The 55,335-nt window shown below is 26.1% G+C and overlaps 5 protein-coding genes and 2 long non-coding RNA genes across 8 annotated transcripts; 4 read left to right on the top strand and 3 right to left on the bottom strand.

Annotated features, from left to right (window-relative positions):
- Positions 1–815: 815 nt before the first annotated feature.
- Positions 816–33,599, bottom strand: LOC114130204 (uncharacterized). Its single transcript, XR_003592903.2, has 7 exons — positions 32,617–33,599; positions 6,431–6,915; positions 6,038–6,356; positions 5,738–5,937; positions 4,712–4,856; positions 2,310–2,556; positions 816–2,237 (listed from the first exon to the last, which is right to left on the bottom strand). It is a non-coding gene; the product is annotated as an uncharacterized LOC114130204 (long non-coding RNA).
- LOC126549139 (uncharacterized) lies at positions 27,155–28,102 on the top strand. Its single transcript, XR_007603323.1, has 3 exons — positions 27,155–27,476; positions 27,530–27,822; positions 27,897–28,102. It is a non-coding gene; the product is annotated as an uncharacterized LOC126549139 (long non-coding RNA).
- Positions 33,600–33,900: 301 nt separating the features above from the next.
- Positions 33,901–39,996, bottom strand: LOC114130170 (calcium-binding mitochondrial carrier protein Aralar1). Its single transcript, XM_027995074.2, has 16 exons — positions 39,666–39,996; positions 39,037–39,096; positions 38,819–38,961; positions 37,884–37,999; positions 37,677–37,816; positions 37,467–37,613; positions 37,259–37,400; positions 37,074–37,170; positions 36,920–37,013; positions 36,781–36,856; positions 35,517–35,635; positions 35,275–35,445; positions 35,068–35,208; positions 34,696–34,993; positions 34,531–34,621; positions 33,901–34,444 (listed from the first exon to the last, which is right to left on the bottom strand). The coding sequence occupies exons 1-16, from the start codon at positions 39,726–39,728 to the stop codon at positions 34,279–34,281; spliced, it is 2,064 nt and encodes a 687-aa protein (XP_027850875.2). The 5' UTR covers positions 39,729–39,996; the 3' UTR covers positions 33,901–34,278.
- Positions 35,642–36,865, top strand: LOC114130173 (trypsin-like). The gene is made up of 3 exons (XM_027995076.2): positions 35,642–36,117; positions 36,180–36,504; positions 36,578–36,865. The coding sequence occupies exons 1-3, from the start codon at positions 35,782–35,784 to the stop codon at positions 36,772–36,774; spliced, it is 858 nt and encodes a 285-aa protein (XP_027850877.2). The 5' UTR covers positions 35,642–35,781; the 3' UTR covers positions 36,775–36,865.
- A 111-nt stretch (positions 39,997–40,107) lies between the features above and the next one.
- On the top strand, positions 40,108–44,132 carry LOC114130171 (calcium uptake protein 1 homolog, mitochondrial). The gene is made up of 11 exons (XM_027995075.2): positions 40,108–40,358; positions 41,674–41,911; positions 42,092–42,233; positions 42,294–42,506; positions 42,596–42,710; positions 42,779–42,939; positions 42,997–43,113; positions 43,180–43,304; positions 43,545–43,672; positions 43,738–43,827; positions 43,904–44,132. The coding sequence occupies exons 2-11, from the start codon at positions 41,676–41,678 to the stop codon at positions 44,056–44,058; spliced, it is 1,482 nt and encodes a 493-aa protein (XP_027850876.1). The 5' UTR covers positions 40,108–40,358; positions 41,674–41,675; the 3' UTR covers positions 44,059–44,132.
- LOC114130174 (cyclin-dependent kinase 2-interacting protein-like) lies at positions 44,117–45,608 on the bottom strand. 2 transcript variants are annotated; one of them, XM_027995078.2, is made up of 6 exons: positions 45,407–45,608; positions 45,058–45,136; positions 44,821–44,995; positions 44,618–44,687; positions 44,424–44,535; positions 44,117–44,360 (listed from the first exon to the last, which is right to left on the bottom strand). In XM_027995078.2, the coding sequence occupies exons 2-6, from the start codon at positions 45,122–45,124 to the stop codon at positions 44,164–44,166; spliced, it is 621 nt and encodes a 206-aa protein (XP_027850879.2). In that variant the 5' UTR covers positions 45,125–45,136; positions 45,407–45,608; the 3' UTR covers positions 44,117–44,163. The 2 variants fall into 2 exon arrangements, with proteins under 2 accessions (XP_027850879.2, XP_050057175.1); XM_050201218.1 differs by lacking the exon at positions 45,407–45,608 and adding an exon at positions 45,205–45,381.
- A 151-nt stretch (positions 45,609–45,759) lies between these two features.
- On the top strand, positions 45,760–47,613 carry LOC114130190 (tRNA (guanine-N(7)-)-methyltransferase non-catalytic subunit wuho). The gene has a single exon (XM_027995101.2). The coding sequence runs from the start codon at positions 46,028–46,030 to the stop codon at positions 47,102–47,104; it is 1,077 nt and encodes a 358-aa protein (XP_027850902.2). The 5' UTR covers positions 45,760–46,027; the 3' UTR covers positions 47,105–47,613.
- The last annotated feature ends 7,722 nt before the right edge of the window (positions 47,614–55,335 follow it).

The raw sequence follows: 55,335 nt of genomic DNA, 5'->3' as shown, positions 1-55,335 counted from the left end.
ATTTACATAATTTACACAGACAGGCAGACAGACACACACTATATTTCGTGCGTTATACTTAACCGTTAAACATGAAATTATATATAATTATTCAATGCTAATTTTTGTTATTGCGCCTTATACGATGATAATGATGCGTCTCTGTATTTTATAATATACACGTTATGTGTGCGTGGTCGTGGACGAAAAACGACGTTATTTTCAGTTCAAGGTCTCTCGAAAACGTCGATGGGCAATCGATGTATCAAACACACGCTCCCACATGATTAATTTTTACCTCAGTATTACATATATATACACAAACACATATATATAAATATATATATATATGCAGATGAAATACCTATTAAATTATGCACATTTTCGTGTGTGTTTTTTTGTACACAACCTTTGTTGATATTTTGTGTGTGTCTCTCTCTCTCTCTGTCTCTCCGTCAATAAGTGTACGCTCGGTCTGTCACACGGATGTGCATATATATATATATATATTGTATGTATGTATGTGTACAAAAACAAACGAGATGGCGAGGGAAGAAAAAAAAGAAAAAAAAAGGAAAACTACCATTTGTACACATCGCCTCATCGACCCTCCCCAACCCCCTTCGCAGACATCATCATCTCACCGGCGTTCCTCCGCGATACTAAACATATATTATACTCTTTTCGACCCGTTTCCGCGAGCGTCTCCGTCCCCACCACACACGCACACTTCATCCCCCGTCGGCGGGCGGCAACCGCGACCAATCGCATTTTATACACGGCCAGCGCCGGGCGGCGCGTATACGCGCCTGTGTGGGTGTATGGGTGTGTGGGTGTGTGAGTGCGACCGTATCCGACGTGAAGAAAATCGATGTCCCACTTTTCGAGGCGGCCGTGGAACAACAAGGCCCGTGTTGTGTAGCCGCCGCCGCCGTCACACAATACTACACCTACTACAACGTGCGTATTCCAGTACGTAATGACCCTCGCCCGGCCGAAGTTACGCGGCGGGACGCGGACGCGGTCGCGCCGTGATCTATGCGTATAACGATGGTAATTTATTTACCGTCGGCGGCGGCGTGCGCTCTTGTACGGCACAAGACGCTGCCACCACCGTCATCATACTATAATGTAGTCACCGGCGTAAAATATATCATATTATATTATTACGAGGTGATTTACCAAAAGAAACCCCCCTTTTTTTTTCTCCGACTATGCAGCTATTAAAAATTTAGTTTTTGATATTCTTAAATAAACTCGAAGATCGTATTTTAAAATTCTTGAAATTATTTGTACGTACAATAGGAGTGTCTGCATGTGGAGATACAAACTCCTGATGTTTTTAATCCCCTTCCGTTCTAATGTTTATTATAAATTTGTCATGATGACTTTTCTGAAAATGCTGTCATAAAAATCAAAACTCGAACGTTTAGTATTTGAATTGTTTAATGGATTTTATTTGATAAATAGCAACGGATCATGTTAATGCATTTGGAAGATATAACGAGGGTTATGGTGTTGTAAATCATATTAATACTAATCTATAACAAACATTTATAATTATTAAAACTGGTCCAAGTACAATAAATACTTGATTTAATATTACATTCAGCTTATATTTTTTACAAGCCATGATTAAAGTATTTTATCCTCATTTTAAACAATTTGATATCTGAGAACTAATCTTTAAAATAAGATATAAACTCTTTAGATACATTATTATTTTCAAACAAATTATCCATTAAATAGTCAACAGTAAAAAGAGAGATTATAATTTAAATAAATGTAATCATAAATGATAACAACAAGACAAATAAATGTCGAGTATTTAAAAATACTAATATCTTTAAGGATGTTTAAAAACTTTAATCATCACATTTTAAATAAATTGGTTATTGGAGAAAAAACAATTGCGGGCAAGCGTGCTAGTTGTTGTATATTCCTTGTATACTTATTGTATAATATATAAGTAGCTACAACGTTTGCAGACGATTTCCATAATTTCTCCTCACGGCACAAGTCCCGTCCCCTATCTTCAAGGACGGGAAATCCATTTTATTTTCTTCCAGGAATAACGATAATTTACATAATTATAATACGACGTCTCTATAGCTACACCTTGGTCTCCTGAATATGGTTTTGTAATATTTTGTATTTATTCTTTTATATTACCATTTATTACTCTCAATCTGTTGTATAGAAGCCGTGAGTGCACTTCAGCAATTGTATGTAATTACATCATGTTATAGAACTTAAATCTGTTTATAATGATAACAATAGTAATAACAAATAAATAATCTTGATCGATGAACAACGAATTCGCCACTAACTTGAAAACAAAGTTTATTAACACTTCGGCCCCACGTTCCTTAGTAATAATGACTTATAAGTTATCTGTTATAACACGAGTTTAATCGTATTAAGTCATTTTTTCCGTGAAGATATTAATGCATATAATATGTTACTGACAAAGTGAATTATTAGCCAACGTATTCCCTTCCTGGGCATTGTGGTACTACTCGATTTTCATAGGCAATGTAAGTAACATTGTACACAACCAAAAATTTTCTAGCTAAACTGAAACATTTTAAATACAATAGATTTATTTTTTATTTATTCAATACTTATTTATATTATGATACTTAGTTTTTATCAAATATGAACTTTAATTAATATTTATACATTTTCATTTGATAGGTATAATTTTTAATTTTTTAAACACTGATCATCCATTTTAATTTCAATATTACATATACTGCATTTACTCTTACTGAATTCTTAATTATATACGAATTCATTGTACTAACATAACTAACAATTAAAGCATTACATATGAATGTAATAATTTATTCGTACCATATCTTGAATATATAATTTACACATAATATAATAACTATATCTTAAAAGTAAAAACGTATTTATCGATCATTAAATATATGAAAACTAAAATTATGTTGATAGGCTGTTCTCGTTTTTCAAAAAGGAATAGTTTTGCGTGACGACAATTTATAAGTAATATCGAGAGTTTGATATAATACATGTATTAGAAATACAAACAAGAAAAGTGAATAATAGTTCCATAATGTTTATTATAGTTCTGTAGCAATAGTTATTACCTTATAAAAATATAAGTAAGAAATATTAATCAATATGTACTAAATTAATATAAAACGTTATTTATTTAATTAAAACAATATTATATATTGACATATTTTATAGTAACTTATAAGAACAACGATAAATTATAAGTTATAAAACAACAAAACATACATCAAAATATCTATCCGAATTCAGCTATTTAATTAAATGATATCAAATTTTTTTTATAAATATTTAATTAAAGATACAATATTTTATTTAATACGAGCAAAGTATTGTTCTATATTTCTATAAGATCAAAAATTGTAATTTGAAGAGCTGTCCAAAATTAATGGGGTAAAGTGTACATGTAGCCAACTAATGTATCACATTGCCTGATAACTTACAACGCCCGTAATATTATACTCAGACGAAAACTTGAAAACTCTTCCTCAACTAATTTAATCGTCGATTCATCCTAATCATTCAGTGAATCTGTCAATGCGGTTAAAAGTATATAACATATTAAGTGTGTTACAACTTTTTTAATATTGTGTTCAGTTGACGTGCATAAACAAAATTCTTATACTTCTCAACGACGGCACTATATATAGGCAATTTAGGGGCATTCGTGCATTGAACAAATACCTTTAAAATGTATATCTAAAATATTATGTCTTTTACGACTATTTCGAATGAACTTTTTAATTTTATTAAGTAAGTAATAAATAGAATTTTTTAAATATATTTCAACGCAAGACTGTAAGATTTTTCATATGTACTTACGGATTTATATGTATACATAAATATTATATCCTATAAGTAATTTCCAATTTTCAAATTCACATATTTATGTATGGATATTAATATTTTCATTGTGGTAATTATTTTCTATTCAAACTTTTTTAAAACTAAAAAAAAAACTTATTAGCGTATAAAAAGATCAAAAAAAGCCAAAATATTTTGAAAATTATATCATTCATAAAAAAATAACAATATTTATAGTTATTGAGAATTAATTTCAAGTTTCTACAACTATTTGATTTTGAATTATAATAAAATATATAGGTAAATCAAATTTTTTTAAAACTGGTTTAGAGTAAAAGTCTTTGTATTTCCTCATAATATTATAGCATAATTGCATTAAACTGATAAGTTATATAAATATATTAAGTAAAAGTATTAACCACAACAATTTAAATTTATACGCTGCTTCTAAATAATTGTAAAAATAGATCGAAAATTGTATAGTAACATTAAAAATAGTGTTTAAATTGTATGTTGTTACTATATAATTAGAAACGTTTCGGTGACGATTGTTCAGGTCGTTTTAATTAGTTTACAACGGGTACATCTAATTTCCTGATCACGATACGGCCATTACTCATTAAAATAAAATCATGGGTATAACGACCTGTTTAATTTTTAATAGTTTTTATGTGCTAATATTTTAGTATAATATACATTTGATTATTACAGCCTACGGGATATAAAACATACAATTATAACATGTTATTTTTTATGTTCTTAAAAAAAAAAAACATTCGTAGAACATTTAACACCGCTCTCGCTCATTGGCACGACAATTTATTTTTATATCCATCCTTGTATGCATTAATAATGTTCATTATTCATATTAAAATTAAAGACTAACCTTTGTTCTAGATGTTGAAGATATAACAATACACTTGCAAATATTATGTCCAATGTATGTTTTATCATTGATAAAATATTGACGATCAACAGTATGACTTTTATTTATATTACTTGAGTATACTTACACTACATTTTGATGAGCCCTGAAAAATAATCCTCCCTATTTATTACATATCAAACCAATTAAAATATTGTTATTTACGAGGAAAAATAAGGACAATTTGTTTTTTATACTTATTTTTTTTTATATAATCTTAACAAATAGTTCTATAATATATAGTTACCTATTATACTCAACAACAACTATAGTTTATAACGTATTATCATAGATAAAATATATAACATAGATCAATGATTATCAAACCGTTTCGTCTACGGAGCACTTATGGTGTTAAAAAAAAAAGCTGCGATTTCCAAAAAATTTGGAACGCTCATAAAATATACGAGTACCTAACTACCTAACAATTATAAATGAATAATTTGCTTGATTACAATTTGTTTTTTTTATAATGCATACAAAATAGAACATTTTATTTAATTATTGAAAAAAAAAACAAATCATGAATCAACTTACTTATAATATTATTTTTTATTGAAATATAATATATGTTTTGTTGTGAAATAATAAACCAGATCAATCGAAAATAATAATTTAATTAAACTAAAAACAAAAATTTACATTAACTATGAAATAAATAATAAAATAAGTGAGCAGTGTACTATTAATATTACATATTATCACACGGCATACAGAAATTTGATTATTCTATTAATATTATAATACAACTATGTATATTAAGAGGGAGATAATGTAGACGCCCACCTGCTATGTAAGATAAAACTAGGTAATGTACTCTTGTATATATTACTTATTTAATGTAAAGAAAAATTCATGTTTTATCGGTAATACAAATATACCTACAATACAAATCATAATAATTATAATAATACCAATAATAGTAATAACAGATTATAACAGAAAAATAATACAATATAAATCGAGTATCAAATGTTATTGCTTTACCTTGATGCCAACTACCATAAACTCATAAGTCTATGCCGACTGCTCCCTGTTTGGTTTAACATGCAATATGTATTCCCAACGTTGATTATTGGCAATTGATAAATAACTTGATAAATATCATGAAGTGCCCTCGTACAACAATTCGTAAGTATGCGATATTAGATCTCCACATACTACAGTTTGAGATGGTATATCTATTACTGTAATAATAATATTGAGGTAAATAAAATAAGTGATATTGGTAATACATAATATAATATTTATATAGTATATAAATACTATTATTAATATATATATTACGTATGTTACTGGAAAAACTCAAAATCCAGTAAATCTGAGGAATGGTCAAGTAAAACGCGAACTATCCACGTTACTTGATAAAATTTTCATATTTCGTCTTTTATCTAAGTAAATCTTATTGTGACAACTTCATTTGAGTAAAACCGTTGTGTTTTAAATACTGTTATACTAAATATAATAATAACATTTTAATATGTAGGCATTAGAACTTGAAAAAATATACCAAACGCCTTACGACGAACAGTTTATTGACTATTGAATGGTTTTGCAACAATCACTGTTTGTTTGACGTATAATCATGATCCGGACTCAATATATACTAGAAATATCAAAAAACACCAAGTCCAAAATTACAACTTCAACATTTAAATAGTATTAGAGCATAGAATCCACCTCGTCAAATGGTCTTGAAAATCTACTCCACTGCCGCTACTGCACCAGAACTGAATAGGCTTACCTATATAATATCGTTCATCACGTCCATTACACTGGTACTGGTCAGTTCGATGGTTCATTTTTATCACTGTACTAGTACTTGGAAATTGGAATGCGTGTATCATACTCCATCAAAGCTACTTGGTATAGTAACTCGATACTGGGTAAGTGGTATCATTTACTGACATCACAATGATGATAGTACATAAGAAGCCAGTGATACCCTCTACTGCCGTCACTGCAGCACAGATACTTCAGTTCTTTCCATGTTTGTGCTAGTATTCTTCATTACTGTCACTGCGGCAGTGGTACTAGGAATGTCTACATTATCAATCATTGCCACATCACTGGTATTGGGAATACTTATATTGTCGATCACCGTCACTGCACTAGTAGTGGGAACACTTGTAATACTTTGTACTGTACCAGAATTGCGAGATCGTCTAGACAACAAACATGAACTGAAATTATACGATTGTCTGTACGCATCTTCAATATAATTTGTATGGGCTTTGAAAGAGCATAGGTACTATAGTAAAGACAAAAAACAGTTTTATAATAGGTTATTTGGTTAGTTTTTTAATACAGAATATCAGATACTTTCATATTTTTTTTATAGATATCGGCCAATATTGATTTTTCTTGTACATTCCATGTATCTGTTTTTGATTTAAAATATTTTGATACGATTACATGCTGCCTATTTTACAAGTTAATTTCTTATTTACGAATCCAGTTCAACGCATTCTATACGAAACACAATAAAAAATTAACTATAATTCACATTTGTGAAACGTATATAAATCGTTTATACCGGTGTTTTCCTTGTCTCTATCATGTCGAAATCGAATTCAAATTAAAGTCCAGTTTAATATAATAAGCATAAAAAAATATTTACAAACGTAAAAATATTAAATATTAAATACGGTTTGAATAATATGAGATGAATTGACATTAAATTAATTAATTACATATAATATATACATATAAAAAAAAATAAAATACCTACTAATCTTCACTTCGAATGATTATTTAATTTTTATAGATGAGGATTACCACCGACACCAAGTTATAAAATATCATTAAAAATTTTAAATATACATATATAAAAATATTTGTATATATTGTGTGTAATATAACATATTATAAGTTCACAGACTCATAAATGATGTAAAACTGTTTTTCGGCCAGGAGAGAATGGTTGAACGGAATGATTTGAACGTTCGTAGATTGTATAGTCACATGTGTTAAGTTAGTGTATCAAGTCTACTGGTTCTTTATATTAGAGCTACAATAGTAGGAAAAACAGTATAAAGTTGCTGTCTTCAGGAAAAATGTAATGTAGGTAAAGTCCGAAAGTGTAAATGTCGATTTCATTTAAACAATATAATATTATGGTACTTGTAACAACTAAAAATATATCCACGTTAATACTATATCAAACATTTAAACATTTATACCTATTTTATATATGATTTGCAATATTTGTTTTTATTTAATAATAAAACAATATAATACATCTGGTCACTAAAAATTAGGTCTAATAAAATAATAATTATAACAAAACATTACTGTCTACTATCGTGCATTCTGTATTTTTATTATAAATTATACATAATATAGGTATACAAAATTAGTTAATATAAAATAAAAATGTATAATTTATTTAACTAGTTAATCTTATAAATGTGAAGTACTTAATTGAATGTACTTTATGACGTGTAGAATATGATATAAATATTATATGAGTAAATTGGAGATAATTACAGTGTACAATAAAATAAAATTAATAAGTTATTTTAATAATATATGACGTTAATAATAATATTTAAAGTAAATGGATTATATAAAAAATAACTATAGATAGATTGTTTTTTTAAATACCATGGTTAGAAACAAGCAATGGAAATTAATTAATTGCAGCCTGAGAGGAACTAACTTATAAGTCTATAATAATATTATGACTTGTATCCAGTTTTTATTTATAAAATTAAGTATTCATTCTTGAACCTAATAAAATATAATTATTAATAATACATATATATGCGTGTGTATAGGTATAAACTATATTTAATTACTTTAACCTACCTCCAAATAAAAAAGGTGATTACTGTTCTGCTGTGTATTGGGTGTCGAGTGGGTCTCTGTTATAGGTGTGTTAAATCTGAATTTAATGATATGCGAAAAACGATAAAGTGGAAAAGGTCCATTAGCCTAATCACCAAGTGATATGTTTTTTTTTATATTTCAATTAAAGTCGTTTATTTTGCTTTTAAAATATTATAATAGGTTGATATATATTTTTTGAAATATTCTGTTTAGAATATTATAAGTATTTAATTATTTAATAATATCTTTATCAGTAATTACCGTAAAATAGCGAAAATAGATTATCTCTTAAGTCTAAATCAATAACATAAAATCAATGTTATTATATAATTTAAGTTAGATATGTATAATAAAATTCATAATAATATAAAATACATAAAAGATTTTCTATGAATAATGTTTTTAAATTATGATAAAATAATTAAAATATTCTTAACTTTATTTTAAATATCCAAATTAAAACTTAAAATATTTTTAAAAAATAAAAAATAATCGTCTTTATATAATTTTTAGATTTTATAGTTTCAATATAAACTATTCACGAAGAACATTGTATTATATTTTCAAAACTTAAAAATTTATTAAAAATTACCGTTTTTTCTTAATTTTTTGATTGTTTTTCTTATTTATAAAAATAAGTATTGGGAATATTTTTAAGTTTAAAAAAATCTCAAAATTACAAACTAGATTTGAATTGATATCCAAAACTACCTCGATTTTTAAAAATCGAAGCATTTTTATAACATGTTTACATGTTTTGATAGTAAATTATCGTATACTCACAACAAAAATATATTATGATAAAATCAATATAGTTGTCACTCTACTCAGAATCTAAAAAGAAAAAATAATTAATTGCGAATTGTCTGAGATTGTAGTTATATAAACTTGTACTGCGCATATATTTATTGATGACACATTTTGATGAACATAAAATTTGATTAAACCCAATACATAGAAATAATAGAATTTTCAACAGGGATACTAAAAAATATTTCAGTATTTCTTGGATGTATATTAAACATCAAATAAAATCTAGAGATCTCTAACCTTAAATCTTATATTACATAGATGCAACAATTTCTCAATTTGAGAATTGGTTCTGAATGTCTGAATAACGGCAATACATAGGCTAACGTATCTTTCCACCGCATTAATCATTTCTATAGCATAGCTGCAATGGGATAGAAGAGATCGTTTGTTGTTTGTGAAAACCAATAGAATAATAAATTAGGTTCGAAAAGAGCGGAAATAACACGTTCTGATTGATCGTCATTGTTCTAAAAAACAATTTCTCTTTATACTATACTTTGTACTATATTGTTGTTAGTATTTGTTATTACAATAAAGAGTAAACTGTTATAAAAACGAATGATTTGTGAATTGATGAATAGAAATTTATTTTTCATGTAAATCCTTTGTTCAAAATATATTTTATGTTTTGTTAAAAATTAAAATGATACATATATTTTTAGTATTAGAAAAAACTAAGACAAAAGTTTGTTTGAACTATAATAATACAACAATACTACAATAATTGTAGTAATATAGAAACATTAATATATGTATATATATATATATATATATTATGATTTATAATTTTATTTAAATGTATAATCGATTATTACAAGATTATACCTACATCACAATCATCATGATAGTATCATGTACTAAGATGCAACTAAAGCGAGACAAATCCCCATTATACCCACTCCCTTCGGTCTCTGCATCTTATCCAGTTTGTCTTAGAATTTAATCTAAATATCCTTAGTAATTTTTAAATAGGTATAAACTATAAAAGTATAACACAACAAATACCGAATATTATATCTTTACTCATTTACATAATGTTTATTACTATGTCAAACACGCAAAATCATATAGTAAGGTTTCATTCAGGTTAAATTAATTATTAAATGCACTGATGTTTACAAATTGTATGTATATGACAATAATACGAGTATAATTAAATATAAACAACGTTTTTAATTACATTTATGATTTATGAAAATAAAATTGGTATTCGTAATTGTTAGAGCTCAGAAGTTATATGAATTGCATAATTGTCTGAATACTCTCTATAAAGCTAAAACTATATTGTAAACAATACGAATATAAAATACATATTTTTCAATACTTCGTTAATTTTAGGAAAAAGTAAATATTTTTTAAATTTATTTATATTTTTATGCATATTTAATATTCTTTTAAAAAGAAATACCTATACGTTTATGTTTTTATTTTATACTCAATTACTTAACGTAGGAATTTTATTATTTTTTTTTAAAAAAAAAAAAATAGGACACTTTAAATTGAAAAAATCAAATTTTTCAACTGTGATAAAAGTTTTTGATAATACAACATTTTTTTACGACCCAAATGTTATTATACCACAATGTCATATAATTATTTTTGCTTTAAATTTTGAATAATTTTTTTACATATTTTAAAAATTGTATATGCAAATTTGCATGTAAATTTTATCAATTTTAACATCTATAACTTCAAAAACATAGGTATTTCAAAAAAATGTTCAAATATTATAAAATTACTAGTTGTTCGTACAAATAGTGAATCAGTGTCAAATTTAATTGCTAATGTTAACATTTGTAGATAAGTACGTAATACATTTGTGTAATACGTGTAGATTATAATATTTTTTATATTATGCATAGAAGATATTATTTCAGTGATATCAACTTTACATAACTATCCTGTTTGTTATTTTCTAAGCATATTTTTTTTTTTGTATTAAGTGTTTTTTAAGCTTACACAGGAGCAAGTAACATAATAATTAATGGTAATAGCAACATAGTTATCCCCGTTTATTTCGTTACCCATTAAAATTACGCTTCTTATGTGGTTCAAACTTTGTTAAATTTGTTATTTATACCTCATTGTTCACAAATAACACGGCGTTCCTTTTATACTTTTATGTGTGAACAGTGTATATTCGAATTATCTGAAAAATTAATAACTTCTTGTTAATTAATTTATACTTTATACTTTAAAGTATCAAAAATGGGCTTAAAAACTTCTCCATCCAAACAAACGTATATCGTTGTATCTGCTAAAATTTAAGTTAATACAATACATTGACAATTTTTCTTATTGACTTTGCCAGGGAAAATGTTTTACCATTTTTTGTATTAAATTTAAATTAAATTTTTTTGGGCAAATGGCACCACTAATATATTCATATTTTATGGACGAAATTAAAACCATAAAACTTTACTTGAAACTTGCTTTGTTATGTGTTCTTTCATTTAAAAAAATATCATAGTAGTCGGATTAGCGGTTTTCAAAATCATTGGCATATAAGATTTACAATATTAATGTATTAACCATGTCAATATGCCCTAGAATTCTATTATAGCATTAATTTTCGGATCTAATTGTGAATTTTAACTATCCAGGGACCCATTTAAACACACACACGTGCAGAATAATTATATAAAGATAATTGACGAAAGTAAACCAAACAATTCGATTTATTTATTTTTATATAATAGAAAATCTTTTAAATTTGTATTTTGTATACAATAAAACAATAGTTTTTTCAAAAAAAAAAAAAAAATAATAACAAATATAAATATGAGAGTGTAATAGAAGAAAGCGTTCAATGATACTACTTCAATTACACTTACTGAGTAATAGCAAAATGGTATAAACCAGATGCATGTATTCTATTTAATCCTTATAAATTTATAACTTTGTATTAATATTTTGATATTCAATGGTTTTAATATTCTATTGGTTATAACTTATTAATAAATAAACTAAAATAAAAATATTTATTTAATTTACATTTATATATTGTTTTACTATTGCTTAATTAAATTTATTTTTGCAGTATTAATTAATGTAATGATACTATCGTTTATTGATACATATATTATGATAAACATACGTGTGTATCCTTTAGCATCCATTTTAGAAAACAATTATTAAATATTTTAATTTAAATTGGTATATTGATGAATATGTATTTAAAATTAAAATTTGAATTTAAACTTTTGTTTTAGATTTAAAAATTTTTAATATTTTAGTTACGTGTTAGTTATTTTTTACAATATGATTAGGTACATATGCAATAATTAATATTTAATGTAAAATTTATCCCTATTTATATTAATTGATTTCAAGTATTTTAACTATATAAATTGAGATTTAGAAATTGCAGTTTTTAATACTCATAACTTGCTTAAAGTATCAATGGTGATTAATAATTATGATATTTTATGATAGTTATTTTTTACGTACCTAATATATGAAATACAGTTCTATCGAAATACTCATACAATTGTTTTTGTTGCCAATTAAAAAATAACGAAATACAAAATAAAGTTGTCTAATATATAAAAAAAGTAGTTTATAATTTATATATCATAGGTAATTGAAAAACTTTATGACCAACAATACAAGTTTAAGTCGTATAAAATAAATATAAATATAAAATACACAAACAACATATCTTGCAGTTTGGTCATATAATATCAACCCATTGAATAATATATAATTTTGAAATATTAATATGTTTTTAGTATTTAGCTGATTATATATTTATGTTATCACATGTAGTATTTGGTTATTACCTACTTATAGATATAGAAGATACCTACACGTTGAAATTATTCTACATAATGTTTAGAGGTAAATACAAATATATATTAAGAAATATTTTTAATTACTAGTTCTCATAAAATATTTTAATTATTATACTACTATAGTGTGTAAACAAAATACGTATCATAGTAAAAAAGTGTTATAAATAGTAACGGTAAAAAGTATTTATTTGGTAGATTATAAATAATTATTATACATCCATCAGGAATAACCCGACGAGAATTGATCTACTGGGTCACGGTGTTTGGCTGACAATTTTCACTAAATCGACTTCTTGGGCACTAACGTGTCCTTGGCCCCACTAACTCCCGCCACCACGATGGTTGGCCCACACGCAGTTCTATTGTGACTGTATGCGTACAAATCAAACCAATCTTCCCTTTCTTAGGTCTTAGAATATCTCTCTTTTACTCTCTAGGATTCTTCTACCATCCCCTTCTCTAGATCCTTCTCACTATTATAGTGCACCGTAGTTTGATTACCCTAACGAAGGCTTCACAGTCGCATATAATATTAATCCTCCTTCTCTTTGTCTATATCTCGTACATAGAAAATATTATATTTTAACTAATACAAATTAACAATTGGATAAATTGTATGAGTTTATATTTTTATACTTATATTTTGACAGTAAAAAAAAACAGAATACTCTTATCGAGTATCAACATTATATTAAAGTTATTAATTATTAAGTTTAGTAATAATAGTTATTATGTTATATTTTATAACGCAATATTATTAATTTATAAATACCTATACAATATAAAAACATTAATTCATTTTAGTATTATTCCAAAACTATTATGTTTAAATTGTATATTTCTATAATTATAATAATATTTAATTTTGTAATATTTTTAATTGACTTATCATGGTAATTTTTTTAACACAATACATGTATGGATGTATTGTATACTCAAAATAAATTAGGAGAATATCCAATAGGTATATAACAGTGATGTCTAACCTTTTTTCTTTGGCGGGACACTTTGGTAAACAATTATCTTCAAGCGGGCTACCAATTATAAAAGTACAAATAATCTCAATATTAATATAATAATATAATTTTATAACACATACAACATAGTAGTGTACAATGTATATATATATATATATATCAATATAAGTGCATATTGGGCTTGTTTTTATATCTTTTATTGACTAAAGACTAAAGAAAAAAATTACAGATTGAGGTATATATTAGGTATAGTTTTAACTGTACGCTCTCTCTTTGTACACGAGTGATATCGATATTAAATCGTAAAATTTATATTTGAAAATGTCTGACAGAAAAAATTGCTAATAATACAATAAGATAAAAATTCTTTTATTTTTAAAATATGTAACGGGCTACGTTCTTAACTGTGTAGGCCAAATTTGGCCCGCGGCCGCGGGTTGGGCACCACTGGTATATAATGAAAGAACTCATATAGTGAATAATGCATGCACGATTAATTAAGTTAGTTATTTCAACACCTTAAGAAATAACAATATTAGGGGGCATAACATTAGCATATCAATAGAATAATTAACACCTGTAATTAATTATAAAATGAATAACTCTATAGTCCATACATCATATAAGATTTATTACATATATTATATTATATTCTGTTAACTCGATATTTCTGCATATTATATTTGTATATCTTTGAATTTATAATAACAAAAATTAGTTATATAAAAAGAAAATAATTACATGAAAAATATTTGTGCTTTTGAAAATAATGAAAAAAATATCAAATACTTATTAAATTTAAAAACTTAAGTGTATTTGATAATAATAAAATATCTATTGTATAGTTAATATATCTATTTTCCTTAAATTGTATTTATGAAGCACTCATGTAGTTAGAATTTAGAATTATTTTTTTTTTAATAATAGTATATTAAAAATTATCAGTTTATTAAACAGAGACATTATTTTTTCACAAATTTCCAATCTCCGATTGTTATTTCTTTATAATATAGATACATTTTAATAAATTAAACATTTTGTCAGAAAATTTGGGCTAAGAATATTATTTTTATAGCAATTTGTTTCATTGTTAAAGGCATTTTTTTTAAATTTTTAGTCATAGATATATTTAAGTACTTTTAGAGAAAATTTAAGAAGTATAGTTCGTTAACTATTACGAGTAAGATAATAGTAATAGCATCGGATAAAAATATAAAAATTAATTGGATAATATTTTATTTCAAATTTAAAAAAAACATGAGTTAAATAATAAAATAAAAAACAACAAATAATTATGAAATTAATACATTTTTTGTTATTAAATCAATTAATGTATTATATATTCTGAAAGGAAAGAAAACAAAGAAATATTTAATTAACAAATTTTATTCTTATATTAAAAAACACTCTTTTGAAACATACAAAGCCTTGTAAGGTAATTCAAAAATAAAAAAATTGAGAAAAAAGTTGTATTTCGATTTTCAGTAACGTTAAAATTGAAAAATTTACAACAATTTAAAAATATAATTGTGAAAAACATAAATTTAACATTATTTAATGATTTGTGAGCCATTCCTAAATGCGTTGCTGTTAAATTTTTTATTTGCGAAATAATTTAATAATAATGCCTAAAAAATCAAAACTAATTTATGCTAATACAAGTATATAACCGAAGTTATGTAAAACTCAACACTCAGTTCATACTATACTGATTGAATGTAACATTTTTGTACATATTTAATTGATGTTGATAAAATAGAAAATTTGATCTTTGGTTTTCGGTATCATATTATTATTGTTATGATCTTCTCTACTTTGACAAAAAACGCGTAAAATTCGCTTGACCTCTATAGGTGTCCCCTGATACTAGTTTTAGTTCAATTTTGAGTAAGGTTACATATTTTTTGTTCCCATCCCTTGAGAATAATTTAGAGTATTCATTATTATGTAACCAATGGTATTACATAAAATAACTGTAAAGATTACCATAAAATCGAAAATCATTAAAAATGTGTAATTCAATAATAGTTTATATATGTACATATTTTTACTTGAATTAATTCATCCATACAACGATAAGTATTATACCTACCAAATTATAATAGTTAAAAAAAACTATTTATTATTATGAATAATTCGAAAGAAAAATAGTTTTATAATCAAAAATCGTAGTAAAAATATTAAAACAAAGCATAATAAAGAGTAGTAATAAAATATTATTCAATAAATGACAAAATATTAATATTTTTAGACTTAAAGTATAATATACTCTTTTTAAAATGATCAAGTAGGTAGTTTAAATACTATATATATTTTGAATTTTGAAACAAATTTATCCTCAGAACTAAAATTACCATTATTTAGAAAAAAAATGATTAATATTTTATTTTAAACAACAGCTCCTGCAATTAGAGATATTCACATTTTTTTAAAAAAAATGTATTGTATCTATAATCTAATTTTTATACGAAAAATAACAATTGTCTCTGGCCTTGAAGTTTTAAAATTTAAAGTTGTAAAGTCTCATTATTAGTTATCAAAATGATAACATGCATTTAGTAAAAGCTAGACTATTAATTAATTATCTAAGTAAATAGGAAAAAAATATTTGTATTTAAACTATAGCTTTAAATTGTTTAATTAGGTACTTGACTACTAATTACATAATAATATATAAATACTAAATATATTTTTGTAAATAAACGATAATACTAAAGTACCATTTACTGTCTTTAATAAAAGTATCTATTGCATGATATATAAAAAGTTATCAGTCGAATACTATACTTCAAACATGTTGATATTCAAAGTATATTATAATAATATACAACACATGCATCACTATAAGCATAATGAATATTTTACTGTATAATATAATATATGTATGACATGTGCATAAACGGTTCGTTAAGGTACCTATATCAGCGAACAAAACCGTTATCGTGAAAAGGTCTTATTGGGATATAATATATCATCCCTATAAAGTATTTTTAAAGATTTATTTATATGAGTGTATACTGTGTATATACTTATATATACATATATATTTTCTATCATTTCTCTATGGCTTTTCCCAAGACATATACCAAATTACACCACTGAAATGTGTGTGTATAATACTATAATATAAATTTAGGTACATATTATAATATGCAGTTTCAAATCCCGTCATAAATACAACCGAGTATATTATAGCTATTATGACTAGGATTTAAAGTTTCCGAGTGCAAATTCCAATTCGGTAAACGGAATACCATTAAATCTCTAGAGATATGTATATATCTATCAAAATATGCACGCACACGCTCAGATGAGCCATATGTGCCTATTACGATTTGTTAATATTTCATGATTAAAGTGTTTATGCATTTCCTCTCAGAACTAAACGAAAAATTTAAACAATATAATAAATTAACACATTTTAGTACGCGAAATATGGTATATTAATTTAAATGAATCTCTTCTATTCGTGAATTGGCATGTTTAAAAAAATTTTAACAATTCAAAATGTTATTTCATCAAAAATCAATTCAGTTGGCACCACCAAAACATATTTATTTCTTAGAATTGTCGATAAAAAAAAAGCAAACAAAATATACTAAAACAACTTCATATAAGTTTTTGGAAAATGTTGTTTCTTTACTAAACTACAACTTCGGAAAAAATGTTCTATCATTTTTATTCATTTTATAACGATAAACAAACATAAACGTACCCAAAAATATAACTATAAATATTAAAGAAAATTTCCTATTCAACAATTACAATTTCTTGTATTATAATTTATTATTAATCTAGGTATTATGCTTAATTTATAATTATTCTTTGTTAAAATAGATATAAAATAAATTCAAAAATATGTTACTTATTACTATCTTAACTAAATAAATGCGAGCATAATAAATTAATAGAGATAATCTTTTATTACATTTTAATGGAAAAAATCAAATATATTTCTAAAATTCTTAAACCTAAATATTACTTCATGAATCATGATAAAACCATTATAAGCTTTACTTGGTAATACGAGAATAACATAGGTTTTTTTTATACAAGCTAGTATTAATATTAACTATTTTATTCGTATTTCATTCTAATAGTTTTTAAAGTATAAAGAATAGGTATATTACACTAGAATTGGGTGAGAACAAAGAGAACTAAAGGGAGTAAATTCCTGCCATACTCTTTTCTTGGTAATTTACATACATACACTAGATTAAATGTCATATTGTGGAATAATTCATTTTAATCAAAACATTCAAAACTATTAGATTCGTGCCGGCTATCGTTAACAGTTTTGTGAATGCATAGTCATTTATAATCCAAATAAAAATAACGCCCTACAGTCTTACATGAAATCATTATTTATATTATAAAAAAAGTGATTCACCTAGCATAATCACTCCTCTTATTCAGTTTAATAAATCATTTATTCATGTTCTAATTTAGAATTCCAAAGGATTCTTAAGATTTTCAAATACTTCGATTATTATTTTTTATACCGTTATCGTTCAACAATTTTAGAAATTATAAAATTTTATTAGACTAATATTAATTATTATAATTTTAAAATCATCATAGCACTCAAAACTTCTTTCTAACTTTTATTACTACTTATTGTCTTATTACTTATTACATTTAATAAATAAAGATAAATAACTTAACAACTACTCATTTAAATTTGATTTAGATAGGTACTTCAATATTTTTTGAAAATTCATCTGTTTGATAATTTATATTATTTATTAAAAGAGCAATTTTTATTTGAAAAAAAAATTTGGTATTGCAACGAAAAACTCTTCAAAAGATATAAAAATTCTAAAAATCGAAATTTGAATAAATTCATTAGTAAAAAAAAATGGATGGAGGGAAAGTACAAAAAAAAAAAAATTAATTAATTAAAAAAGGTTTTTTGCCTTAAATTATATTTTGTTAGGAAAGGCGTATTTCAGATGATGATCTATTATCTAGAAACATCTTTTAGATTATAGAAATTGATTTGTTGGTGACTCAATGGAAGATTAATTGTATACTATAGTATAAATCTTGCTGTCATAAATGCCCATGAACGCTATAGATAAAATAATAAATTTAATAATGTTGACAGTTGCAGTAAAAAAAGTCCTTTAGTCATCCTCGCTCTGTAGACCTCTTAAATTTTAAATTTGCTATTAGTTTATTCAAAATGATACAGCTCAATAGCTATCTACACGCCAATGTACTGAAATTGCCTATAAACTACGCCGACCAACGGTATATTCTAATATTCTAATATATTATTATAAAAAATATATCGGTATACAATATACGTATTATCGAGAATAACGTCTATGATTTTATACAATTTAAACCTCACATTAAATAGTTGCCCATTTCAGACTCCATATCAATGGATTTTCATACTACTACCTATATAGTTTTTTCACGTACATTCATTTTTTTATTCAATATTAAAAATGTGTAATACATTAATAACTACATAAATTAAAACCAGAAAAAAAATTAAGAATTGATTGAAAATAACTATGATATGTACAAAAAAATGAAACTAAGACGAGTAAATCAATTAATCAACTTTAAAAAGTTCTTTGTATTGTTATGATTTTTCAAAATATAGTAAATATCAAAGTTATTGAAAAGATAAAAAGATAATATGTCTACAATTAATAAATATTTTAGTACTGGCATTTGCAAATAATATATTTTAATGCACACAAAAAAAATGTTATAAATTGACTAATAATAAGTAAAAATTTCCAAACGTATTATTTTAAATGTTATAAATATAATTTAGTATATGACTTATCAATAGTTCTTGTGATAGGAAAATGTATAATGGGTCTTAAAAGTTAAGTAAAATCCTTCTTATTTTTGTAACAAATGAATATATTTAAATATAGTTTATGGTAATTAATCAAAAAGTTCTGTCGAATGGCATAAGTTTCAATCTGTTATTTTAATTAATTTCAATTGTGTAACAATAACGAGCGTATGAATTTTAAATTATTACGAAATCGCGTAACGATACTGGTTTATCCTCAAACGATTTTAAATATTTGTTATTATTCTAAAAGTATAAGTCATAGATACTTGAAAATTTTACCAGTTATTTAGATTAACATTTTTTTTACATAATTTAATTTTCAAAATATTTCGTTTATTTTAATGTTATTTATAAGCATTTGAAATATTCGTTTTTGTTTAGTTTTTTTTTTTATAAATATCGATAAAAAAATTTTGGTTGAATCAAAATACTGGAACATTTAATACAAAGTTCTTCATAAGGTAGTCTTTTAGTTATGAAAAAAATTATAAGAATATATAGGCACAATTTTTTTATTAGCATTTGAAGTTTAAAATTATAACCTAGGATGCTAGCCTAGACTGAAAAATCCTCTCCGTTCAGAATCGTTTTTTGTATACAATGATACCTATCATTGGATTAAAACTTAATACATCCATTATAGTGACCTACTATACAGCAGAGCGTTACTCACTTTACTACTATTTTTATTGTTGATTTTTAAAAAGTGATTTTAAATTTTATTACATAAAGGTAGTCAAATTGGTACCGTTCTAGTGTATATAGGTGTTGGTTAGATTACTAGTAAGAGTGGGTTTTATTTGAATTTAATGGTAGATCATTGTATAGTTTACGAAAAATGATTCAGAACAAAGACGATCTGGAAGTCTATTTCACCGAATAGATATTGTGATATATTTTTGATATAGCTATTAAAGTCATTTTAATATTACTTTTAGTACCTATTATAGTAATTCGATAACATTTTTTCTGAAAATATTGCATTTATTATATTATTATAGTATTTAATTATAATAATAATATATATTTATATCATAAGTAACACTTTATTATACTAATTTTAATAACTCAAAATATAATAATATTTTTATGGTAATACCGTAAAACCGTAAAAATAGATAATAATATCTTAAAAAAATAAAAATTGTCATTATATATAGCAAAATTCATAATAATATAATATACATATAAGTTTAAAAGTTCCCATGAATAATGTTTTTAAATTATAGCAAAATAATTAACATCTTTAAATAAGTATAATTTCATTTAAATTTGAACTTTAAATGTTTATTAAAAATGGTTATTGTTTTACAAATTAGATATTAAAAGTTAAGTGTGAGCTTCATACTTATAAAAAGTATTGTGTTCAATTTCTAAAACTCAGATATAAAAAGGTACTACAAAAAAGTAAGATTTTTTTTGTGACTGATAAACTTTGTTAAAATTTTAACTTCAAATGCTAAATAATTAATATATTTATTCAGGTATAAGACCATTTTTTTGGATAATTTGTATACTATTTTAACTAAAAAAAAAATTAAATTATTATGTACTTCTTATTTCGAAATAATTGTCCAATTTTTGCCTGTTTTCTGTTTTCAAAATCCTAACTTAAAACGAAATCGGTTTTGTCAAAAATTCGATTTATGCAAAAATCTGTAACATTTTTTTTCTCGATTATGATAAAACCTAAAAATTACTGAGAATATTTTATCATGACTTCTTTAAAGTACTAGACTAAATTCAGTTTTCTACCAGAAACCACCCACATATTTAAAAATCAAAACATTTTATCGACTTATTATCGTATACATACTACACTCAACTACAGACTATCGCACCGATCAGAATCTAAAATAAAAATAATGTTTTATATGTTTTTATAAATCTTTGAAGTGACCTCCATTATTTATAACACTGAGTTGATGCTTTTGGACTCAGAAATTTTTAACATTTTTTGAATGTTAATGATGTGGTCAACATTTGTTGTGCTCTTTGATCTGCCTGACCTATTTGCCCTTTTTGATAATACACAAGAATTAAAATTAATTTTTTAATAACATTAAAAAATCAATGAAAGAACTCAATAATAAATACTACGTTGTTAAATTCTTTTCTAACTAATATAAATAGTACTGGGTCGATTTTCGTTTAATTATAATATATATATTTTTTTAATGAGTTATGATGCTTGTACTAAAATATAAATATTTCAAATGTTTATTAGGTATTTATTCAAAGGCATCGTGACATTTTTAATTAAATACAATAAATTTAATGTTATTAAATATTATTATAAGCTTGGTAAATTATATTAAATTAATAAATAGATTTAATAATATAGTACAGCTACATGAAAGTGACCGATCAGGGAGCGGGGCATCGCAGTTTTATACTGTATTTTTATCTGTAGTGCCAAAGTGGATGTAAACAGGTGTCACGGATTATCATATTTATATAGGCTTTCAGAATTCAGTTTCTAATGTTTCTATGCACGGCGTTGCACGCGTTTATTGTAAATATTGTAAAAAAAAAAAAAACAATTTTTCAGAATAAAGTTATTAACAATAGTACATGCACTGCAATAATTTATTACTACATTTTTTTATCATATTCCTGGTGACTGGACTGACATAGTGACGCAATAAATTTAGGTACCTATTTTGTTTATTGAAGTTATTAAACTTAATTGTTATCATTTAACATCAATACCTATAAGTATTGTATAAACTTGGGTACTTAGTTGTATTTATGTTGTTAATTGTTTCCATTTTTGCCCCCCCCCCTTCATTCAAAATATAATAATTGAGTAGTGAGCTCTGTGAGTTGTGGATTCTCCACAACGATAGTATTTATTATTATATATATAATTATAATTGTATAATATAGCCGTGTCATAGAGTACAATGTATCGTAACAATATCTTATTGATAGTTTTCCGTATAATTTAGTAGTCTTTAAAGTATATCTTGTTTAGAAGCTAATTGAAAAAATATTAACGAAGTAAAAACTACAGGTAAGATGTAAATTCGCGCATTATAATATCAACCCATAACGTACAAACCGTTAAAACAAAAACGTTTTAATACTATTTATGAGAACGTAATACTAACGCGTACATCAAACGTTACGTATAGAAAACACTAGAGCTGTAGTTAACTATATATATATTTATATATATATATGTATATAAAGAACGGTATAAGAACGCATGACGGTTGTACAAATTTATATTATGCTTGTACCGTCTGTCTGTCTACGCGAAAACAGATACATATTAGATCAGATACGTCGTAGAAACTGTATGGTAATATAATATATAATGTATATTATATGCATTATATACACGCGAAGTAATGGATTTATTTTTTTAAAGGGACTTTTAAGTACATATATATGTATAACACTGTATTGATATATAGACCGTATATTATTACATACGAAATGTGCTGCATAATATGTTCCGATCAACATACGTATATATATGACTCGATATTATAACAGTATAATATAATATGAAACAATAACGGGCCTGTTATTGCGTGTATGGCCATGAAACGAGCTCGTACGACTTTGCAGAAAATGTTCAACGAGTTTACCTGCGTAGAGGTCGATGTATGCGTATGTAATATATAGAAGACAATGATTCGGAGAATAAAAACGCGTGATAAACGTAATAAATCGTCATGTTATATTATTTATTTAGGAATAAGAAAAAATAAAAAAAAACAAATCCCCACGTAAAAACAATAAATGCGCGCGTGCCGGCAAGATACGTATTGCAGATATCGATTTAACGCCAGTGGCGCGGCGGTGACGCGATTGGAGGTGATACAGCGGAGAAGGTGGGATGGGTTTAATGCTCTTTGAATAATGCATTATCGCTTGATACCAATTATGTAGTAATATATGTTTAGGTATATGTATAATATTATATATGTCTCATATATACGTTTACCATCTCAGGTCATCTTACATATTATATTTATATTAAATCATAATATTTTTCTACATCATTCTAATTCACAATACTAATTATGCTCGTAGTTATGACGATAATAATAATTTGAATTATTTAATCCGTAACAGATAAATCATTAAGATTAAATAAAACTTAACATTCAACACATTTGTATTTGTATTTGTTATATTATATTATTTTTTAATTGTCAAGTCTCTTAAGTTTAATTTTTCTATAAATTAATATATATGCTTTGTGTTAAATTAGACATCATGTCTGCTTATTAATAATGAATAAATATACATAGGAGAATTTACAAAGCATTAGGTATCGTTTGTGTGTTCCGGTGAGAGAGACTATGGTATATAATCGTAGACTATAAGTATAGAAGATTACTTGCGAGCGCGTATAGGTATATACGCGTGGTTGCTTCGTCGCACAACCACTGCCGTTGTGGCATATATACGGAGCGGGTATATATAATATATTTATATATAAATATACATTATACAGGATTATGATTCACCAAGCATGCTCACCCCCTTTATTTTCGTCAGTAACAAAATTATTTAAAATTTAATCCTTGAAATTTTAAAATATACTTAGACCATAATATCTTCAAATTCTTAAGATTGTTTGTACTATTAAAGTGATGGTATCCTTGTATAGAGAAGCAAACTTCAGCTTTTAAAATGATGACCTCCCCGTTAAACAGTAAGTAAATTATTTATTGGATAATTTTACTGAAAATTAAAATTTAAACAAGTAAATTTTAAGCTGTTTAACTTTATTTACTAAGGAATAATAAGTCCATTACAATAAATTTGAAAGATATGAGAGAAATGCAAATAATTTAATACTTTATTCTTAATACAAACTCTAACTGTAAAATGCTACAAGTTAAAATTTTAAACTACTTATATCACAATTTTTAAAAAATATTCCCAGTAAATAGATGACAGAAAAAAAAGAAGTTTTCATTCGGAAAAAACATTAATAATTTGTATTGCCACAAGATACTCTTTAAGTTGTACAAACAATTTAAAAATATGATCTAATAGTAAATATATTTAAAAATTTTGATAGTCAAAACTCCAATAAATTCATTATTAAACAATAATTAAAGTGAATATTATAATTTTGTGAATCGCTCTGTATACGCGACATGTGCAAGCGCGGAAAACGCGCGAGCGAGCGATTCCCGGGAGGATTTTACTACGATGGAGCGCGCGGCGGTATGGCGCGTCAGGAGCAGAACGTAGTACACACGCGAAGTATATACAACCGTGAGCGCGTGCGTGTATTTGTTTATATATATGTTAAATTTAACATTATGGATTGAGAAGGGTTGGCGGTGAATGAGGGTGGCCAAAAAGTTGGAAGAGGGGTTAAAAGAAGAAAATTAGAGTAAAAAGAGAGAAAGAAACAGAATACCGTCGTAGTGCGTAGTAGTAGTGGCTGTAGTAATACTACTACTACTACTACTACTACTACTACTACTACTATATAGTATAGTAGTAGTATTCCGGGGAATTGACGGAGGGGATGTGTACACAACATGCGCATCGCAAAGGTCGATCCGCTGCCGGCGACCCAACGGTTCTGTCGTTCAAAAACCATAGGAAAACTCGCGCTTAAAGAGGGAGTAACTGCAGCAGTTGTGGGACGAAGGGTTTGGCCTTGGAGAGAAACCCCCGGCAACAAGCTTTTAGCTAAAGATCCTTATCGTCGATTTTCGGTGACAAACGCCCGCTATGAGTTTCAATACGTTTCACATAAAAATAATAAAAATAACGAATAATGATAAAAAAAAAGTCTCCACTTTTCCCCACAACCATCATCGACCCTTTTCGTACACCATATATAAAGGTAGTCTCTCTCGTCGATATGTATTTTATATATATATATATATATATATATCTGTGTATACGTGTTTGTGTACCGTCCATTACTGTTCCAACAAAATGAGTACTACGAGGGTTCTTTTTTTTCTTAGATAAACAAATTTACATGTGTTATCCCTGAGGATTCCTCAGTCAAAACGTTTGAACACGTACCTAGGCATAATACAATACATACATGTATGATGTATGTGTAATCAACGGGGGGAGAAGATTTCAATAACCACTATTACAGCAGGGTGTGCAAATAAAATTCGAAAACCTATATTTGTAAAAAAAGTTTATAATATTTATACTACAGGCACAGAAAAGATACATACATTTTGTGTTTGTGATCATAATATCTACAATAAGCAATAATAAATCATAAGCCGAGTTTTATATCAAATTTTAACTATGAAGACGAACAGCTGGTATGTTGTTGTATAGCTTGATATATGCGTTTATATGTAAAAACATGATCCATCAAAAAATAAAATAAAACTATTAAAGGCTAAAATATTGCAATCACTCTATCTGCATGTTCAAATATTTTCTTCGTCTTATAAACCAAACAGCAAAGTCGAAATTATGAATTTTAAAATCAATTTATTAAGTTATTACAGGGTAAATAGTAATAATTTACTGTATTCTTCTTAATAGTTGGAAAAAAATATTATAAAAGTTTTATACCTACACAGTAAAATTTTCAAATATTTTGTCTCTTTTTGAACTATTTTTCTATAATATATTTAATATAATTGTTTTGTTTATATATATATATAAATATAAATATACAAATCGATTAAAAAGATTATGTTTGATAAATGAAATTGAAATTGTAACACAATTAAAGTTACACAACCTTGGAAAAAAAATTTTTAAAAAAAAAGTTGGGTAACGCTATTCTGTAAAGTGAGCATTAAGCGAACCTTGGACATAGAATAGGTCACAATAATGGATGGGGCGGGACCATTTTCCTCCAAAAACAAGATACCGTTTTCCTCCACTGTCCATTTTCCTCCAAAAAAAAAAAGGTTGGTTTCTATTTTCCTCCAATATTTTAGTCAGGTTTGTAGTGTTGCGTTCCATATTATAAAAATAGAGTATGGCTATGATCACATTTTGCTACCCCTTATTATTTACTAATTTATTATCTTATTTATTGATTGATGCATTTTTATCGACGTGCCTACTTTTTTATTATATTTATTCTCTTTTTACTATATTTTATATTTTACATATTGTCTAGTTACGTTATCACCAATCCCTTATTATTAACTAATTTTTTATTATTATTTTATTTATTAATTGATGCATTTTTATCAACGTGAGTACTTTTTTAATATAATATTAATTCTCTTTTTAGCTACCCGCCAAATTCAGTGCGTACACGGTGTATTATTATATTGTAATTATACTTCAAATATTTGATTTGTTCTTTTATTTTTAATTTAACATTCTGATAACGAATGACAATTTTATTATTTTATTTATTGGAGGAAGATGGAAAGTGAAAGAAAATTGTCAAAACTTATTATTATTTATTTTTTTGAGGAAAATGGACAATGGAGAAAAACGGTATCTCGTTTTTTGAGAAAAATGGCTGTGGCCAATGGATGTGTTAAATTTGAATGCATTAATAAGTATTTTTTTTATATTTATTATTTATTATAACTTTAAGTAACAACTAATATAGCTCAACAGCTATACAACAGAAGAGTATAATTTAAATTAAATTAAAAACACATAGAATTTATATAATAAAGCCAGAATCCAAAATAAACTTAATAGATAATAGATTTAATAGTGAAGATGTAATTAGTATTGAGAATGCAGTGGAGATTAACTGGACAATTGAAAAACCTAAGAGAATTAATTAAAGCTAGACGTTCGGATATCAGACCAGAGCAGTCAAATAATACATGAGATAGATCACAAATACACTCATTCCGATGCAGTGTGTAGAAAGGAGAATCATTTAAATAATAGGTATTATTGTATACAAAAAACGATTCTGAATGGAGAAGATTTGTCAGCCTAGTACATATATTTTTTTTCACTAGGTGGTGAAACAAGTGGTTAATGTTTTAATGACCTGAAAATAAATCATGTACAGAAAATGCCAATTTAAACAACTGGGGTATATTTCAAGTTTCTACGACAAGTAATTTTTAACTATAACAAAATTTTACAATTATTGGATTGTAAATAATCGTTATTTTATACGTGAATATTTGACTTCGTTAAAATTTAAACTTAAGATAAAAACTTTTTGATTAATCAACAACCAATTTCTTTTATAATTATTGTAAACCAAGCTTATGGAAAATCTTGTATTACATTTTTAGTTCTTAGCTACTTATACGTTATTCTACATTTTTCATAAATTTTGAACTACAAAATAATTTGCAAATGTTTGTGACTGACGAATTTTTGACAATATTTGAACTTCAAACGCTAATAACAAAAAAAAAATTAAGCATATGTATTCGTATAACTTTTTAATCACTGTATGATTAATTCATGAAAAACTTTGTATTACATTTCTATGTATTTTGACTCAGCCAAAAAAATGTTATCGATATTTATATATAAAAAAAAAAAACTAAACAAAAACGAATATTTCAAATGCTTATTAATAGCATTAAAATAAACGAAATATTTTGAAAATTAAATCATGTATAGAAAGTATCAATCTAAATAACCATAGTGAAATTTTCAAGAATCTGCGACTTATACTTTTTGAATAATAACAAATATTTAAAATCGTTTGAAGATAAATCAGTATCGTTACGCGATTTCGTAAAAATTTAAAATTCATACTCTCACAACTTTTTTCCCCTATAATAATGCTCGACTGCTTGAGTTTTCTCTATATAGGTATTTTAAGGAAAACTAATGGAAAACTTTGCGTTGAATTTTTTAACCTATCTAAAAATCAAAAATCGTTATTCATAATTCGTTTTATAAGCGTTTTAAGTTAAGATTTATTATTTCGTAAACATTTGAACTTTTAACGCGAACAACCTATAAGAAACCTTGTATACAATTTTCAAGTTTTTTTTGACCATTCAACATTTTTTTATAGATTTTCAAAAAAAGTCATTCTGTTCAGAATCTAAAAAAACTTTTTTTTTTCTGTTTGCAACCGACAACCGGGAGGGTACCGTTTTCGCATTGTTTCCTCCCAAAAAAAAATACTTAGAAAAATAGAAAATTTCAGTTGTCTATAAATAGCTCAACAAAAGGAAGAATATTTTGAAAATTTAACCGTGTATAGATAACGCTAATATAAAAATTTGGTGAAAATTTCAAGTATCTAACTATTTACAGTGATTCGTTTTTGAGTTACAACAATATAAGAATCGATTTTTTTGAAAACTGCTGGAAATTACTTACTTTTGACCTCTGTAATGTACCAAGAATATTCAATTTGCCATCGGAAACCACCCTTGAAGTTTTAAATTGAAGCATTATTTCGACAAGTTATAGTATACAGTGTACTACATTGTAGGTATACACAAACACACAAAAAAAAACACATCATTGTAGAATCAATACATTCCTCACTCCGTTCAGAATCTAAAAGCCAAGTGTAGTTCCAAAAGTATTTTTAAAAGGTATAAGAAATATTTTTAAGTTTGGAAAAATTAAATTGAATATTCCTCATTTAAAATTTTTCAATAAACGATTTTAGTTTTTTTTGTTGAAATACAAAAAATATTCACCGTATACCTAAATATAAAACTATTACAATAATTTTCATATTCTATAGGTACTCAATGAGTTTTTAAAAATACTTTGATTAAATTTAAGTCTTCTATCAGACTGCAGCGTTATAAATTACTTAATATTGTTGTTTAATTATTTATTAATTATTTTTATTATTATAATTATAATTACGACAACTTTATTGTATCACAACACAAATAGGTATGATATATATTAAAATACAATGATACTCCTATTATAGTAGTCCTATTATCAGAGTAACATTAAAAGATGACAGTATTGTATGTATATGGTACTTAATCAATAATTGAAAAATACCTGCTGCAGGGCACATAATGTCTAAAACCGACTTTTCCTATCATCACAGTATCGCTTAAAAATTAAAATCGTTTGATTAAAGTTTTACATGATATCTTATGATTAAAAATAAAGATTTTTATTTCACCTTGTAACTAAAAATACTCAGTCGTTTGTGTTTAGTTAATGGTTTAAAATGTTTAAATGCCATTTAACATTTTATGTCGATTATTCACGCCAAAAAACGCTTATTATTCCCCATGAACAATCGCATATAATATTATATAGCGTAAGTAAATACCTATTTAGACACTATCTAAATTTGTAACACAAATCATAGATATTCATAGTTATTTAGTAAGTATAAGATATTCTACTATATAAATCGTCATAGAAATTTAATTGTGATAAGCTTATTTTTATTATATCATTATAAACTAAGTGTATTAACATTGATTATAAATATAGTATTTATAATCAATGGTATTAAGCATAGGTATGTATAGACTATAGATACAACTTGGAAAAATACATATAATTGTTTATATATTATTATAAATTAATTATGAATATCAATTTACGTAACTATTTTATTTAACTTATAAAGTATTTTAATACTTGAATAATCAAAAATAAAATTATTATAGTATTATTCTATATACCAAGGTTTAAAATAATATTAGATACACCAAATTATCGCATACATTAAAAATTTAATTATTTATTAAAATTATATTATAAAATATTATATTACCAAAACCGTTTTATTGTGAACTTACAACACTCATTATTTCAAAACCTATTAACATTTTTGAAAAAAAATTTCCATAATTTCCAGACGATATAAAACAATATTTTAAATATATATATTTTTCTATCGCTATATTTTATTAAGTTTTTACTTTTTTAAATAACAACATACATTTTTAAGAGTACTTAGATACATTTTGTGATAAAAATATTATACATTTTTAAAAATATAAATATAATTAAGAGTTAATACATGGGGGAAGTCACACTGATGATGTACCTATTTACGTCTCGTCTAATATCTACAGAGTGTATCACTGTATCTTACGTCGCTGTACGGGGGTTTTCTTTATGATTATGGATTGATAACATGGAATTTTAAAAAAAGACGTGTTTCTTTATTTTAAACGGCCAATTTTTGTGTATTAATTTTAAAATATTAAAAATATTAATATTAAATATTAATTACTAACGTAAAAATCTACTTTCTTTTTTCAAATGGTAACAACTATATTTTTTAAAAAAAAATTTAATGTTCAAATCATACATTTTGGTTCATTGGTTTATTTAGTACTAAGACCATTGTTATTAATGTGTATTAATAATATATCTAACTTTTAAGCTCTAGAATTATTTTTTATATAATTTATATTTATATTACTATTAGTAAATCCTTTTTTTTTAAATTAAAAAACATTCTTAGTTTGAACTAAATTTTGTCAAAAAAAAAACAGATCTACGTATATTGTAAATAATAATAATAATAATGTAGGTTATTAAAATCTATACGAATAATATTTTTCTTTAATTACAGCAGACTAAGCTAAAATCATTATTTTTTCGTTTAATTTTTTTAAATAACTTATTTCGTCAAGAAAAATATAATAATTGTGCTTATCTATTTTTGACGAGATTTTTGATATTTTTAAATTGTTATACGTAAGTATAACTTATGAGGAGAATTGTATTCAATTAAAAAGTATTTTACTCATTAATAAATACTTTATCATAAAATAAAATTGAGTTATCAAAAGTGCTTATAAATAGCACACAAATTATTTTAAGTCTTTAAAAATAACAATACAAAATTTATTTTTAAAAAATCAAATCCAAAGTTTATCATTTTAGAACTAAAACAAAATCTCGAACAAAATTGATATTAACGAAATTTGGTTTTGAGTAAAAATTTTCGTTTTACCGATTTATGTTTGCCACTAAAGTAGGTACTAACTAGGTTTAATTTTCCACGATCTACTATACTATCCTCAATTGAAGATTGATCCGATCAAAAATGCTCCATTTTTATTGCTTAAAGGGTGATGCCTAATAATTGATGACAGACAGAAAAAAAAATACATCGTTATAAAATCGATACACTCATTGCTTCATACTAAAATAAAACTGATTAAATTTATTGAATACCGTAAAATAACTTAAAATAAAGCTAGGTACTCATTTACTTTCTGTCACGATTGTTTATCGCATCGCTTCCTATCATTTGTTAGTAAGTATTAAATAGGTATACACCATACCCATATTAAATATTAATATCATATTCATCTGCCTATTCTGTCTAAATTAATTTTTTTTACATTTTATGTTTAATCTATATAATAATATAACTATAGGCGCCAGGCGGAGATTTAACCGTATTTTATTTTCAATTATTTATTGACAGAAATTAAATAGTTACCTTTATTCTTGAATCTTGATAAAATACAATATTTTAATTTCTGTGTCAATGAGATTAGTCAAGCCCAAGCCAAAAACCATTTGTAAATTTAAAAATAGTCTATGATAAGAATGTTAATGAAGCATAAGAATGATTTTAAGGGTAAAAGCTCCATGATCGCAACTAATCTATGCTAATGAGACTTGTAATCGGACGCAGTTATCCGTAAAATGGGTTTTCCTTTGGCCGCGCAATATATTACATAAATAGATACATAGGTAGCCAGGTAAGTATTATATTATACATAATATAGCAAATACATAGGTACTTACGTACAGCTTACAGAACGTATCTTCTTTTAATCTAACATATAGACAAGTATAGGTACCTATTATCTACAAGCCTTGATTTAACACAGCCACACAGGTAAACAGCATAAACGCTAATATTACTACATCGTCGAACACTCAAACATTATAATATTATATTGTAATAATTAATAAATATAAAATTGTCACTAATAAAGGATAATAAATTTATAAATAGTTTTGTTAATCATTAATAATAATTTTGATATGAAAAAAAAATACATTAAAGATTAAAACACTATTAGGATGAAAGTGACGGCACAAATTTTTGTCGAATAAAACTTGTACAGCAATTAACTTATTAAACTCAAACATTTTAACGAATGTTTTATGCTAAGAATGTTAAAATTTTTTGAAAAAGAAGTATCTCTGAATTAATACGCAAACTGTAAACAGTGCGGGTCTACTTTGTCAAATCCAGAAATTAAAACTGTTTCACGATGGGTAGCACTGTGATGCAGTGTACACATCATAGAAATTTTCAACAGAAGTTGTTACGTTTCATGTAATATGAAATTCGTACACACATTATAGTAAGTGATGTACGCAGAAAAAAGTTTTGGGCCTTTAGGGGGTGTTTAATAAAATCAGTTATTGGAAAGTAGAATTTTTTTTTTTAACAAACATGAATTTTTTAATTATTTTAATTTGGTAATATTACATTTTTATTTTGCTTAAGCCGGGTTTTCACAGACACAATGTAATATTATACAGTTATACCTGTCTAATAAAGTATATTATGACAACTAACATTAAAATAGAATAAGTGAACAACTATACAAAAACCAAATATTTTGGGGAGTGTTGAACATCCAAACACTCCCTATGAATTTGCATGGACATAGTACATGCCTTATTATTTCCTCATTTCATTAATTAATTATATTATATTATTAGTCTTTAAGTTTTAAAATAAATACATAAAAACATAAAATTAATTCTATTAATTGCTCATGCATATTAATCGGGTAAAACATCAACTTAGTGATGTGTTCATGATAAAGTAATTCAAGAATGTTTAGTTTATATAATGAAACTTTAATTCAACAAAATATTTTGAGGACCAAATTAAATTTAATTATATATAATTAATTTCTCTACAGGTAATATAAATTTTTGCCAAGAAATATAATATGGAAATTTCATTGTATTTATCTATGTTAAAAACTAGTAGACTGTTTGATAATTCAATTAATTAATTAGAAAATTGTAGATACACTAGGATTAAATTAACAAAAAACTAAGAACTAAAATATATAATGCTTTATTTAAATATTTAATAAGTTACACTTTTTTTTTTTATTAATTCTAAAATTAATACATTGAAATTTTATTAATTAGTTTAAAAAAATATTTTTGTTGGTGAACAATAAATAAGAGCATAATCATATTAATCCATACATGACATAAAAAAAAAATAAAATAGGATAATATAAAAAGGAAACAGAAATAATTTACATAATTTGTGTTTTTAGGTATATGTGTTTTCATGTATAAATATATAATCATTAATTGAGTTTATGAATTAAAATACAATAAATTGTATGTAGATAAAAATATTAATATCACAAATAACAATTATTATTAAATATTCAGAATGTATGTGTAACAGACTGTATGATATGATTATTTTTCTGATTTAATTTTAGGAAATACAAGACCAAATTTAGACTCTATTCCTTCTAATATAGGAAGAACTGCGTGATAACCTCCAATATGATCTGGATTTGAAGGAGTGATTCCATCACCAGCACCATGTACTGAAACTAATTTTTCTGAACCAGATGGACGGCTACATTTTTTTTTTTTAAATAATAAAATTAGATATATTTAAAATGTACATAATAATTTATTTTGCGTATATCTTTTAGTACTTACGAGCCTCCAAAATCTACATAAAACAATCTTTGTAGAATTTCATAAGACAAAAGTGTCACTCCAAATTGTGGCGAAGAACGGAATACACGAGCTAAACAAAATAAATACAATTTAATTTAAATACTTTTAATAGTTATTTTAATTTGATATAAATATTAAAATTACCGCCTGTTCCTTTCCAAAATGCCCTAGGTCCTTCTTCTTTATAAATTTTCATTGCACAATCAACCAACCCATTATAAGTAGTTTGGCCCTTTCGTGCTACAACCTGCAGTCGAGTTTTAATAACATCTGCTGGCGTCACTAATGATGCAGCTGGAACACCAGCAATACAACCAGCGGCTAACAATGATAATGGATGATTATAACCTTTTTCATCAGCAAAAGCCTGTTTAACATGATTGTATGCAGGAAAGTAAATAGCACTGAAAGGTATGTCTCGTAGGAAACAAGCTTTAGCTCCCTAAATAATAAAGTAAAATTCATTATAATAAATGTTTATCAACTTTTCACTGTAATTATTAATAAGTTGATTACCTTATACAAACCAAAGAAACCTAATTCTTTAATAACAGTAATAGCACTCAATTTTTTTGTAGATGCTATTTCACCAGCAACTTGTAAACGAATTTTTACTATTTCTAACGGGTTGGTAAATATAACTTGTGAAAATCCTGCCTGAAAGTAATATTGATATAAAATATGGTATATAGTTAAAATTTATATAGCTCAATATATACTAACACAAGCACCAGCAATGATCTCTGCAGAGACAGCCAAATCTCCATTTTCTTGACGTAACTTATCTCGCACTAAATCATTAACTGTGAGTTTTGCCGCTTTTTCAGGAGCAACACCTATCAGCTGAGGCAATAGACCTCGATAAAGTCCAAATATTCCTTCATGCCTTATTACCTAAAATTGCATGGAATTGTTATAAATATTAATGTACACTTGAAAATAACATAATTAAAAATATTTCTGACTTTTTTAAAACAGTCAAAACTGTTTCTATACATAAGTTCACCAATAAATGAACCAGCTCTTTGATTTTGCATCCTAGTTTTAACCAAATCAATTGGATACACTGCTGTGGCACCAATAGCTAAAATTAAAATACACACTTATTTAGTATTTAACATTGTTGTTATGGTTTTATTGTCAATTATTAAATAATAGATAATGTAAATACAAATATCGAACTTTGTATTTTAAAATATTTATTATATCATTTAATTTTGACTTAATAAGATGAACTTTAAACATTTGTTTGTTAGTTGCATATTATTAATAGTATCTGTAGTATGTTATCGTAATCAACCAGTTTGTTTGGCTGGAGGAGAAGTAGCAAAAAGTTATGAATTCCCTTTTATGACAGTCATATACCATAAGACTATGTCGTGTTCAGGAGCAATAGTATCAGAAGAATGGGTTTTGACAGCAGCTCATTGTTTTTCAATCAACTATATTTTAGGTATAAAACCTAGCGATATTAAAGTAATGGCAGGCATAACAAATTATGCTGAACGAACAAATAATTCACAAGTCAGACAAGGAACAGAAGTTCACATACACCCAAACTATCGAGTTAGTACAATTATTCATATTAATGTGAAACAGTTATAAAATAAGTTTTACTTATTATTAAGGTAAAACGAGTTGCTAATGATGACTTAGCTCTCATTCGTGTCAAACCATTTCTTATGACTATTGCTGTTAATACCATTCGCGTGTCAGATAGAGGACTTCCAATAAACGATTACATAGCATGTACAGCTGTAGGTTGGGGAGAAGTAGATAGACCACCTGGCCGGCATAATACAGTCTTACATAAACTTAAAGTATTTTCTTCAATGTCTGCCAAAGCATGCCCAGGTCTTCAAGATTGGGAGAGGAGAAAAATCATTTGCTTAAAACAAGATAACGGAAAAGGATTGTGTGACGGTGACTCTGGTGGTCCACTTATATGTCAAGGTACACAGTTTACACTAAAATGGCTTACATAGTTCGAATACTTTATAGTACCTAGTTAACTAGTTGATTATAGGCGAATTATATGGAATAGCTCATCAAGTATACAAAGAAATAAAAAATGATTATGAACGAAAAGATTTAGAACGTTGTGGGGCAGTTGGTATCACTCATACATATATGTTTGTATGCCCATACCTAAATTGGATACATCAATATATTTCTACAGTGCCAAACATGCCGCCATCATGTTACTGGAATAATGCAAAATAACATTACCTCCAGATATTGAGCCCAGAGTGAATCGGTACAAGCTTTCCAATACTTGAATAAAAACTCCTCTATCAGATGGACTCTGAAATAATGATAGAGTAATTTAGATAACGGTTAGAAATAATAATTTCTTAACTAAACTTACAGATACTGCATGGATTTCAGCTATTCTACGATTATGTATTTCTTTATAGTACTGTTCTGGTGTTATTGATTGTAAGTCGTTATAAATAATCTTGCTAAAAAAAAAAATATAGGATTATAAAATGTATTAACATATTATGATACAATTAAATTACCCGGCTCTTTGATGTAATAAATGACATAAGGTGAATAATATATCAACTTCTAATGGAGTAATTTGAGACATAACTTGAGTAGAATATAAAAATTCATCTGAACAACAAACATATTATAGTAAAACATAAGAAACAATAATTATTTTAATAAACATTAAAAATTACATAAAACCTAAAATAAAGACCTTTAGTAACCTCGCGATTCCGATTTTCATTACTGGCATTTAAATAAATACGTTTCACAAGTTCCATATTATTTAAAAGTGATATGAAAGCCATAAAATATGGAAAACTAACACGATGTACTCCTTGACTTCCTCCTGCAGCCTATACATTAAAATAAATATATTAATTCAAATTTAAAATCAATTTATAGATTTTAAATTAACTTACTGGTAATAAGTTATCTCGAACACCACTAGTTAATAAATGGCTTTTGGACAAAAGCATTATTTCTTGAAAATCATTGGCTGATATAAATCCAGAACCAGATTTATCAAAAATACGAAAAATTTCAGTTCCACATTCTTCATGAAAATCCTAAAGAAAAAATTTTAATTTAATTTTTACTACTTAAGTAAATTAATTATAAAATGTTAATACATGTAAAAATTGAGCGAATTCTGAATAGTTGATGAGCCGATTTTTCTTCTCTCCAAAATACAATTTCATAAATTGACTATCCAAATTGAAAGGTATCTTCAAGTACAGTTCAGTTTTCTTAATAACTGACACAAATTCATCTAGAAATGATAACAAATATGATATTTAATAGTATTCATATATAATTTCTTTAAAGTATTTTAGTACCATAAGAAATTTCTCCATTGCCATTTATGTCAAACAAGTGAAATGCAACTTTATATAAAGCATCTGGTTCAGACAATAAACTTTCAAATGCTTGAAATTCGGCAAAAGAAATGAGTCTATGGACAAATAGTTATTTTATAAAACATAATATATTAAAATGTATTTATTTAATTTTGAGATTTTAATTTAATTAATCATTAAATTGTAGATAACCAATTAAAATATAAAAACTTAATTACTTAAATCACCTAACAATTTTAAATTATAAACATGAAATATCTAAATTTTGACCAGCAAGAAAACAAACCTTGAACATCAGTTCTTCAGGGCATCCCTGATGGAAACGGGATTTCACTATAGCAAGGTATCATAGGGGATGCACAGAATGAGCTCACTCTTCACTGGTTAGAGTATATATATATATGTAATATTATGTATAGTAGCTACAACAAAATATGGACTAACTTTACATATTGGATGAAATAACTACTTAAACTGGTTTATTTGAAATGTTATTATAATCAGAATGTAATAACATATAATCTTACTAGGATACTATTTTTAAGTATTTTTTAATTAATTATCATAATATAGAATATGATTAATATCATTTAATGTTTGATTAGTCTAAATTTTTTTAAATAAACATGTTAATATGCATCACTATGTCAGTAAGTATAATGATACATCTTGAGCATGATTATAAACTAAAAATATTTATAGTACAAAAAATAAATAAAATACTAGTAACTTATAAGTAACAATTAATAGCTGTTTAAGTTAACAATACAGTGCTGGAAAAAAGCTAGGATAAAAACCCTTTTGTAAATGTGAAATATTATACAATATCAAATAATAAGTGATGAACAAAAAACAAACAAAAATATAATAAGTTTTTTATTTTTTTTGAAGAAGAATTTTCTCTGTATACTAACCCATCTTTATTAGTATCAACAATTCCACTCAACAGTCGCAAAGAATCCAAGTCACTAGACGGTTCATTCAATATGCCAATGTAATTTTTTATGAAGTCTACAGAATTGATATATTTCTCGCCTTGCTTCTCGACAGTAGCATACTAACAAATAAAATAAATCTTTAAGTATAATACTATGTTTTATCTAATTAGTTAATCAATTTTTGGAAAAATTACTTTGTTGAATACTTCTAACAGTTGTTCTGTGGTTGCTCGCTTTAGATAACCATTGTGTGACTGTAAAAAAAATTTCATCAGATTACAACAAAATTATTATAATTTACCAATACCACACCACAGCAATTATCAGTATATATGGACACACCCCTATTATTTATATGTATAACATTTTTATTACCATTGACAACTTTTTGACCGAGTAACTTGTCGATCTAATTTCAAAAATGTATAAGTATTTTAAAAATGTCAAAATTAATGACACTGCTCTATAAAAATAAGTGTGGTAGACATATTAATATAGATAGATACATGTTATATTTGTTTTGATTGGAGACCAAAAATATTGGTTCTTTAAATGTAACTCAAATCAAGTCTTACTGATTACAACAGATACTTGAAAATCAAAGCAAATTATTGGTAGATACGATACATCACAGATGACGGACATTTGAATCAAAAGTATGAACAGTGCCTACTACGATTGATGACACCTAGTCAGTCATTAAACGGTTAATAATTAGAATTAAAACCTTTTTCGATGTGTAGAGGACAAAACAGCACGAGCTTTCACCTCTGCTGAACGGCAGAAATTATATTATTGAATTGATGGGTAGGTATTTACTTACCTCTTGGCAGTGAGCTATTTTCGGACGAAATCCCCATGTTGAATTGCGCATTCCGGTAAACATGTATCATGTACGGTATAATTAATGTGGCTGTGAGCAGTGTGTTCGTTAAGTACAAGGCCGGCGATGAAAAAATCAATTTTCTTCTTCCGTTTGTGTGAGTGTTTTATTTTCCGCGCGCACGACACGAATAAGCAGCTACGACCATCAAATCAACCCGTTGTGCCCGATACTATGGCACTATGCCAAAACGCCGAAGCCGAACAAGATAAGAGTACGGGTGTTGATTATAGCGGACATGCGCAAATAAGTGCGGCTCTGGCCAGGCCCTCACGCTGCTGCTATTACGACGGCGATTTTTAAAAATCGATAATCGTACACAAGAAAAGAAGAAAACAATCTGAAAAATAAGGTCACAAACGCTATCAGTAAGTTGTGTTTCCTTGCGTCAGCCGTGTTTTATCAGTGTAATTCTATATCTACATTTTACATTCGGCGCGGCACGAATTGTTCGTAAATCGCAATTAATAAAATATTGTCTGCCGATTAACCAGTTGAATCAGTTAATAATCATTATAATAAATTGTCACCCGATCGAATTAAAGAACGCAAAATCCAATGGACCGTGCGATTTCAGATGTCGCGAATCGTCCAATCGGTTGAGGGTGAAACGCTTTATTAGAATATAACCAGGTAATTGGAAGAGTACTACTGTATGTGGAGACTACTAAACACCTAAATGTTCTATGAGAATCTATTTTAAATGAAAGCTGGTCTAATTATTTATTTAAGAATTCTCGTGTTTGAACTAAAAATATTCAGTGTATTCAACACTGGTATAATCTTTCACCTTTGCAGTTTGGTGTACTCTTATTACACAATCTGAACAAATGACATTCCTCCCCGCACTTATAATAGTTTTATAGTTAATATTATTATAGTTTTTATTGATATTTGACAAATATTGGCTATTAAATTTACTTTGCTCAACGCAAGACTTTAAATAGAAGGCTCAAATGACTACAATACTACATTGGAAAACAAAATTGAATGATAACCTTTAGTTCTTGAATTCTATTTAAAACTATTTGTATCATCATGCATATTATATTTATCAGAAATCTAATCAACATTAGAAAGGAAACTAATTAAATAACATATTGTCAATTATTTTAATCATCTTCAATAAAGGAGATAATTTTAGAATAATAACTTATTATTCCATATGGATTATTTACCTACTTTATTCTTTGATTATTATTATGTTACACAATATTGAAATATATTATGTTATAATAATATAATGTTTTAAGCGAACAATATTTGAAAGTAATTCATTAAGTTGCTTAAGGCATTATTAATGTGTTATTTCAACACTTGAACCTAGATATTTTATATAGTAGACTATCAACACGTTCATGATCATAACATAGAATAGATTAAATTTAATCTATTCTGTGATCATAGTATTCAGAAAATTTCACTATCTTATCACATATTAATTTAAACAATTTTTTTTCAGAAAACAATAATATGCTAATTCACTATTTCACTATTATTTTTATATCTACCATAATTAAGTTTAAAACATTCATGAATAAGAAGAAAAGTTATTAAAATTCAAAACTCCTTTATAGTAACATATTAAAATTGTTACTAAATATTAATAAAATATAAAAAAAAAATTAATTATAGATAAAGATAGATAATAATCATAAAAACTCTTTTATAAATACATATTATTCACATGTACAAAAAAATATATGTATATTTTCTTATGAGAAATAGTATAAATTTAAAATTTATATTTTTAATCATTCAAAAATCTAAATAGGAGATAAAGAACACTAAAGAAAAAAACAAAAACTTTTAAAATAAAAATAATAATCTAATCTTAATTCTATACCTATTAAATTAAACAATATAGGTTTCATTACTGGAATATTTATATATCTGTATATTAAAATTTAAAAAAAAAAAAAACTTATTAAAATATACATCGTTTCAGATATGTGGCTTACAAAACTACGCCCAATTTTGGGTTACGGATTACATTCAAGACACATTTTATTAAAAAACCATGGGACATTTAACACGTTAAATGTATTTCCAGTTGGAAAATTTAATCATCGTCGTACTTATAAAAACTTTGGTCATAAAAGAGATCCTCCAGAACATCCTTTAAAACAATTTTACATTTTTGCTTTCCTAGGCTTTATAGTTTATCAATTTGTTAATTGGGAGAAGTAAGTATTTATATTTAATGTTCATTTATTATTTTTGAACTATTTTGATATAAAAATATGCACAGTATTCATCACATAAGCTGTCCATGTTCTGATACATATTATTTATATGGTCAAATATTAAATTTTTTATTGATCTGTTATGAATATATAACTAATCATTTAACATTTTTTTTTTAGAGTTTATGAGGTAGTATTTCCGCCTGTGGATGCTGACAGCAATATTGATACTACTGAAAGCCCAGTACAAGAAATTCTAGAAGAAACTGTTGACAAAAAAAAAAAAAAACCCAAGCAAAAAGTTGGATTTCGTGACCGAAAGGTATAAAAAGTTTAAGTGATATAATCAATTAATAATAATAAACAATTTATTTTCTTTCAGATAATAGAATATGAGAACAGGATACGTCATTTTTCAACGCCTGACAAAGTTTTTAGATATTTTGCTACTTTACAAGTAACACATATGCACTCTAATGGACAAGAAACTCATGAAGTGTTTATGACACCAGATGACTTTCTCCGTTCTATGACACCAGGCATCAAACAGCCAGATGGACTTGGTCTTGATCAATATAAAAAATATGACCCAAAAGTACAATATCAATATTTTATAGTTACTTTAATTTGTAGTATAGATAATAAAATTGTTTTCGTTAACTATAGTACATTTTTAATTTATAGAATACACACATGAAATTAGAATTGGCATTAAATGAAGATAGTATATTTTATAAACTTGGAAGTTCTGGTTTGATAACTTTTTCAGACTACATATTTTTACTAACTGTACTGTCAAGTATGTAGCATCAACACATTTTATTAATATATCGTTATTTATTAGTATTATTTAAAATCTAATTTAAGCATCAAAAAGACATTTTGAAATTGCATTCAGAATGTTTGATCTAAATGGTGATGGTGATGTAGACTGTGAAGAATTTGAAAAGGTTGCTACCTTAATCCGACATCAAACGAGTATTGGAAGTCGTCATAGAGATCATGCAAATACTGGCAATACGTTTAAAGTACATAGCTTATATAATAATTTTTTTTTTCACATATTTGATTTGTATATAATTTAGGGGGTGAATTCAGCATTAACAACATATTTTTTTGGTGAAAATCTTGATGAAAAACTAACTATCGAGAAATTCCTCGATTTTCAACAACAACTACAGACAGAAATTTTAGGTTTAGAGGTAATTTATATTTTAAAACAATAAATTATGTAAATAATAGGCAATATACTAAATAATTTAATTTAGTTTCAACGAAAAGGCCCTAGTGAAGACGGTACCATAACTGAAGTAGAATTTACTGATCTACTTTTAGCCTATGCAGGATATGCACCAAAAAAAAAAGCACGCATAATTAAGCGTGTGAAAAAAGTGTAAGTAAATAAAAAGTAAATTATTTTTTACTTTATACTAAAAAATAGTTTTTTATTCATCAAAAATAAATAAATATCCTTGTAGTGTTAATATATTATACCAAAGAAAATCATAGATATAATTGTAAATTGTATTCAAATTTAAAATTATTTTTATTGATTAATCCCAAATTCTATAAAAATTATTAAATGATAAATTTATTATTAAAAAAAATATATATATAATATAATTAATTTCAGATTTAAAGAAAACACTCAAGGCATTAGTGAAGAAGATTACTTACATTTTTTTCACTTTTTGAATAACATTAATGACGTAGATACAGCTCTCACATTTTATCATATTGCAGGAGCATCAATTGATCAAGGTTTATCTCATTTTTTTAATAATTTTTGAGATATAATTATTTATTGTCGATTTTTTTTAATATAGCCACTTTAAAACATGTAGCAAAAACTGTAGCTCATGTAGACTTAAATGACCATTTGATCAATGTAATTTTCACAATATTTGATGAAAACCGTGAGTTTATATTTTACTTTGATTTTATATTTAAAAACTACATATTATGCTATTAACTTTTTCTTTAAATTTCAAGTTGATGGGCAGTTGAGCAATCGAGAATTTGTTGCTGTTATGAAAAACCGTTTACTGAGAGGTCTGGAGAAACCAAAAGATACCGGTTTTGTAAAGTTCATTCAATCTGTTGGCAAATGCGCTCAAGAGAGTACTCCTAGTGTTTTTGATTTGTAACATCTTTTGTTATTATTAATTAAGTTAGAGTATAGTTTTATTAATATAAATGTATAACTTTTTATAATTCTTAACCATTCTAACTTAATTTATTGTTAAATTAACTCATACATGTCTAGTTTCTTTAATCATACAATGTAATTCTTTTTCAATGGTATGATCTAAATATGGTTGATATGTCCAACATGAAAGATAAAATAACAGAATATCAGGATCCATGCTGTCTGCTATTCTCAATAGTAGACTTTGATGAAGTTTTTGCTCTTTTTGATACGCTCTTAATATTTTCTCAGTTATTTTACCTATAGAAAAAAAATATTTATGTAAAGTAGATGTCTATAATAAACATTTATCTTTAACTATACAAAAATGTTCTGTTGTCCATGATATGAAAAGAGGAGTCGAATTGCCTTTTTCTAAAATCGATATGGCTGTAAGGTTCCTTAATTTAATTTTGAGTCCTTCAACAATATCAAACTATAAATATATAAATAATAAATATTAAGCATTAAAATTTTAATTTTATTTTGCTCACATAGACTATTTATTTTTTAATTACCATTTGCTCACATAAATTTTTTAGTTCCTTCACTAAAATACCAAGCTGATCTGGAAATTGTATGCCTAACCTATGGAATTGTATATAAAATATAAGTATACTGACCATGAAATCCAAAATTGTAGTTGATATTTTAGTCATTCTTTTTTAGTTTCAATAATGTAATAAATTATTTAAATACTCAATATAAAAGTGATGCTAACCTTTCCATTCTCAAATTGAATATATTTGATATCACAACACACCCTCTATCTTGATGAACTTTCCATTGCTGCATACGATTGAAAATATCTGCTGCGGTATCTTTCAATATACGGCGGTTGCCTGTCAGATTACCACTATGCCCTTGAGCGGGCCGACCAGCGTAAACATCCACTTCTGTAATATTTTTTCAAACATAACAAAATAGAATAAAACGGAGCAAATAACACCACAATTACCTCGAGCTGGCGAGGACTTTCCAACATTCGAAGTATTCAATCCTTTTTGCTTTGGCGAATCTGACATTATGTGATGAACCTACACACAAATTAAACTTTTTAAACTATGACATAAACACTATTCAGTTTGTAGTAGCCTGATTCTACCAGCCAATAGTCAATAATAATACACTTTTGTGTGAAAATTGATAAATTGTATAATTAAAGTTTTCTACGAGACGTTAGGTATTCATATGACAGTCATGAGTCATAAAATAAACAGTTTTTAATTAAATATGATCAAAATCTTAAAATAATCGTTATAGGACTTATCTTAGATAACTGAGTCATCTATAGATATGATACTAACACGGTGTAGAGAAGATCTTCTCAAATACAAATTACAAACCAACGCACGTGTACGTATAAAGATAATATTACGATTAAAGATAGTGATAACCAATCATTCAAGCCTCATTATCGATAGTTTTCCTTTAAATTTTAATTTATGGTCACCAAAAGTGTTAGAAAAACTAAAGCAATTAATTAATTTTAATAAGAAATAATTGTTTTGATAATATTATTTATTACTTGTGACCTGCCCTGAAGTTAAAAGAGCATTTTTTAATTTTTATCAAGCAAACACGGTATTACGGTAATACATATTTATATACATTGAGTATCGATATTTAATACCAATAAAACGATTTTATTCTTGGTTATTAATGGTTATGTGCTTAATTTCTTTATATGTTTAAACATTCATAATTTATAGTTTTTTATGTTTATATACTTTTGTTACTGTTCAAATGTCGTATTTGTCATAATGTCATTTAGTTCTAAGTAATTATTAAAAATAAGTTAACCTACTTAATATTATATTTTCAGTTGAGGATTGTAAGTTGTAACCTGTTTGATAGTGATTGAATAATAGTTAATCGTGCGTATTAAAATATCTAACTCGAAACGACTTAAACCATATAATATCAATATGACGTTTTGCATGACTGTCAATGAAACAACTGTTGTATTGTCTTCAATAGATGTTGATAAATGTTTGGTGTATTCGTTAGACAGTGGAAATGTAAAAAATCTCACGGACAATTTAGGTGAAGCATATAAAAACATTCCAATCAATAACCACGACTTGCAAAAAGCATGTGCAGCGTTTTCAGCTGATGGCACACTATTTGCTTACAATCCGAACAAAGGTAAGCTCCTGAGCGTCTGGAACACCACAAACTGGACATTGGTTGAAAACAAAACACTAGCAAAGCATGCAACAAATATAGTTTTTACACCTAAAACTAATGTAATTGTTGTTGGTGATAAAAAAGGCGACGTTTATGCATTTGAAGAACTCCCTATCCGCATTCTGGGTCATTCATCTATGATCCTTGATATTTGTATCAGTGATAATGAAAAGTATATTGTTACATGTGACAACGATGAAAAAGTACGAGTTTCACATTATCCAAATGGTAAAAACATTGTATATTATATGATGGGACATGAAGCGTATGTTAGTGGAATCTGTTTATTAAACAATTTTGTCTTATCTGGCTCTGGTGATAATACACTGCGTTTGTGGGACTTCAATAAAGGTGATCTGCTAGATAAACTAAGTCTCCATACTCCAATTCAAAGTGTTATTGAGATTGAAAACATGGCAGCCATACAATTATATAACTCTAGAGACGTACATATCATCAAAACAGAGAAAAAAGAAAACAAATGGACTATTAAAAATATTAAAACTATTCAATTTGAAAACAATGTTTTGGATTTGGCAGCATATGGTAATCAATTGTGGATTTTAACAGTTAACTCAGTTTATAAGTACACCATTGATGCTAGCAATGAAATTATTTTAAGAATTCAGGATGCTGAAATGACACATAAACTTGAAACATTAAGTAATTTAGTTAAATCCTTTGTGTGCCTGGAAAAAACTAATTTGATGATTTTTCTTTTTAATAAAATGATTGATAAACGAAAGAGAATTGAACAATATCAACAAAATAGTAGTACTCCAGTATTACCCGAAACAAAAAGACTTAGAACTTAAGTTTATCTACCTATAACATTTAAATGACATATTTTTTGATATTATAAGACTGTCAATAGTTTTTATCTGAATTAATATGTTAAAGATAATTTATGTTTCTAAATATTTAATATAGTCCTAAATTGTATAGGTAAACTACTATAAGTATAACATCAATATTTTTAATATATGATTCTAAGAATAATATTTGTTACTTACTAATGAGCAATTATAATTTTAATACACTATAATTATACTGTTTAAATTCAACGACCTAGAAAACACATTATGACTTATATGTTTAGCTACTGATTGCCGAGAACTCTAAATTTATTCTGTTACTAACATTCATATGGTTTGTCATTGTGTGAAATGTAGTACCATTACTTACACGATGTGCATTCTATGAACATTTTCAGTTAAAAACCAATAATAATTAATATTTATTTTTTACCTAACTATATTAATATTAGTCAACATTTATAATGCATTGAAAATTATACAATAAATTGGTAAAAATGTTTTATTTATTTATTTTTGTATCTTGTTTATGCTCCTCATTTATGTATTTAACTTTTTTACTAAAATGGATAAAATATTTAATCATGTTTTTTAAACATTCTATTGCCCCACTTGTATAATGAAAAAAGTCTTAGATAAATTCGATGAATTGACAAATTACAGTAAAATATATTGAGTTTAAAATTTGAACATAATATAATTATTATGTATGTAACTAGACAAGAATTGAAACCTAATAATTTAAAATAGTTTGTAAACCATTTCTTGTCCTATAGTATATTTTACATATCTACAAATTTTAATGCGAATAACAAAATAATATCAACACTGAAGTCCTGTAAAATGTTTACCATCATGATTGATGCATTTTTAGTTTAAACCCTTACCCTTCTACAGGTATATCCCTGTTTTTTATAACTTGTAAATAGCTTACTTACCTACTTCACTTATTAAGTATGAATTATGATTAAATTTAATACAGTAAAAAAAAAAAAAATGTCTACAATATACATTTTTAGTTGTTGGGTTTTGGATCAACTTATCAATTATCATATTCACCCTCTTAATAATATTATATTAATTATTTGTAAGGGTGGTTTTGGGACTTGGTTTACAGATCATAGTATATTTTATATTATGGCTTACTTACACTTCTTACACTATAGATAATTGGTACATATTGTCAACTACCTACATACTTGTATACATATACTATACCTGTATAATAATGGAAAATTTTGTTTTTAACATACCTAAGTAAAATGTTTTTTTTTAAATATGTACTGGATTGTGGGAAAGAGTAGCACCTAGCCGTCCTAACCCTTCTTTGGAACCGCCCCTAGTTATTAGTAAAATGTAGGTCCTGATATACCTACTGCTCTATATAGAAAAACAGTAAATAATTCAAGATTTTAAACTTGAGCAAAAGTGAAGTACGGTTACGACATACCTTCCTACATTGTATTTGTTAGGTGACTTATAGACTAAATAAAACGCGTAGGTTCAAAAATATAAAATAGATATCCACTTATCTTTATCATTTATTTTAACAGGAAATTATTTTTTTAATAGAATTGAATTTATCAATTTTTTATTTTAATTGGGTATTTTGATCATTTTTAGTTTTTACAATAAACCTTAATGTTATCTGTCTTGTTAAAAGCTTTAGATATAGGTAAGTAGGTTAGGTACCTATCAATAAATATGTTACCTGTGTGATAGTGTGTTTTGAATCCGTTACTTATATACGAATATTATAAATTATAATCGATTACACGAAGTTATTAAATTGTAAAATGGTGTGCTCTAAATCCAAATTAAAAATTTGATATTATTTCGATTATGTCTAAATGAATTAATATTTATTTTATAAAAATCAAAATTATTATTTATAGTCGTCTTCGAAATCCTATCGAGGACCGCTGTTCTAACTGATGACAAGTAAAATCATAGTTGTCTAAAACTTTTTGAATCTAAAACCGTAGTAAATCATAGAAAATTACAAACCTACCTATAGGTCATAGTCAGTGTCGGTCTGGCCAAGACCATGAATGAGTTATAAATTATAATATAGAATTTGGTTTTATACGATTTCACATTTTCACAAACATTTGTACCTATGTTATAATGGCTGTACAAAGTATAAACAATACAATCTAGTTTAGAATCTATTTTGTCACGGCGTGTCGGCGTATACCTGTGTGGCTGTGTCGTACAGTACAAAATATGTACAACCAGATCGAGTTTGAACAAAAGCAATAAATTAAAAATATATATATTAAAAATAACCTGCTCCCGTTTCAGTGTTAAACTTTAGGAAGGGGTTGACGGTCGATGAATGTTTTCGTTTATGTGTTTGTCTTAATTCATGCGTGTGTCACGTATATATATAAGCGTATTACTATATTTATTATGGGGATGCATGATCGCGTCGTCTGTTCATATTAAATTTAATAATACCTATTTAGTTAATAATGCGTATTATTAATACTATTAATGTTATTATTGTTTTGCCGTGTGCGATTGCGAAGCGATGCATTTACGCGTGTACTCTGTTGAAAAAAAATATCAGGTGAATGGCCCCTATATTTTGGCGACGGGAAGAGAAAGAAAAAAGGGTTTTCCGCGGTACTTGGCACACGAGTGCGCGCCAATATTGGACGCTGGCGTGTATTTAATATATATACGTGTAAAACGTCCTCTTCGAGTGGGGAGGACTAACTTTTTTTATTACAAAAATGGAGAGGGTGCCCTTTGATGTGATGTGATGCTGCACAGTATAAAAGGCCGCGGCTCTCTCCGTTATATATTGAAGTTAATAGATTACACGCCACCGACCCAGCGACGATGTTTAAAAGTCGTAATAAAAATTCTTCGAGTAGGGCGGCCGCCGTTCGTGACGCCACCACCCTATCTCCAATAACGTCGCCGCGTGACCCTCTTATATTCTCGTCATCCACGACTATATAATATGTATTATACACGTCGTTTCTACTATACTCTCTTTGTGCACAGCCACCGCGTTTTCACGGCAACGTATCCGTATTTATATGAAATATTTCTCGTTTTATCGTATAGGTAGCTAAACCGTAACTCACAACAATATTATTATAAATTATGTAGGCTAAATAATAAAATAAAAATAATAATGCTTACGTTTCAATAATATATGCAACTACTGAAAAACTCGTCTCGAATAGTATTCAAATATTAAAGTACTTAATATGAATTACGATATCTTCGTATACGCATAAATTTAATAGACGCATCATAAATATTATATTTTAGGCGCATATAATATTCCTTAACTATATATATATATGTATATTTATTTGTGTGTAATGTAGGTATTAAAAAATGAGGCAAAGAAAATAATAATAAATAAGAAGATAACTTATCATAGTTTATAAGTTTTATTTTAACTTAAGTTTTGAGTGCTAATTTTGTTAATATAAAAACCCTTAGTTTTCTTTTAATGGCGTAAACTTTAATTAATTTCCACCCAATTATCCTCCATCTATTGAATTATTGCTTTTACAACTTACAAGAAAATTCTCTGAAATTTAAAATATACATTAATCAACACTATTATATATATCGTGCCATCGTGGTCTTTGTATAGGGTTTAGAATTTATAAATAAATTATTAAATCTATCGAACATGATTAATAGCTAAAAGCTAAGTATAATAAGTGATCAGTATAATTGCGTATCCTATTATGTAACTCTTTTATTAAATAAATAAATACTTATTTTCGAAACAATATAACAAAAAAATATATTTTGGTTTGTTACAAATAGACATAAATAAATAATACAATAATTATACGTTTTTTATTATCTACTTTAAAAATATCTATCCAAGTAAGTATACATTAAATAGGTAATTGTAAAAACAATTACCTACTGCCACTAATTAAGTTTTAAAAAAGTAATGGTGCATTAATTAAATACATTATTATTCATATATTTCTAATTATCTATACTGTATCATTTAACTAATAATTTTACTAAAACTATTTATTTATTTGCATTAATTTGTGATAATATCTCCATACAAAGGATTGTTCGATTATCTTATATTATAAAACGCTAATAATAATAATAATAAAAACTACTTAGGCGTATATTAACTATATTTAATTATGTAAATATAATATATATTATGACGTGTTACGTGTATATTTGTGTACAAAAATATAGATTATAACAACGTATTATAATTTATAAACGTATTAATCTATATATTCTCTATACCTACTATCCAGTATTCTGATTAATAAATTAATTTTTAAAACCCTTGCAATAAAAAACATAAATTATACGTATAGCTCTGTTTATGTTTTTATTATGATTTCAAAATACAGTTAAATTGTATATAATATATATAAACAAAAACAATTTAATAAAGAATCTGATTTATTTACATATTGATGTTAAGAACATTTTTTTATGTTGAAATATCTTTAGAATTATAGAAAGTTTACTTTCAATATTCCATATAGTATCAAATGCAATATTTATAACATAAAAACGTCTTATATATTTTTATCACGTTTGCCTACTTAATACTTAATAACCATTAGGTACCGATATTTTTCAACTTTCAAGACATTACAAAATACAAGTACATATCAATAACTACTTAATAATGATATAATAGAAATAATTATTTTATTTTTATTGCACTAATGACTAATTTAGCCTACAGTCAGGTGACATAAATTATGAATTAATAATATTTCGGCAATATACAGTTGCGTTGAAATAGGAAATTTCATATTTTGTTACTTAACAAAAAAAAGTAGTTCGTGTTCATAACTTCATAAGTAGGTAATGTCAATAAAATTTAATTTAATTCAATAACTGTTTATTTTACAAAAACTGACTTATTCATGAATATATGTGTACACGATTTCACAAAATTAATCATCAATGCATAAAAAATATTTGTATAATGACTTCGTATATATGCAAATTGTTTTTGTGCAATATGCTATTATTTATATACGGTATAGATTTAGAAACAAGGAACAAGTTAAACGATGCACGTGGTGCATCTGATATTGACACGTGTTTCTTTCCAGTCTTATTTGCTTATTGAATTGACAAATTGTTATTATTTTACATGTGCTTTTAAAAAAATGAACAATGACGCAAAACAACGTGTTAAATTGGCATTAATAATTGTCATTATGCGTATCCGTTACGCACATATTATTATTATGTCGTTGATTTTTTTCATCTTTTATCGTCTGTAGACGAATCGGCGGCGGTGTGTCGTTGTTTATTATGGTCCGATACTTTTTTCGACTCGGTATTGTGATGAGGGCCAGACGGTAATTTTAACAGAATTTGTTCTATGGTACATTTAGTTGTACTTCCATTGATAACGGTTGCAGGTTTATATTAATTCCACGAATAAGTTTATTTTAACAATTTAATTCGTGATAAATATCAGCCAGATCCAAATTAAAGGTAATTTAAGGGATGGTGTTTTTCAGTTATAATAATACGATGAAAATGTCAATCACTTTATCGTTATTATAGTCAAAACTGTATTGTTAGCTAGTATTAATTTGAAGTTCAAATTGTATACATTCCAGCTTTCGAAGTTTCAATCAAAAATAAATAAACTTAATCACTAAAAAAAAAATTAAGTAGTAGAAAAAATGCTTTTATTACACTAGGTACCATTTCCCTGCATCCCACGGTAATATAAAATAATTTATAATGCATATTATTTCTTTAATCTATAAAATAAAATAGATAAATTATTAACTAATAAAGATTTTTTGATAAATTGATAGTTTATATTTTGTATTATTGTGGAAATAAAGATTTTAACAAAACTATGAAGAACATTTCGCAATGTTCACCCTCTCACCGTTTGAAACAAATTTAATAGCACTATTGTTTTATGAATATCATTATTCATTAGTATTATTGTATATTGAAGTGTTGTATCGACACAAAACTTTAGATACGATGTATGTTTCGTACACAAACAACTATTTTTTTGGGTCGTTGAAATTTTAAGTATTACAATTTTATTTATGCAGGAACATGATTTAATATATATAGATGCTTTATAATTTTTCTTTAAATTGTTTTTGCCTGTATAAATGGTCTTCCATGTTGCCTTTTTTTATAGCTACAATACTGCACACGATGCACGAATGATAAAAAAAGTAGATTAAATTTGAATATTTTGTAAATAATTTTTAAAATATATTAATAAATATCTATTGCCTTCATTATTTTGGTCATCATAGTAATATGTTAAACTATAATAATAAAATCGATGCAATGATAATTTAGCATTAATATTATAATATAATTGAAAAAATTGCAAAATTATAAAGTGAAAACAAATATTATGTATAATATAAAATTATTGTCTTTATTTTTATATTTAGTTATATAGGCAATTTAATATTTTTTTTTATCTGTACATTTTTTTTTTTTTAATAAAATTAGTTGCTTTAATAAATTAAAAGAATTTTTTTTCTGATCGTAGGTATTATGAATCCTTTAATCCGGTCAATGTAGATATAACGACGTACGAGCCGTTGATTCGTTATCAAAAAACAAATAAATTATAAACCATTTAAATCGTTTCTATTGAAATATTATAATAACGAATACAGCGTAATAATTACACGTAATTCCAAGTACCATGTCGCCTTTTATTTCATTTTTTATTTTTTTAATAATAATAATTCAAATTATAAAAAGGGGACGAGCGAATTGCTGCGGCGCGTTTGACAAACGATGCGCGTGCGACAAATGGCCGTGGTCCGGATCAAGTGGAAACACATTATCGTACATTCAATATATAGCTGTCCAAGAGCAGATGTTTTTCCACACCCCATTTTCATCTCACACTACCCGTCTGAATAATCGAATTGTCCGTGAAGACAACGGGAACAGTGACGGCTATATGTCGAGTTTTTGTGGTTTGATTATTATTTCCTCCCCCACGTCAGTCTATGCTTGCACTTTTGAGTACCAATATAATATTATATAGGTATACTCGTATAGTCATTTTAATACATAGGAACGTTGTATAATTTTATTAAACCGAACTACCGTACTTCAGAATTTCCCTGTCATGGGCCCTTACCACTCATAGTTTTTTTAATTTAAATTTATTTATTTATTTATTTACACGACATAACTGCTTAGATATAACTATAATTAGTAAATAATTAAAATTAAAAGCTTTTTTCGAAATATTTTTTTAAGCTATTAGTTTTACTCGCGGAAAACCAAAATGTGTGTACTGGAGATAGGTTAGGTTAGACGATTGTTAGGGTGGACGTGCTTATTAATTTTAAAATTTTTCAATTTTATCGACGTGCATATTTACTTGTATAGTATACTTACACAATCAGTGTGAATTTGTATGATAATAATTTTGTGTAAGACAAAAATAATATTTTTTTAGTATACAAACACAATATGTTTAACATTGTATTATTTATTTTTCCCTCACGATTTTATTCGTTTCGCCTCGCTTGTTCGGAGTTTACTGTAAACTATAATATAAATATGTACGCAAAACAAAGAAGAATTTTAATTAAGACGGGTGCACGAAGACTTACATAGAATCTTGCTCTGTCGGCTGCGAGAGAAAGCTGCACAAAGAACGGTTGATATGCACAATCAACAACCGCAAAGGCGCCTTTCAAGATTCCTCTTAATTACATAACTTGAAAATGTATACATTTCACCGTGACCGCAAACTATAAGCTTCTGCTCAAGACATGTATATTATTATAGTGTATGATACACATTATAAATATTAATAAAATGTTTATAATATTGAGGTACTGTGTATAGCAACATGCAAGTATTTACTTTTTGTTATCTTATCTAAGGGTTTACTCCGCGTAGGTACCTACTCTTTTTTTGTGTTGCTTCCTTAAAACGGGACGCAATTACCGTGCAAATTTATAAAGTACTTATTTTGCTTTAGAACAAGGAATTAAAAATAGATGTTGTAACTAAAAAGAATAAAAATGAATAATGAAAAAACATGAAAAAATAAATATGGGTATTTATTTAGAAAACTGTTATTTTTTAACAATTTGAAACTTAAAATCATGTAAAAAAATATTTTTAAAAACAATAATAATTTTTCAAATAATGAGTATCTTGCTTTAAATGGACCACCCAGTAAATTCAATATGGTTATATGGTTATATACTTATATCATTATATACGAT

This window comes from Aphis gossypii, chromosome 1, assembly GCF_020184175.1.
Source record: "Aphis gossypii isolate Hap1 chromosome 1, ASM2018417v2, whole genome shotgun sequence".
NCBI classification, from domain to species: Eukaryota; Metazoa; Arthropoda; class Insecta; order Hemiptera; family Aphididae; genus Aphis; species Aphis gossypii.
The sequence above is the reverse complement of the archived record's forward strand: the minus strand, read 5'-3'. Positions and strand labels throughout refer to the sequence as shown.

What these genes read in the sequence shown, in the direction of transcription:
- LOC114130173 (XM_027995076.2), top strand. Translation starts at nt 35,782, where the DNA reads ATGAACTTTAAACATTTGTTTGTTAGTTGCATATTATTAATAGTATCT. An exon ending in ACATACACCCAAACTATCGA is followed by an intron (nt 36,118 to 36,179) that starts GTTAGTACAATT and finishes CTTATTATTAAG; the next exon opens with GTAAAACGAGTTGCTAATGA. An exon ending in TGGTCCACTTATATGTCAAG is followed by an intron (nt 36,505 to 36,577) that starts GTACACAGTTTA and finishes AGTTGATTATAG; the next exon opens with GCGAATTATATGGAATAGCT.
- LOC114130174 (XM_027995078.2), bottom strand. Translation starts at nt 45,124, where the DNA reads ATGTCAGATTCGCCAAAGCAAAAAGGATTGAATACTTCGAATGTTGGA. An exon ending in AAAATTTATGTGAGCAAATG is followed by an intron (nt 44,536 to 44,617) that starts GTAATTAAAAAA and finishes ATATATTTATAG; the next exon opens with TTTGATATTGTTGAAGGACT. An exon ending in ATGGACAACAGAACATTTTT is followed by an intron (nt 44,361 to 44,423) that starts GTATAGTTAAAG and finishes TTTTTTCTATAG; the next exon opens with GTAAAATAACTGAGAAAATA.
- LOC114130171 (XM_027995075.2), top strand. Translation starts at nt 41,676, where the DNA reads ATGTGGCTTACAAAACTACGCCCAATTTTGGGTTACGGATTACATTCA. An exon ending in ATAAAAAATATGACCCAAAA is followed by an intron (nt 42,507 to 42,595) that starts GTACAATATCAA and finishes TTTAATTTATAG; the next exon opens with AATACACACATGAAATTAGA. An exon ending in ATTAAGCGTGTGAAAAAAGT is followed by an intron (nt 43,305 to 43,544) that starts GTAAGTAAATAA and finishes AATTAATTTCAG; the next exon opens with ATTTAAAGAAAACACTCAAG.
- LOC114130190 (XM_027995101.2), top strand. Translation starts at nt 46,028, where the DNA reads ATGACGTTTTGCATGACTGTCAATGAAACAACTGTTGTATTGTCTTCA.
- LOC114130170 (XM_027995074.2), bottom strand. Translation starts at nt 39,728, where the DNA reads ATGTTTACCGGAATGCGCAATTCAACATGGGGATTTCGTCCGAAAATA. An exon ending in TGTTAGAAGTATTCAACAAA is followed by an intron (nt 38,962 to 39,036) that starts GTAATTTTTCCA and finishes TTTATTTGTTAG; the next exon opens with TATGCTACTGTCGAGAAGCA. An exon ending in ATTTTGGAAAGGAACAGGCG is followed by an intron (nt 34,622 to 34,695) that starts GTAATTTTAATA and finishes TATTTTGTTTAG; the next exon opens with CTCGTGTATTCCGTTCTTCG.